We start from the raw sequence: 53,592 nt of genomic DNA on the forward strand, positions 1-53,592 counted from the left end.
GTTCAAGAATTATGAGGAAAGGAGAGAAGTGATACTGGTCTGTAGCTGCTGGTGTGGAAGGGATCCAGCATGTTTCTGGAAAGTTCTCTTGAAGGTAGTTGGTACATGGTACAATTGGATCCAATGTGTAGGTGGTAGGATTGCAAGACTGAATGATTTATAGAATCTCTTCTGCTGCTATGGTTGAAAGATGCAACAAAGGAGTAGGGGAATCCTGTCTGTGTAATGTAGGCGTAGTCTGGGCAGAAGCAAAGGTCTTTTCTCAATCTTCTCATTATAAAAAGTGGCAAAGATTTCAGCATTAGAGAGGATGGAGCAGGTGGAGCATTTTACAATGACAATGACACTGATGATGTAAGATGGTGTGTTGTAGAAGAGATGGCATTCTGGAGTAATGGGAGAAAAATAAGTTAAGAAGTAAAAGAGGGAAGAAAGATTGTGTAGTGTAGGAAGTGAAGTAAAAATGGTATACACACGATGAAATCTTCACTTGAATTCTCCGGAACTGGTGAGAAATGAGGTTATACCCTCTGCTCTTACTTTCTAAGCCCCTAGACTCTGTGGATTTCCGAGAGCAGGGTTCATTTATTGGTCTTTAGAAGTTCGAGACGTTTGATCCTGCTGAGTGCGAAGGTAAACCTCATGGCTCTGAGCGTGGACCTACTACTAAGCAAAAAAGAGCAGGGATGAGTCACTGCTAGTGTGAAAACAGTGCATGATGGGAGCTCTGTTAATACAATCGTCTCACTTTCTCTCAAAGACTTAACTAGAAAAGGAAGGTAACTGCAACATGTCATGTTTTGCAGCGCATCGCTCTATTCCTTCAATAAAAGTTTCAACTGCACAAGAGAAACAGACAGATTGATGTGGAAAAGACGCTAAGACCACTACAGCTAGGTCTAATACAAAAACCAACAAGGAGAGGCTTAAAGCCGAGCGGGTTTCACTGTGCTATAAGAAGCTGCGTGGAGGGAATCGACCACCAGATTGATTTTTTCTTTCTGAATCAGAACATCGATTCTGTTCAAGCTACAAAACAGTGAGTAAACCACCCCGTGGTTCATGATCCATCAAGTCCCTGACCAGGAAAAAGCGCATACTGATTAATGTTCAGGTCAGTAACAAGAGGACCAATGTTTAGGTGGGGAAATAATTAGAAAAAATTCAGGAAGGTGCCGAGACATCATCGCCTAGACGTACTCAGAGGACCACCAGGAAGCAGTGCACAGATCACGAGGGACTTATTAAAAGGTCCAGAGGTGAGCAAAAGGACAAAGGTTCCACTTGAGCAGGAAGGTCATCACCACAGGCAACAAGAGTGAGTCATTGTCACTTAGTTATCTTCTTACACAGTGTAACTAAAGTGCCTAAATGGGCACTGGTGATGAAGGCGGCTAAAGGGCGTTTGAGTTAAGACTTTACACTGCAAGAAAGGACAGTCTCCCGCAGCTCAGTAGTAAAGCTGAATAGACACGCTGTTCCGTTTAATGGTCTCCAGTGGGCTGAATGCAGGGCAATATAAGACTGACAAATCAGAGATCTTGCACTGATGTTCCACAGGAGGGATGTGAGCACACTCCAAACAAGTGCACGATAATCTCTAGGCTCACAATCAATCACTGCACAGTGAACTACATCCAATCTCAGCCTGGATCGCTCATTAGCTCTCCACTGCTTCTGAACCTGAGACATGAGCATGAGGGTGTTATTATTTTTGGCTAATGAAAAAGAAATGGAGCCTCGCTAACAGCAAGAGGTATTGTAATTACCACTAATACTCATTTGGCACAAGTCTTTCCCCAAATGTAACTTACAATCCAATTTCCGATCCCAGCACAGAGAACGGCATAAGTGTGGCTGCTTGAGTCTGACTCGGGTAGCAACAGCAGCACATGAAAACGTTATCACGCTCCGATTAAACACAGACGGGTGTGTTTCCAGATGAGCGATGGATTTTAAAATGTGAAATTCCCCGGCGAAGTGTAATTTAGACTGTCAAGGAGACTGTTAATCTGTGTGTGTGTGTGTGTGTGTGTTTGTATCTGATTGATGGAAGGCTGCCAACAGATAAATATTCAGCTGAGTGTTGAGTAATTACACCACTTACACACTGTTCATTTATACATTAAACAGAAAAGCTCAATGCTGCAGTTCCTACACACTCTTTCACCCAGGGTTCGAGTGGCATATGAGGGAGAATGGAGACTTGGAATAAATTATGACACAGAAGGTGTATAATAAGTTCTACACATGCTTTCTTTACAGTCAGAAGTGCAGCTGTACACCACTTTGTGTGTGTGTGTTTGGTGCATCATGATTTGGCTGTAAGCTCTTCTTCACCAGCTCTTTAACACACACACACACACACACACTCAGCAGATGAGTCACTCTGCGCACAGGTAAAAAGTCGTCACTGAAGAACCGGTAAGTGTTCTACATTTGACCTTTTTTTCCAAAGGTCCATAAACCCATCACGACAGCAGAGTTCGCATCTATCATTATTATTAAAGTGATACTTCATCAGTTATTAATTAATAATCGCTATAATCAGGTATTAATGTGCAGGCATGTATTAGATCTGCAATGATTGGGCAAGGAATTGATTAGACGACACAAATGAAGAACCATCTTGGTCTGTGCACAAGCTGTTGATTACATTAGATTACATTAGATTAGATTTGGTGATTGAGAATGTAGAGTTTATAAAATAGAACAGCTAAAAACTAGCCACAGATTAGACCACTAAGATTAAACCAGATTAGACGGATTATTATTTCAGAGTAGATAAGCTGTAAACTAGATTAAATAAACTAAACTGATTAGAACCAGCAATGATCATACCTGACCAGAGACTAGATCATTTAGACCAGTTAAATCAGATTAGATTAGATGGATTTTCCATTTAGCACAAGCATTGATGACAATGTGTACTGAGTAGAGCAGCTCTAAGAGTAGCTATTACAGTAATGACTGTTGGATCCCGTATTGTTTATACCAGCCACTGACATCAGATGTGCCATTGACAAGCCACCGACTAGATTAGACTATTTATCAGTTTATGGTAATAACTGATTAGCATATGTATTGAGTAAAGCAGTTACACTAACAAGTGATTAGATCTAGCTATTGATTATATCAGATCATTGATTAGGTAAGATTACAACAGATTAGATTAGACTGACGATCAATTAAAGCTAAATGCTGAATAGAATATGTAATGAGTAGGCAATAAATTAGTCAGATGGCTGATTATCCCAGGCAATGAGATTAGACTAACTATTGATTAGATGAGATGAATGTTATAAATTATGGATAAGTGCTCATTAGAAAAGAATATTGAAAAAGACCAGCTAATGATTAGTTTAGGTATTGATTAGTCTATTTTATTGATCACATATTCTATTGATTAGACCTGACAGTATACAGGCTTGGTTACTTAATGGATTAAGCACTGAATCTGGTTTGTACTGATCAGAATAACACATAGAGAGCAGGTACTAATTACTACATATGGTAAACCAACAAGATGCTAAGGTAAGATGTGTGTGTGTGTGTGTGTGTGTGTGAGAGAGAGAGAGATCTGGTACACACTGGACTAGGAACTGATTAGGATGAAACACTGATTAGACAAAGCATAACAATTCTATGTTGTGTGTTTATAGATACATTTGATCCTAAACAGAGTGTTAGAGCAGTTATTTCTATGGTGCGTGCGTGTGTGCGTGTGTGTGTTTGTGTGAGTGTTTGTGTGTGTGTGTGTGTGTGTGTGTGTGTGTGTGTGTGTGTGTGCGTGCGAGTGTGTGTGTGTGTGTGTGTGTGGTGGCCAGAGAGCTCAAACTGGCATCTTTTTGGGATATATAGACGGGGGGAAACAGGCTGCAGAAGTCATTAATGTGCAATACTTATGTAGAAGTGAAATACAGAATCTCTGATAGCTTTATGTGCTCCAGCACGTGCACTAGACAAGGATTATAACCTTTTGTTTAATGTTAAATGGCTCCCTGTAGGACACTGAGACCACAACACTGTGCAGTAACTACTGAGTCGTCTTGTGGCACATTTATTTATTTATTTATTTATTTGTTTGTTTGTTCATGTATGTATGTATGTATGTATTAATTGATGTGAATTGGCACGCGCACTCACCTCCTTCTTCACGTTACGGAGCAGCCTCTGACGCGTCTCGGCTTCTGAAATCGCGGAAAAGCGTTGAAATGACATGACGCCGATTAATTACACGCAGTTCGACTTAGAGGGAACACAAAAGCGCACTTTATTTCCAGTGAAAACTAAACTCTCGCTGCTTACGACGAGATGGTCTTCTCCTCACCTGTCGTCGCGGTTGCCATGGCTCCGGTGGCTCGAGCCCAGATGCGCTCGCGACTCCCGGATATACAGAAGAGATAGAGCGAAAGCGCGAGGGGCTCGGGCGCGTGTGAGATAGACCACGCCTTTAAAAGAGACAGGAACACATAGATTTCTCATTTTCTGTATGTCATTAACCTCAGACTGTCTGCTATAACCTCATGACCTGGGAGGGATTAATGCACAGGCTGGCGTAGGCTTTAAGGGGGGGTTTAATTCTAATTTAATTCAGAGCAACAACCTTGACGTCTACTGGCCATTAAGAAACAAAAAATAAGATAATACTTCCCTGTTACTGCAATGCAATGCAGCCTCATAAAGGACTCTAGAAAAATACAAGAAAGAAAATCTTGTATAAATCTTCTCCCCGTGCATGTGTGGGTTTACTCCGGGTACTCTGGTTTCCTCCCACAGTCCAAAAACATGTACATTAAGTTGATCAGTAATTCTAAACTGCCCATAGGAATGAGTGTGTGTGGTTGTCTGTCTATATGTGGCCGGCCCTGTGATGGACTGGTGACCTGTCCAGGGTGTACCCCTGCCTTTCGCCCAATGTGTGCTGGGATAGGCTCCAGCAGATTCCCGTCACCCTAACTAGGATTAAAGCAGGTATAGACAATGGATGGATGGATGGATGGATAAACCTGTGACTGTTATAGAAAATGAACCAACATTCTGGCCAATCAGGATCCAGAATCCTGTAACACTCTGGGATAACTCTAGTGAACATACACTTTGCTTTATTCCCTCCTTTTGCAGTTCTTCATATATTGGACTAAAATATGTCTATATAAGATAACTCATGAGCACCATAAGTGTCATGAACATGGTCTCTAGAAACTTTCAGGGGTCTAGGATTCACCAGCAGTTTGACAAACTTCTGATGGCTTGTTGTCTCCCACTGAGACAAGATCTTAAAATAGTTTTTTGTGGCCCAGGGCAGAACCCATGTGGATCCTGAGATGATTTCTCGAGTCATAAACGCACAGCTTTAATCACCTCTGTGGCCCGAAAGTGGCCTCATATGTGTGTGTGGACTAAAATTGTGTCTGCACATGATGTGCTTTAAAATACAGTTATGCTGAGGAAGGAATAAAATCCATCATCTTCGTCTCCATTAGTGTGCTAGACCTCATCACCCCTGAGCTGGCAGAGCCGCCAGAGCAATATTACAGCAACAATATTCACCTGAACGAAGACACAAAGACGTATAGTCTGATCTCCACAAACTGTAGATTGTGTAGAAGGCAGACACTGTTGCTGTGAGTATATTCCAGTTGCTTTTTTTATTTGAAGCTCACCTAAGTGTTACAGCTCCCCCTTGAGGAGAATCATCAGCTTTCAGAACATGAACATGAAGTAGCCTTCGCCATCAAGTGCTTTGCAGCTAAATGTTCAGCTGAAGTCCATCTGTTGTTAAGCAGCAGCTTGGGTGAAGTGGATAGATATTTCAGTGACATCATGAATCAAGGATTCACGTGAAATTTGAAACATATACAGGAGGAGATTTTGAGTTGTGTGGTCATAGGCAGGAGAGGAGCTAAGGTCAGATATGAATTTCTCATTGAGATCAAATTTGTATACCCCGTATAACCTGTATAAATCTGACATCTAAATCATTTTTTCTTGTCCACTCCAATTTACAATCATTTTAAATAATATGTGAAACAAACTACTTTCCCAAACTACTCCCTAAATTTCTGCCATGGAGTAAAATTGTGGAAAAATTGTGAAATTTATAAAAACAGTCTGATTGCCAAAAGAGGATGAAGCTAGTTTACTCACACAGCTGTACTTCATGAACACTTTAATAGAATTACTTAAATCAGAAAGTGTGAGATATTTAGAAAGGATTCTGAGATGATCTGCAAACTTTTCAGCGTGACCACTGTACAAAAGACTTGGCTTTTCATTACTTTCCACTGATTATTAAATTAACTTTCGTATTTCCCTTTAAGTTTACTTTGCAAAACTGAGGAAATCAGGATCCAATCATGTTTTAATTGATTGAACTTTAAGTAACTGGTGCACAGTTGCACAGTTCAATGAACTATTTTTGTCCACACTCTTTATTTATTCGAGTTTATGTCAGCTCCTCGAATTAGTTCCCAAACCGCACTGAACGTTCACATAAAAGAATTGATTCAATGAACTGACTCAACTGTGAACCTTACAGAGAATTAGAAGGTTTATCAGAAAGAGAATCTAAAGCAATAAATGAAGCAATAAGTTTTCTCATGGTACAATTGTTGTGACAAGCATCGTCTCTTAGACAGCACATTACCATTGTTAATTATAAAATTGTTTAGAACTCATTAAACTGACTTATAAATCTCCACACGGTTTAACTAGGCTAACATTACCGAGTGCTAACATTACACTCATTTATAAACCTACATTAACTACAGGAGTGTTAACGAAGCTAATTAGCTAAAAAAAAGTAACTTCAGTTAGCTTTCCTTTTAATGTTCGAGACTCAGACACAGGGTCAGTGTTTAAGACCATGCAGAAAACACATTTTGTCTAGTCAAGCTTTTTATGTAGTTTTTTTATGTATAGTATTTCTTGGAACAGATCTGGAGGGTTCATGGGCATAGAGTGTTTGGTGAACTGGGAGGCCTGAATGCTTGTTGCTATAAGCAATTTTGGGCATGCTATAAGTTTTATGGAATTTGGCCACTTGGGGTCGCTATACCAGTTCGTTCTCACTTATTCACTTATTCACTTCTCATTCCTCTGGCACCAAAGCAGGTATTTCAACTGAATTTCTTATGCCTCGTTATTTCTTAGTTATCAAAGCTACTGGCCCAAATGGTTGCTGATTTCTGCAGCAGCTAGCTCCAGGAAAAGTGTGTTTAGTTTAATAATACTGGGCGTTGCATCATATTGCTAAGCTGAGTTGTGTTTGGACTATTACTTATTGCACTATCAAGGATAGTCAGAACATACTTTCAGAATTTCCTACCGCTAGCAAAAACGTATAGTTATACCTAACGTATAGTTATTTGGTCTGTCCTACTTTCTCAAAATTCCTACATATACTTTCGAATGTACATAACAGTGCAAAAAAAAAAAAATGCAATACTCAGTTTTAACACGGGCAGCAGTTTCTGATGAGAAAATCTAAGACCAGAAAATATAGAAACTTTATTAAATGGTCTTTTTCATCATGATCACTGGTAAAGTCATTATTAATATTGTAACTGTGGAGATAACCATAGTACAACCATATAAGTATCCATACTTATGAGGTTTATTAAAGCAGAAATGAAAACAGTCAGAGTAGGTACAAAAAACACTTCTGACAAATCCGTAATGTGATCATGAGTATAGTAATAAAAAAAAAAAAGCAGAGACAAAAAACATTCTGAACGTAACAAGTATGCAATTAAAATGTAGATAGATAGATAGATAGATAGATAGATAGATAGATAGATAGATAGATAGATACTTTATTCATCCCAAAGGGAAATTTACAAAAATATAGCTGTAAATATATAACACTGTGGACTATTATTGAGGAAATCTAACATCCAGTTCAACAAGACACTCATATCTCTACATGCTACTGAGTCACCAGGACTGGAAAGTAATCAGAAAGTTTGAAAAGCTTTACTTTACCGTGTGTGTGTATGTGTGTTTGTGTGTGTTTGTGTGTGTGTGTGTTCCTCATCTCCATCTCCTGGTCTCTCCTAGAAAAACAGAGAGAAAGAAACAGGATCAGCTCTGAGCTGAGATTTAATGTGAGCTCAGGTTTTTCTGCTGGATTTTCAGTCCACACACAGATTTTTATTCCATATGACACTGTAAACATCATCATGTCTTACTCTCTCCCTTCAGCAGGAAGACACACAGTCACAGAGTGATTGGAGGAAGAATCTTCAGAGGCTGGAAAACATTAAATTCATTCTCTAAAATTTTTACATTACATTACAACTAAACAACTGAAATATTAATGATGAATCAGAGGCTCACTTACAGCTCATGGAGTTCTGTGAAACAGCTTTGAAGCCTGAAAGACAGATGATGGACAGACAGTTACTATAGAAGCTGTGTAATGTATTTAAGAATTGAAATTAAATTTACATGATAACATGTCAGTATCAGATTAGTATCTTTTCTCAGATCAAAGTTTCTAATTCTATTTTTTGAAAAATTCACATCTCCTCCGTCCTCATCTCACCAGACTTGTTCTTCTTCCAGATGATAATTCCAGCAATTAGAGCTACAAGAGTCATGACAACACCAATGATGATAATTTGTGTGCCATATGATCCTCTCTCTGTGAAATCAGCAAGAGTCTTTATTATCTGCTGCATCAGTAAATGAGCTTTCACAAAAAATCTGTCATTTTATAGGTAAGTGTTTTTCTGACCTTTTGTGATTTGCTGCTTGTTCACATTCAGCACTAACTCCTCCTTCAAGCTGCTGTGCTGAATCACGCAGGTGTAGGTGTGTTTCTGCAGATCCTCAGCTGGGACTTTCAGAATGCTTCTCTTCTGGAAGCTTCCATCCTGGTTGGGTAACGTCTCTCTGAGCTCCACGTCCTCGTTCACATCCTCTCCGTCCTTCCTCCAGGAGATCATCACCTCTTTGGGGAAGAAACCTGTAGCGTGACACACCACCTCTGGAGAAGGCGAGTGTTTCTGGATCACTGATGCTGTAGGAGGAACTGCAGAGACACACAGAGACAGAAATATTTAAACATGCATTTAAATTAGGTAAAAAAAATATGGCACTATATAGCATCTATCATTTGAACAACATTTTTGGCTAGATAGACGTAAAGTAAATAGTTTTGTGCTGAATAATATTAATAACACTTTAGAATGATCTAAAATACACAGGATATACAGGTTTATAAATATGGAGGTATAAAGATTAGTGAGTGCAGTATTTATCCTGTACAATTCTTATTATTACCTTTCCTCTTCAGAGTCTCTCTGTTGAAAGACTTTAATTGTTTCGGACATTCATACATCAGGAAGTCCTTACAGAGTAGAGCCTCATGTCCTGTAGAATCCCACTTGTTATCAGTGATGACAGTTTGTGGATTATCTGCAGTCCAGGAGACAGATTTCAGATCCAGACTGATGAAATCTTCTCCATCATAACCGTACTGATTGAATCCTCTTATGGTGCCATTAACATCGAGCTCACAGCCAAACATGAACTGCACTGTGTGAACTCCTACACACACACAGACACACACACAAACACACACACACACACATATGAGTTTAACTGAGTTAACAGCCTAGAAATTGTACACACAGATACTTTGTCATAATTCCCATGAGAGACACAAATTAAATTTTTCAGGTTATACATGAAAATTTTGTGTGTGTGTGTGTGGGTGTGTGTGTGTGTGTTTGTGTGTGTGTGTGTGTGTGTGTTTCACCTTTTGTCTGATTAAAGCTCTGCATTGCTGTAGCCACACTGTCTTTGAACCAAATCTGTCGACGCTGATAAAACCCTACACATCACTCCAGTAATCTGAAAGACCACCTTTAAACTTCTCCTTCCACTCTGTCTTTACGATCGCCTTCCTGGTGTCGCTGTCATAGTACACAAACTGCTCTCCATCCACCAGACCAATAGCAGTGAACTCTGGGAAATTTATTCCTGTGACTCCAGTGTAGAGGTACTGCAGAGTGTGTCTGACTGTAAAGGTGGAAAGTGTTTCAGTAACACTCATCATATATAAAATAAAACAAACAAAAACACAAGAAACTTGTAGTCAATATATACACACACTTTATATATATGGTGTTCAACTGGTGTTTGATCCATGAATCCACCAATAAATTTTCTGGTTCAGTTAGAATTGGTATTTAAACAGTCCTCTTCATCATGCTGTTCACATTTTGACATCATGAGACCAAGACCACACCTAACAATTGATCAAAAGTACCTCGCCATTGTGAGGCTTCAAACAGGATGTTCTCAGAGGGAAGTGGCCACTGAACTTAGAGTGTCACAGAGTGTCATCAGCAGGTTGGGACAGAGATACAGAGAGACTGGAAGAGTCACAGAAAGGCATAGAAGTGGACATCCTTTGGCCACATCCCATGTTGATGACCTGACCACACCACCAGGCACAGGCGTCATCGTCTTGCATGGGCCAGGGAGCATTTACGCTGGACGAGGGACCAGTGGGCCTCAGTGGTGTTCTCTGATGAAAGTCCATTCACGTTGAGCAGAAATGATGGCCACCAACGATGTTGGAGACGTCAAGGAGAGCGCTATGCATCAGCCACTGTTGTGGTGGTGTTACAGTCTGGGCAGGTGTGTCTACTCAATACAGAACTGCCCCTACATCATTAATCCAGTCATTGTGCCCCTGCATGAACAACACGGGCCTAATTTCATCTTCATGGACGACAATGCTCCAGCTCATCGATGTTGCATCATTAAGGAACAGCTGCTGGAGGCTGGGGTACCTCAAATGGAGTGGCCTGCACTTTCTCCAGACCTGAATCCCATAGAAAACCTCTGGGATCAGCTGAGTCGCGGTGTAGAGGCTCGTAACCCTGCATACCAGAACCTCAATGACCTGAGGGCCGTCCTTCAAGAAGAGTGGAATGCCATGCCTCAGCAGACAATAAGTCGACTCATGAACAGCATGAGACGTCGTTGTCAAGCTGTAATTGATGGTCAAGGGCACATGACAAATTATTGAGACATTGACATTTTTTGTTGTGGTATACCCACCACTGTTGTTGGCTTTTGTTTCAATAAATTGTTTGAGATGAGGAAATCACCACTGCAGCTTCTACTTAAACACCCTACTTTCATGATATAATATCACTGTAGCGTGAACATTTTACATTTTCCATAAATTTCACCCAAAAGCCAAATATCCTTAACTTTTTGTGAGTAGTGTGTATATATATATATATATATATATATATATATATATATATATATATATATATATATATATATATATATATATATATATATATATAGTATCTCACAAAGTGAGTACACCCCTCTCATTTTTGTAAATATTTTATTATATCTTTTCATGTGACAACACTGAAGAAATGCCACTCTGCTCCAATGTACAGTAGTGAGTGTCCAGCCTGTATAACAGTGTAAATTTTCTGTCCCCTCAAAATAACTCAACACACAGACATTAATGTCTAAACCGTTGGCGACAAAAATGACTACACCCCTAAGTGGAAATGTCCAAATTGGGCCCAATTAACCATTTCCCCTCCCCGGTGTCATGTGACTTGTTAGTGTTACAAGGTCTCAGGTGTGAATGGGGAGCAGGTGTGTTAAATTTGGTGTTATCGCTCTAAGAACTCTGTAGCACGGTGGGCAAGACCATACAGTGGTTTTACAGGACAGGTTCCACTCAGAACAGGCCTCGCCATGGTCCACCAAAGAAATTAAGTGCACGTGCTCAGTGTCATATCCGGAGGTTGTCTTTGGGAAATAGACGTATGAGTGCTGCCAGCATTGCTGCAGAGGTTGAAGGGGTTGGTGGTCAGCCTGTCAGTGCTCAGACCATACGCCGAACACTGCATCAAATTGGTCTGCATGGCTGTCGTCCCAGAGGGAAGCCTCTACTAAAGTCCCCGAAGTGGAAATGTCCAAATTGGGCCCAAAGTGTCAATATTTTGTGTGACCACCATTATTTTCCAGCACTGCCTTTAACCTCTTGGGCATGGAGTTGACCAGAGCTTCACAGGTTGCCACTGGAGTCCTCTTCCACTCCTCCATGATGAAATCACAGAGCTGGTGGATGTTAGAGACCTTGTGCTCCCCCTCCTTAAGGTTTAGGTCTGGAGACATGTTTGGTCAGTCCATCACCTTTACCCTCAGCTTCTTTAGCAAGGCAGTGGTCGTCTTGGAGGTGTGTTTGGGGTCGTTATCATGTTGGAATACTGCCCTGTGGCCCAGTCTCCGAAGGGAGGGGATCATTCTCTGCTTCAGTATGTCACAGTACATGTTGGCATTCATGTTTCCCTCAGTGAACTGTAGCTCCCCAGTGCCAGCAGCACTCATGCAGGCCCAGAGCATGACACTTCCACCACCATGCTTGACTGTAGGCAAGGTACACTTGTCTTTGTACTCCTTACCTGGATGCCACCAAACACGCTTGACACCATCTGAACCAAATAAGTTTATCTTGGTCTCATCGGACCACAGGACATGGTTCCAGTAATCCATGTCCTTAGTCTGCTTGTCTTCAGCAAACTGTATGCGGGCTTTCTTGTGCAACTTTTGAGCACAACAGTATTTATATGAACCTCACCAAGTTACATAATATTTTTTTACATGTACATAAGTCATCATCTAAATCTGAAATGAATATATACACAAGTAAGTAAACAACAAAAGCAAACATGTCTAAATACTTATTTACATACTCATTTAGTGTATAAAACAATAGACATCATTTACATTAATCTACTCTAAACATCAACAAACATTTCTATAAACTTGCTAATAAGCTAATGTTTCCAAACTCACCTGCTGATGAAAGATGAACAGAACATGTGAGAAAAAGCAGAACTATTCTTATAGCACTGCTGTACAGCATATTACAGAGTAAATGACAAAAAAAAAATATATAAACAAACTTCTGTAAAATCTTTTCTATCGGATAAGAAGCTTGGGAGCTCAGGACATGCTGAGTCGAGTTGAGTGATTATGTACAGTGTCTAATCCAGCCTGTCAAAATCACGAATCAAGTAGAGTCACATGTTAGGACTAATTTGAGGAAGTTGAATCTGAAAGTAAGAAAACAAATTTTATTATGCTTTATCATGCTACATAATCTGTTCTGAGATTGGGTCATTTTACCAATATTACAGCACATATTGGATACTTCATTGATCACTCTGACGTTGGAGATCACACACTTTAAATACAACATGATCATATAAGATCTACAGGAGAAAATCAGATCATTCTGAAGCTGAGAAAAGAGGAAAAGTCCATCAGAGACATTGAACAGACAGCAGAACCCAAGACAAAATCAACGTCAAACAAAGTAAACAGCATCAGCTGATGTCAGGAACATTGTGAGAGCTCTGAGGAAAAAACCTCAATGCAGTCCAAACAATCCAAACAATGCTTGTATATATGAAATAATGTAATGTACGTAATCTTTGCATATAAACACATCCTCTGAATTTCCACCTCATTAGAGTTTGGAGTTCAGTAAACTTGTAACATTTAGCCAAACAACCTGTTTATTAATTTAAAAATATTGGTTAAAAAAAAAAAAAAATCCAATCGTTTTTCATGAATTTCAACTTTTTGTTTAATCCTGAACCAAACTAACTACACCCAACTCTTCTGAGGATTTAAACCTGTTCATCTCATTCACACATACACTACACTACAACACAGGAAAACATTAAGAACAGAAGAAAAGAAATCACACTCACCTGCTGATACCAGAGGAAAAATAAAGAAGAAGAGCAGAACTTTCTTTTGGACTGGACTGAGGTCCATTTGCTGAAATTTCCTTTAAGGAGAATTCTTTAGAAGTTCAAAACACAAAGTAAAGATTGCTTTAAGGAAACTCTACAGACTTAAAAACAAACAGCATCACTGGAGTATTCCTGTAAAGACAATCATGAATTAAAAGATAATTATTTAGTTGCTACTTTAATTTCCTGGTCATATTGTTACCAAATATTAGGACAGATCAATTATATACAAATACCTCGTTTTTTCTGTTATTCAGTCACTTCTGACGTTTATTCACTCACTTGTGATTTTTCACCATGTTTCACCAGCACCCCATAAAATGCCAGTAATTCCCTTTTGACGTTGTCTTTAACAGCTTGTGCTCACCTCTGTAACAGAGTCCAATGGTGTAGAGTCTGTGGAGGACAAAGGCCTGAGAAATTATACGTAACTGAAAGTGTAGATAATGTTTCAGCAGCTCACTTAGTTACAATCTGGAATCATCCACCCCCATATTATCATGTAAAAATAATTACTATTAGTGATTGATTTTATTAATGAAAAGTGTTAAAAGATGAAATTTGTTGTATGGCATTTTACACCAAATCATCATGTCTCATTATTCACTGAATCCAATGATTCCAAGCATGACCATGTCCATTAAATGTGGTGGTCTGTGATGTGCTGATGATTTCAACATTTTTTATGTCAACACTTGGTGAAATGATCCTCTTTTTTCTTCTAACAGCTTTGATACAATACTTAAATAACATGTAATACGATAAATAAAATGTAATCTGTCACTAACAAACAGAGATTAAAGAATTTGAGCTCCAAAGACACTGCAAACAACAAATCTAACAACATTCCCCTGTGACGCCTGATTACCTGAATCAGATCCAGCCCTGCTACAGTATCAGGGATCAGATATGAAGGTTTCAGGTCAACAGCCAGACCTCTTAAAGCTTCAGACAGCAAGTTCTACAAATCAACCCAGACCCTAATGAGAGAACAAGTATATTTTCTTTGTCATAATTAATATGATACTAAAAAAGACTCAAGAGGAAGTGAATCGAAGATGTTGTCATGTCACACATGGAGGTCGAATGTCAGAGGGAGCTCTCTCCTGAATTTTGAATCCATGCTTCTAGGTTTCCCCACGGACATAAAAAGGGCGTTGAAGTATTGTTTCCATGTAAACATTTGCCTCCGGCGAGTCAATACAGATGTGTTGAAATCAGAAGATCGGATGCCTGACCTGAATCGGTCAGCTCATTTTTTCACATTTTGCACTATTCAAGAATGATAATTAAACAACATTAATTACATTTATGAGTTGTAGAAGCTCTGGACAGAAGGAGATGAATGATTTTACTGTAAGGTTTTAGTGTGAGACCTGTAACCTGGCGAAGAATCAGACGAATCACTTGGAAAGCAATACATGAGATTATTAACACTTATAATACATCCTGACTAGTGATTAGAGAGATCTGGACTTTTAAAAAAACAAGACGTGACACACAAATGTCGAGTCTCTCGGCCCTAACAGTCACTTCCAGGTTCACAGACTATATAAGCCATGCTCACACTACTACCAGTGTAAAATATTGTTAGTTATTGCTGCAGTTCCAATTCACTGATTATCGTTTGCTTTCTGTGTTTTGACCTTGTTTCTGTGCTTTAATGTTGCTGAGTTTGGATATTGTGTTTTGGATTTGTTTACTACACTGAGTGTCTTTCTGGTATTTACGACTGTGGGCCTGTTTTCTTCTACTACGTTTCTCGTCTGCCGTTTTGTATTACTTGCTTGTTCTTCTGTGGATTTACTAATAAATATCCACATATGGATTCTAACCCTGCCTCCACATCACACTTGCTATGCATAAACTTCTCCAAAATGGACAGATGCAGTGGCTCGTGCTTTGTGGCCTGGCTGATTTTTCAAATTTATCATTTTTGGTTGACCAAAAATGTCCAAACCCCCAATCACTGAAGAACTCAACAAACTTTATTTATTGCTATTTAATTTTATCTGGACTATCAATTTAATGTCTGTAAGCACACAAAATATCAGCATCCTGTCTTCTTTGTAAAATCAAGTGGCACTGACTGCCCTAAGCCTTGTATCTGGTCCTCACAAAAATGTTCTTCAAATATTCACTAGAGTCTGAAACTCAGAGTAACTAGTGCATTTATTCACATTTCATAAGCATCATACAGAACCCGCCCACCCTGGATATGAGCTCTTTGCAGATGAATGGATGGATGAACTGACCTCTAAACTATATTGCTAAGATTATCTGACTAATAATACAGTGGATGAAATTTTACTCCAGAATTTCAAGGGATAAATCTGTCTGATAGAAACCATGACACTATACAATCGCTCAAGATGTGCAAACTCTAAATACTTAACACATAAATATTTTAAATGGAGTCTTGGTTTAGTGAGCTGTTGTTAAAAGAGTAATGAAGTAAGAAAAAAAATGTAAGAAGAAAGAGCTTATCTGTACTTTGGGAACTATGGAGCCCCACAGAACTAATGTTATGTTTTGAGCACATGTTCCCTTCTACACTAACATACACTGGGACCCAGATAAATGAGATGAGCAACACTCTGATATCTATATCTATGCCTATATATTTGCAATATTTCGAGACTGAGATCTATTGGATTATCCAGACTAAATGCTCTTTAATGCGCTGAACATATTACTGCTTTCTCTCATATTCTGTTTCTTCACATCCTCCATCATAGGCATTATAAACACCGCAGTGGGATGGCTGACATTGATATGACTATAATGTATATGGTTTATTTCCATAGATATGACAATTTCTTCCGCTAACCAGACAATACTTTTTTTATTGCCTCTCCCATGTTCCATAAATTCTGTGAACACTGCCTTCGTTTATAACTGTGTCCTTTCAGGGACACCCAATGAACCATGTTTAGTCGCATACGTCTTTCTTCTACAGTAAAAAGGCATTTCTCTTATTTCTACTTGCCGCTCTAAATGCCCTGCAGCTTACTTTCAAAGTCTGTGTCTGCACCACCTATAGTTTTTTTTTTCCAGCACATTCTTGCTCCACAATCTATTGCTTATCTTATAAAGTTAAATAAATTTTCTAAAGACATTCTGATGTTCAGCGCTTTCAGTTTTTCAGATTTGGTCCTGGTCAAAATAAAAATTGGTTGCCATCAAAAAAAATGCAAAAGCATATAAATGATGTGTATTGTGTTTAGGCATCACTGTGTTTATGCTTATGATGTGATCATAGTCACCATATGACTTTAACCCAGATGAAGTTAGTTGTAGATTGGGTATTTGACAGATATTCAGAGGAGTGTTACTTAGGGACCGTCAAGAAATTACCAATGAAATGACACACACCTTGACACGCACCGAATATTGCTGAATATCTGTCAAACATCCAACCTACAACTAACTTCACCTCCATCTCTGTGAAAAAAAATAGCAGAAAACCAGGAGCTTTTTTTCACAATAGTGTGTTTAAATCATGATCAGCTTAAATATTAGTTATCATATAATTTGATCATGTAAGCTACATATGCACAGCATGTTAAATACTTACACGGCATGTTCTGGAGAGGAAATGTTCATATCACTGCAGAGTATGCAGGCGATCATAAACTAAAGTATTAATAAAAGGTGTGTCAGGGATGGTGAGTATCATGCACCAAATTCTCCGTCTCTGGGTGCCTGAGTGAAGCTGTGAAATCTGCATCTGGTTCTCATGATTAACCTTTTAGCAACAGATGAAAACAAATAAAACAAATCAGTTGGAGGTTTATAAACTGTATGAAAATCAACAGGAAAAATAAGCCTATTGGTTTCACCTACTACATGTATTAACGTTAACACTTTTTTGCAATTAAATTAAAATGAAATTGATAGATAACCCTGGGAGCATGGGCGTCGCTAGGCCATTTTTAATTCTTATTTGGCTTGTTCAGTACTCAAATGTTATACACATCTATGCAATACCCTGTTAGTCAAACTATTATTTTAATTCATTTATTTATTTTTAACTATTATACCCCTATTGGGGGCTGAGCCCCCTTTAAATGAAAAATGAAACAGTCTGTAACACAACTGAGGCTTTCTGTCCTGTAACGAGCTTTATGAAATTTTGTTTATGACTCTTTCTTTATTAAATTTGTTCATAAACAAAATCCCATAAAGCTCAGATGGAGCAGGACAGCGTTTTAATGAAAGTTCTGCTCCTTCTCCCCTTTTCTCTTTGTTCATCATCAGGTGAGATCTAACGGAAATCAGATAAAGTGAAGATGTATTGTGTAAATGTGTCTCAGTAGTTCACTAACAGATTACGAATATTATCTTAACTTATTATTAGAACATCTTGTTAAAGCTAACGCTCGTGTAACATCTTAAATTAAACTGTAAAACTTTTAAACATTAAAACCGCGCCATATGGACGTGCCTTCGCTTTCGATTTCTCCGCACTTCCATCATGGTGTCTTTGTTATGTTGCTGTTGCGACATTTGTCGAGTGTGGTGTGTAAAAATGTTTTAGACCCCCTCCTGTGTAAAATAAGATAACACGGAAACAGAAGAAAGGGGTGACAGAGTCAGGTGTATGGTCAGTGTGTGGTCAGCAGGGGGGACTGGAGTTTTATAATAGGGGAAGCTCTTATGTGTCTGTTACTGAAGTATAAATCTCTCTGTGTTCTGGTTTATATATTTTATCTCTTCAGCTGGGGTTATGATTTAGTTCAGTTTTTTAGTATCAAAAGACTTTTTCCAAAATCAGATTAATATAAGTGACAACTATCTCAAGTAAGTGATTATCTCAATCTAAAACAGTGAGATATAAAAACGTATTAAAGGAGAAAAAGAAAGAAAGAAAGAAATTTTAACTGAAAACAATTTCCTCTTTTACAGACACACACTCTCTTCAGTTCCTCTACACTGCAGTGACATCAGGAATACATTTCCCAGAGTTCACTGCTGTTGGTCTGCTGGATGGACAGCGGATTTTATATTACGACAGTAACATCAGGAAGATGATCCCAAAGACAGAATGGATGAAGAAGATCAGCGTTGATGATCCAGATTACTGGAACAGAGAGACAGATAAGCAGCAGGATGAACAGAACACCTTCAAATTCCACCTGAGTTCTGTAATTCAAAGTTTTAATCAGACTGAAGGTGAGAATAAAACACACTCAGAGCTTTAATAACTAACACACACACACACACACAATAAGACAGCACTATGGTGGATACACCTGATAAAAAAAACCTTTAACTTTAATAAAGCAGCTTGTTAAGTTGATCTGTTTCATGGTCATGAGCTCAGTTTATTTCTGCACAGCTACAATGATTTATTCATGTATGATCAAAACCCTGGAATAAAAATGAACCTGGAATAAAAGCAGTCCTGTATCACTGTCAGGGTCTCATACTGTCACAGTTAAAGATTAGAGAGAACCAGAAACCAGGAGCTAGTGATAAACTGAATGTATCTCACTGAAAAGCATGAAATAACACAAAACACTCGATCTTTACTCATTTCCTGTTTAGTAAACTGCTGATGTGTGAGAAATGTGAATGTTTAGTTTGTGGATCATGGATATATTCATGAACAGGTTGTGATCTTCAGCTCAGTGTAATGAACAGTTACAGTGAATAAGTGAATAGACTTTTCCTTCTGAGGTCATTTCCTGATTATTGTAACTCTATGTACAAACACAGAACAGTACAGAAGTGTTAAATGATGTTCTGTATTCTGACGGGTTCACAGTGGTTCTGTAATATTGCTGAGATTAAACACCTGGGCTTTGTTCAAAACTGTATAGTGTCTTATTAAACAGATTTTCAGTACACTTTTAGTTTTATTCTGACATCATATTTAGTGTACATTATGAGGTTTTGGTTACAGCTTAAAATTCTCTCTTAATGTGTTTGACATTACACAGTTCTGTGTGTGTGTGTGTGTGTGTGTGTGTAGGGATTCACACACTCCAGAGGATGTACGGCTGTGAGCTCTATGATAACGGCACCACCAGAGGATATGATCAGTTCGGTTATGATGGAGAAGATTTCATCACTCTGGACCTGAACACTGGAACCTGGACTGCAGAAAAACCACAAGCTGTGATCATTATAAAGGAGTGGGATCCTACAGGATATGAGGCTAAGAAGCAGAAGATCTACCTGGAGAAAGACTGCATTGATTGGATGAAGAAGTTTGTGTCTTACGGCAGAGAGACTCTGGAGAGGAAAGGTAAAGTGTGTGATCTGCTCTGTTAGTGTGACTGTAACACACACACCAATCATTTCCTTTTGCTACCTCATAAAAACTCTTTCACTATAACACACACACATACACGCACACACACGCACACACACACACGCACACACACACATACACACACACACACACACACACGCACACACACACATACACACACACACACACACACACGCACACACACACACACACGCACACACGCACACACACGCACACACACACACATGCACACACACACACACGCACACACACACACACACACACGCACACACACGCACACACACACACGTGTGGAAACAGGAAAGTTTAAGTCTTTATCTTATACTGTGTGAAAACTCTGTAGACTGAGAGCCAGACTGATTACAGTAAAGTAAACCAGGGGACACACATTCTAAAGCTGATTTTAGGAATGAAAATGTATTTGTATTGAGTTACTGAGACATAGATGTAATTACAGACTGCATTAAAGTGGACTGATTAAAAATATGGGACTGTAAGATTTAGGCTGAAAATAACAGTTCATGACTGACTTTATGTAACAGGAAAATATGGTAAGAATGTTATAATCAAAATTACAAGAATAAATAATTTTTAGAATAACAAAACAAAAAATAGCCATTTTCATTAGAATCACCAGTTTAAATACATCCAAACACTTTTTATTGTTTCTTTCATTGTCTGTACTGCTTATCTGATCTATCCTTGGGTCATGGGGACCCTGTGCCATCAGGCATCAAGGAAGGATACACCCTGGACAGAGTGCCAACCCATTGCAGGGCACACACACAACTTAGAAACTCCAATCAGTCCAAACAGTTTTTCGGTGTTTCAGTATGATGAAGATCAGGACAGTGAGAAGAAACACAATCACTGCACCAAACACCACAATCAGCATGAAGAACACAGCAGGAGACACAGAACCTGTAAAAAATATTAACCATTAATCTTTGATTTAGAAATGTAAAAAAAACTTCTATGAGAAGGAAAATATCAAACCTTTTCCTCTGTCTTGGTTTTCAGAAAGTGTTTTCTTTTGCCCTGAAAAATGAAACAATACTTTTACCACCTCAGTCATCTAATTAACTTCTACTTTTAATAATTTACTCTATAAATGTACCTTTCACGTGTAAATAGGTGGAGTTTCTGAAGATCATTCTCTCAGTGAAGCTGCAGTAATAGAGTCCTGTATCAGAGACGTTTACTGCAGTGATTGTGAGAGACGTTTTACTGCCATGAACAGACATCACTATTCTCTCACTCTCACTAAAGAAGTAACACGTCTCTGATGGAGCTGAAGGCAAAAATCTTTTACACCCAAGAAGAAGTGGAACTGAATCACACATGTGTTTAAACCAGAAGATCTTTTCTGGACGTTTCAGATCATGTTGGCACCAAATAGTGACGTTATCTCCAGCTTCTGCCTCCAAAGTTAAAGAGCAACACCTGCAACACAGAAAACCCTCTACTTTATCATTTTAATACATACAGGTAAGCTATGACTCTTTAGTACTTTTAATATGAATCTGATTAATAACTAAAGTATATATATTATAAATCTAATAAGAATTTAGTAAAGAAATAAATGAGATTATAAACTTACCCATGACACAGAGAAACACAGAGAGAGTTGTAAACTGAAGCATTGTGTATCAGACCAGAGACAAAGAGGAAACGGTCTGTTGGGTGAATCAAACCCTGGTGTATCTGTGTGCAGGGGTGTGGAGAGTTATACACACTACAGCACTTAGAATAAATATCTACAGTTTCTCTGAGACAGCACTGAGATTAAATGGAATAGAAGTGAGATTAAAAATTTAATGATTACTGTAAGAGTATTATTGTATATTTTTATTTTACAGGAAAGTTTTATTTTTAGTTTATTTTCATATTTTAATCCATTTGAAGGAAAATACACTACAGTTACACCAAAACAAATTCACTTTAATGTATTACATTAAAAAACTCTTTTATGCATGTTTTTATTCCAGTTCCTTCTATTCACCTGTTCTTATTTAATTAGAATAAAATAACTAATGGATTAAATGAATTAAACAAAATATGAAGATATTTAATCATATCAGTTTTATGTTACTAAAAATATTTATCCCTGTGTAATTTTTCATTTGTTTTTATTATCAGTATCAGTGTGAATTGATCTATGAATTGTACACATAACTCGACACTCTGATATCATTTCTAGAAAATTATAATGATGGTAATAATTCAGTTGCTTTCCTGCAAAGTGATCAGCGGAAAAAACAGAGTGTGAGAAAGCAGCCGGTGGTCAGAGGCGACAAAATGCAAGGTGACAGTCATATGTGTTTGTGGTTCATCGTAATGCAGATAAACGTCCTGAGTGTCAGCTCTGTGGTTGGAAATAATTCAACCATCCAATGGTCAGATGCTGCAAGTTCTTGTGGTTAGAGAGGTTTCAGGTCTTTGCACAACTCCTACCTGCTTAGACATTTGAATCTTGATGAAAAAATGAACAATTTAGCCGACTTTTATTGTATTAAAATAATCCAAATCGTTCCATGTATTTATAATATTATAATATAATATTTATAATAATTCATTCATCAACTAATCCTATCTATCTTAGAGCTAAAATTATTCCCTATAATTCACTATTCTCTATAAATAATTTAATTCTAAGAATGTAAATAATTATCCACTGTAACAGTAACCAGACAGAGTTTCCTATGTGGATGTAGGTGTGATCTCTTTATAGACGTGAATGCAGGTAAGAATCTGTCCATTTCTGGAGGTGAAAAAAAGAGAAAAGCGCTCTTGCTGTTTCTGGGTTGATGTTTGTAAGCCGTGTGTCAGTGAAGGCTACAGTGGAGGAATAGATTAGAAATAAACCACCAGTTTTCTCCAGTGGACAATCTAAAGTGTGTGCTGTAGATTTGGACCCGAATCTGCTGCTGTAATCATAAACACTGTCCTGTGCTCATCCCAGAAGAGAACCGGTTCCCCTTTCAGTCTGGTTTCTTCTTCATATTATCTCCAGGGAGTTTTTTCCACACCACTGTCACATCTGGAGTGTTTATTGGGGATCTAAACTTATATCTGGATTTCTCTGAAGCTGCTTTGAGACTTAATTGAAATCTCCAAAATGAAACGAAATGTATTAGTAGTATAGTATTTTTTTTAGTCAACCATAATGTTTATGATTAAACTACAGATTTAGTACAATATGAACCAAGTATCGGATTTCAAACCACTGTTTTTTCTATTAAAGGAGAATTACAGCATAAAACGAGGATTTAATTCAGTTTCATCATTTCTGTGTCTCAGATATAAACGCTCAGAGTTTCTGTGAGATGTGTACACATATCAAATCATACATTACAATATCTACATTAGGAGTCGACTCCTTCGAGAAGACTCGGTTTAGAGTCGAATCACTCAAACGAGTCACTTTACCTAGCACTTCAATAAAGAGCAAAGCTCGGTCGCTCGGTTTCCATAATAACGAATTTAAAGTGAATTTAAAGTGAATTTAAAGCTTCTACATGTTTCTGTTCTGCTTAACATCTTAGCATGAAATATTTAGTGTTAATAAGAGATCAGCCTATATTTACTTTAAATATTTTATCACTTTTATTAGCCGTGTTGCACCGATAGGGCCGCTATTTCAAAGTGTAGCTAATGCATTAAGTAGCACAAAAGGACTTGGTACAACCCAAACTCCCCCTCTTCAAATAAAGTAGTTCTGCACTTCTGTGGAAGAGACCATCTTGTAGAAACCGTTTCTAACTTATCCTAAAAATAATAATAATAAACCTCATAAATTGACGAAAAATGAATCATTAAATTATGAATAGATTTCGAAACACGTATATGAAAATATTATTTTAGTATTTCTTTTTAAATATTCGATTTTTAAATAATAAAATCTCACACTGTACTTCTTACAACCTCCACCCCCTGCGTTTTGCGCTAATGGTTTACTCCGCTCACTTCCTTGTTTTGTGGGAAAGTTTTATTTTGGAAAGTCTCTGCTTTCTCTACCATGTCTGTGCGTTAAATAATCCCAATAAACTTTCTTTCTTTTATATTTAAATAAATGTGGCTTATGGCGAATTTTCGGTCTCGGTACTAGGTTTTTTTTTTTATATAATATATTTTAAAGGAGTGTGAAATGGACTTTAAACAGAAGTTTCCCCTGCACTGGCTTGTTTGGGAGAACGACTACAGACAGCTGGAAAAACAAATACAGGCGGTATAAACATCTTTATTTCATTATTTATTTATATTTACAGCCTGTAATAATGTGTTAAAAGTCCTGTGTTAGCCGTGGGGAAGCTAGTCAAAATAGCATGCTAGCTAACGGAATACCTCCCGAGCTAATTGGGTTGTTTAAGTGATTAATTAATGGAAGTAAATTGTGGTGTTGTGTATAATTGTGTTATTGTCCGAAATCCTTTAGAAAATTGGAGTCGAGTTCCTTTAAATCTCAGCTTCGTCTGGTTAGCTGTTTTGTAGCTGGTAAATCTCGGGCTCAGTCCCAAACCACGTACTAGTGCACTAGGTAGTGTGTAGAAGACCATTATCTAGTAGACTAGACATAGTGCACGTGTAAAGGGAGCAGGACGCGATTTGGGATTTTGTATAGCTCTGTAAGATAACGAGCAAAAAGCAGGAGCAATCACAGAGCAGTTAGTGTTTGGATGATTAATCTGAAGATCAGACTTTATCAGTGATACTGGAGGGAGTTTCTGCAGCTTGGACATCATTTAATCAGAGTTGAGGACTGAGTGTGAATGAGGCTGTAATTAGAGCAGAGAGCTGCTTAATATTCTATTACAGGTTGTTAGACACGTGACCTGTGTGTTATGAAATGAATGTAATCTGAGTAGGGTTGTTGTTGTCGTTGTTGTTGTTGATTTGCAGCACAACATCGAGGAGGTGGACCCGAGAGGACGAACCCCTCTACATTTAGCCGTGTCTCTGGGTCACCTGGAGTCGGTCCGAGTGCTGCTGAGACACGGGGCCCAGGTCACCAAAGAGAATGCCAAGAACTGGACCGGTCAGTACCACACTCGCATACACACACATTATCAAAGAGAACACCAAGAACTGGACTGGTCAGTACACCACACACACACACACTATCAAAGAGAACTCCAAGAACTCAGTCAGTACCACACACATACACTTTCATAGAAAATGCCATGAACTGGACTGGTTAGTACCACACACACATACATTTGAGATGCTTTCACTTTTAGTAACAGACAATGCGTCATGTTGTCAGCTGTCTATGATTACATGACTAATAAAAATTGAATCTGAGACATATTTATTTCTTTTACACCTCAGCAGTTTGCCAGGTTTACAGTTTGTACGATGACACATGATGATGATTTTTATCTGTTTATAGTCACACTGCATCTGTGTGAGTGTGCAGTCTGTGTGTGTATTACTGCTCACTGTATACTCATGGTTTTAACTGGAAAAAAGGAGGAATTAAATCTATACTTGACAAATAGCTGCTGGGGGTGTGTGTGTGTGTGTGCGTGCACTTGTTGGTATGCATGGCTGCTCATACGTCAAGAGTTTCACTTGCAGATAAGACGAGCATGCTGGAAAGGAAATAAGCTGAACTGTGTGTGTGTGTGTGTGTGCGAAGTGAGGATTGGAGGTGTTAGTAATGACATGATGGTAATTAAGTTAATTATCCTATCTCAGTATCGAACGAACGCCTGCCAGCTGTGTGTGTGTGTGTGTGTGTGATTTAAGTGCTCTCGTCTCTGTACTGTCCAAACCACAAAGTAGGAATCTATTGTGTAGAACTAATGGTGTGTGTGTGTGTGTGTGTAGTGCTTCAGGAAGCGGTCAGCACTGGAGATCCAGAGATGGTGCAGCTGGTTCTGCAGCGGCGTGATTACCTCAAAGCCTCCACAGCTCTGGCAGGAGTGCCTGAGTTACTGTGCAAGATCCGTGAGGTGACCCCTTCTTCTTCTTCTTCTTCTTCTTCTCCTTCTCCTCCTCCTCCTCCTCCTTTTCTCTGATGTTTTTCTCCTCCTGTTTAGAAGAAGTAAGGAGAGGGTGTGTGTGTGTTCTGATGTCTTGTTGCTTCTCCTGTATCTCTGTCTCAGATCGAACTCTACACAGGAAGTCCATTAAACTTCCCCATCTCCTCACTGAACTCTGGCTTTAAACACCCCACAAATTATGTTGTTTTGTTGTGTGTGTGTGTGTGTGTGTGTGTGAGTGAGAGAGAGAGAGAGAGACACACACAGGTCATCATGCAGGAATCTTTTTTCACTGATCTGCACTTTCTCTCTTTCTGCAGTCTCCAGACTTCTACATGGAGATGAAGTGGGAGTTCACCAGCTGGAGTAAGTGTGTCTCTGTCTGCTGTCTGCCTCTTACACACACTCTCACTCTCACTCCTTCAGCTGGACATCTCGCTCCTCTCTTCTCCTTTCTGATTGGTCAGGAGGTGTTGATTAATTCTCTAAACAGCAGCTCTGTCAGTACTGCAGCTGTATATCATAGGTTTACATTAACGCGCTTGTTTTACAATGATAGCGTTTCTATAGTAACAGCTCATAACATTTATGGATGGAGTCTCCAGTGTCAGTGCTTTGTAGCACTCAGGATATCTTCAGGATTGAGGAGTTTTATGCTTTTTGTGGTTTTTCAGTAACACTGAAAAGAAAAAATAAAGTGTGTGTGTGTTCCCGTCACAGTCCCGTTGGTGTCACGTGTGTGTCCGAGTGACGTGTGTCGCATCTGGAAGAGCGGCACGAACCTGCGAGTGGACGCCACGCTGCTCGGCTTTGAGAACATGACGTGGATCAGGGGGAGGCGGAGCTACATCTTCAAGGGAGATGGTACACACACACACACAAATCTATTTTCATTTCCAACAAGCTGATGTAGTATGACTGATTTCTGTGGTCTGTGTGTGTGTGTGTGTGTGTGTGTGTGTGTGGTTGGATGGACAGAGAGCTGTGCCGAGCTGATGGAGGTGAATCACGACGATGAGCTGGTGGACACAGAGCGCTTTGACATCACGCGTGAGCTGGATGAGGTCACACTCGACTCCATGCAGCCTGACCAACAGGAAGTGGCCAAGCGGCTGACCACGCCCATCGTCAACACCTTCCTCGACACCAAAGACATCTCGTTCGAGAGGTGAGTCACACCGCAGGACACTGTGATGCTGAATTATAGGGATGATCTTCACACCAGAAAGCTGAATCAGCCATCGATCCTTCTGTTGCTGAGAAATGATCTTATGTGTGTGTGTGTGTGTGTGTGTGTGCCTGCCTACTTGTATATATCTGTATATATAAATATATACTACATACCGTATACTACTATATAATTTTACATTATCTATCTATCTGTCTGTCTGTCTGTCTGTCTGTCTGTATATGCAGATGTAAATCTGGGATCTGGGGCTGGAGAACAGACAGAACAGAAGTGGTGAACGGATTTGAATCAAAGGTGCTCACTTTCTCATTAACCTCCAGTAAGAGTGAGTGAAAACATCTGGATTTATACACCTGAAGATGAAGACTCCATCATTACCTTTTTTTAATCCATCTTCAAAATTATAACCCGAGACCAGTCTCTTATAGACTGGTGTATAGGTTCATGCGTGATAAAGCAAAGCTCTTAAGGAACTCTGACCAGCACACTGAGGTGAACACTGCAGCTCCGACTCACAGTGCCATGTCTTTATAGGAAAATACCTCTGTGACAAAATACTGACACTGGAGACTCCTTCCAGAAGTGTTTAATAAATACAGGAAGCTTTACCATTATCACTGGTACTTTCCTTGTAAATGAGCTGCGGTCACTATAGAAACCATAACTTTTCGGCACCTCAGGACCTGGCAGCCAATCAGAATCCAGATATCAACAATAATAATAATAATTCTAGAGTGTGGCATATGGTTTGTCATGTGATGATGATGACGACGCTGTTGTTCAGGTTTTCTCAGTCAACAACGTGAACGTGGTGATTCGCACGAGGACGGAGCACCTCACCGATGAAGAGAAGGCCAGAATCAAGAGTGAGTGTTTATATGACAAGACAGTAACAGCAGGATAAGCGGTGTGGAGAAGTTTCTCCTCTTCTCTTTGGTTCAGTAATAAAGTGCTGTAAGGTTAAAGAACTGGTTAAAGGTGCTCTCTTTGTGGCAGGTGAGAGGAACGTGCTGGAGTCTTTTCTCGGGACAGTAGAGCAGCAGATCAGTGCTCAGGGGGTACGTGAGGAATCTCAGGGTGATGTGTGAGGAATACCGAGTGATGACGCAGAATCTGCTGTCGGAGCTGCTGAAAATAAATCATCACTTTCTGACCAATCAGAATCCAGATCTCGTATATATTGTCAAACAAAACGTGATTTTTATTGATAAGTAATTTTTACTGTTGCTTTTTTTTTCTAAGGATTTAACTCTAGAGTACGCAACAGCGACAAACCCAACAGCCATCACTCCGGAGGAATATTTTAACCCAGACTTTGACCTGAAGGACCGGGACATCGGACGCCCCATCGAGCTCACCATCAGAACCCAAAGGTGAATAAAGAACAGATTCATTTAAATCTGTATTCATTCATTCATTTATTTTAAATAACTTTATTGCATAATGTAATTTCCTAGTTTAGATTTAATTTGGAACAAAAACAAATGCCTGGAGAATGAACAGGTTTATACTGAATATTTTGTAGGTTATGTTCCTGTTTGTAGATATAAAAAGTTGTTTAAATTCTACTTCGAAGCTGTTTGGAATAAGGTTGTTGGAGATGGTTGAGGTTTTACTAGTGCTCTCTTGATGACGCGGTCTTGCTCCTCAGGTTTAAGGGAACGTTATGGATGAGTGAGGAGCACCCCCTCTCACTGGTGGAGCAGGTGACCCCCATCATCGACTTGATGGCTCGCACCAGCACTCACTTCGCCCGTCTCAGAGACTTCATCCAGCTCCGCTTTCCCCCAGGCTTCCCCGTCAAGATCGGTAATGCTCGAGTGCACCAGCAAGAGCTGTTTTTATTTCAGCATGGAACCAAAAAAATTGTCTCTCAGTTTCTGATGCATGTTTCATCTTTCACCAGAAATCCCGCTGTTCCACGTGCTCAACGCTCGCATCACGTTTGGAAATGTGAACAAGTGCGGTACGGAGGAGCAGGCTGAAGCAAGCAACTCGGCCACAACACCTTCACCCACAGAGGACATGGAAAGCGAGAGCAGTAAAGCTTCAGGTATCAGAAAACCAAACCTCAAATCACAGTCACAGAAATGATTCAAAATACTGAGTGTGAAAGTGTTTTAATGTCTGATGATGGCTTTCAGGAGTGGATTCAGGAGATAAGACTTGACTATGGACCCTCAGTGGTTCTTGCCTGAGCTCAGGTGCAGTGTGTGCTGGAGCGAACCAAACCAACAGGCTGTTTATATCCATCTGTTTTTTTTTCCAGGTGTCGCTCCATTCCAGGTGTCACCCTCTGTTTTCACTGTTCCTGCTCACTACCACCAGCGTGGGGGCAGCAGACACACACACGCACCCCACCCGCCTAACCACGACGAGGAGCTGCTGCAGTATGCCATCCACCAGAGTCTGCTCGAGTCCAACGGATACAGCACACAGGTCTGTGCGTGTGTGTGTCTGTGTTTGTGTGTATCTGTGTGTGGACATGAGTGAAAGAACTGGAAAGCATGAGTGTGTGTCATTTTTTTTATCTCTCCTCTGTGATTTCTAGAACCCCTGGGGTGACTCTAATGGAGTTTCGAGACACAGTCTGGTAGAAAGCCTCAGCGATGGGTGAGTCAGTTCCACTTCCAGCCTTTCAGTAAAACGTAAAGCAGTACAAATGATTTAATGTGAAATTACAATAACGTCATAAACCGTGACTGAACATTCAGACCAGTAATGTGATCACCTACTTTAATACCTCAACCTCAGGAACGTCTCTGAAGGCGTCCTCGTGGATCTCAGCGAGACCACGCCCACCAGCACAGACTCCGCCTCCAGCCCAGACTCCGAACTCCAACTGGCCATCGAGCTGTCCGCCCGAGCGCAGGAGGAGGAGGACAGGAGGCGGAAAGAAGAGGAGGAGGAGCTGGAGAGGATCCTGCAGCTCTCGCTTACGGAAAAGTGAGCGGAAGAAAAGAGACGGAGGAAGGGCAAAAGGGAAAGGCCGTTTCCTATTCTGTAGCCTCGGATCTCAACGGCACTCGACTTCCACTTCCTGCTCTGCCATCCATTACACCACGTATCATCCTGTTACGTGACCAGCGATGCTTTTGCTAAGAAAAGATTCATCGCTCATAGCCTAATATTAAGGACACACTTTAACTTGCAGCCTACAGACAACAGAAGCTTTTTAACCCTAACACTTCCTTATTATTCTGCCTTTTCTGAGACAACGACGATGCTGCTGTGTTTTCTGAGCTGCTTCACTGAGGCCATGTGAGAGAGTAGTGTGTGTGTGTGTGTGTGTGTGTGTGTGTGTGGTATAAGTATCAGAACCATAAAAGCAAGCTCTGTGGAGTTTTACATTATCTCAGGGTTCTTATGGGTTCTTTAATATAGTTCTTTAGTATAGCAGGGTTGATGACGCAGAGGAGTTTTGAGATTAGAGAGCGTTCCAGAAGCTCCTGAAGAATGTCACAGTTCCAACCTCACGCTCCGATTAGTTAGAACTAGTACCGGGCCGAGGATCCGTGATACGGTCTGTACTCTGATGCACGATACAGCTGCTAGAACTTCAACATTAAAGGTAACTATAAGCGGATAAGAATTACGACGCAGTTCAGTAGTAAAGTAGAGATTGGTAAATAGCTGTGGTATAAGAAGGATAAAGCACTTTGCGGGGGTGTGGCTCTAGGAAAAGACTCAACTTCAGTGTGGTTACAGTGTAATGGTGCTGCATCCAGTTCCCTTCTTTCAGTTAAAATCCTGTCTGAAGAGGAAAGCTGATTTATACAGTGATTAATGTTAAAAATCTGAAATTTGTCTTCGATGCTCTGTAATAAAAAAGAAATATCTGATGTATATGAAGAGTGCAGGACAGGTTGCAGACATCCGCTCACGCTCGTTAACCAGGTCAGGATACGACACACCTCGACTCAAAGCAATACTGAAACCACTGTGCCTCAGCGAGTGAGACAGGAGAAGAGCTGAGGATGTTCTAGTGCCTGAGGTTTGCACCACAGCTGCAGGGTTTGGTGTTTAATCACATAAATGCTCATCTTTGTGGTACGGTATTGTGTGAAATTTCCATCAGTGTCCGTTTTTTTTGGATGTTTTCTGGCCGTATGCGACGCTGCAGGTGTCTAATCTGTATCTCGAGCGTTGGATTGGATCGGTAATCATCACTGTGAGCTGAAGTAGATGAAGACTTCAGTTTTCCCCACGTTTACATGCTGTGTGTAAACCAGTTCACACAAACCAAAAGTAGCCACTTGCAGCAGAAGAGAAGGACGAGAGCGTAAGATGAACCCTGTAGCTAGAGATTTCTAGTCGGGTTCGGTCCAAACGTTACAGCAGTATTTACACAGAAAGTTCCTTGTATGCGGCGTCTGTGTTATTGACATCTCCTGGGTGTGGTTCACACCTAGAAACATCCGAGACGGTAGACCGCTACCCTTAAAAACACACACTCGCCTTTAAACACCCTAAAAATAAAATCAGGGATAGAAAATATGGACTGCAGATTTCTGCATGCAGAGTTCTACATCATGAGCTTCATTATTCAAAAGATCATAAAATAGCAGGTGATCCAGCACAACCTATTATGTTGCATTCATTTATATATATATATGTATATCTCCTTCGCTGACTTGTTTAAGGTACAAGATACTAAATGGAGGATTGTAGGCTTTTTCATAAACTTTTTCATTAGTTTGTTAAATTAATAATAAATTAAAATCAGGCTGTGGCCCTCAGACAGGACGGAGCCCGTGGCTATGTTAAAAACAAACAAACAAAAAAAACTAACTACTAAATAAAATGTAGCTAAAGTATGTTGTGATTTTGCTATATTAAGGATATTTTTGTTCAGGTTGTTTAGAAGCAAGATGTTGGGCCATGTTTCAGTGTTCAGAGAAATATGAGTGGAGAAGTTTTGTGTTGCAGGTAACACACTCAAAGCAACACAATGAGGTCATTGAGTTGGAACACAGCCGGACTATAGCGCAGATTTTCCATTTCTACCTTTATTGTAGCAAACAAGACTAGCTTGTGCTCTCTCTCTCTCTCTCTCTCTCTCTCTCTCTCTCTCTCTCTCTCTCACACTCACACGCCGCTCTTTCTTAATGCACCTGAAGACACCTTCAGCAGTGTGAATGTAAGCAGTATCCTTATTTTATAACAGAGAAGAACTGATTTTTATTTTTTACCCGAAACTAAAATGTACAAAACAAAAACGACTGTGATTGTCAACAGTATATAGGCAGTGTTCAAGAGCTCTTTTTTTCTCGTGGTTTCTTGGGTTTTTTAAAGGAACTAATTGCCAAACGTGATCAGTTTTACCATATCAGGGTTTATTGGTGGCTAATTTTCACAGCTAATTAACTGTTTTCTGAGCTGAGTGTATGGTAAACTGTATAGTCTGTTGGAGGTAACGAAAAACAACAACAACTTTTCACTTAATAAAAGCACTTTATATGACTAAACATGTATTTTCTGTGTTAATGCATAAATAGAGACTATTGATAATTTGATGAATCCAGCTCCTCGCTCAGACCAGGAGATGGCGCTATTTGAACACTTCTTGCTTGTTAAAGATCATCCATCACATCAGAAGCACACAGAGGTCCAGATACCTCGTTAGAGATGAGCTGACGAGCTTCTAAACATAGCCACATGGATTTGAGCTGCGGGCCCTAATCCAATCAAAAAGACGGCTGCAGGTCTCTTGTGGCGTATAGGAGGACGTGGGGCTGTGAATAGAAATGCAGATTGGATTAGATCAATCAGCCGTCAGGTATCATACATGTGCTACATGATGTCAGCTCTGATGGGGAAACAGGAAGCATGCTGTATGATGACTGAGGCGGACGGCGTTCAGCATTAAGGCTTCAGGGTTAAGCCACGCCTCTCTTTCTAAGATGTCAAGGCCTCTGTATCAGGTTTCATTTTCACATCAGATTATTTGTGAAATCTCTAGAAAGCATAAAACCGAGCAAAGCACCATCACAGGGGGATGTGACATGAGGAACGAGGCTGCGGTTCATTTCTTTTCCACAGATTCATGCAGGATCAGTGATGGTGTAATCACCTGACACGCCCCCTAGATCTGAGATTTCATCAAGTCACTGAGAAGGTGAAGACTTTACATACTTAAAATATGTTTAAAGACATCACTCGTATTACGTCAATGACGTGATATAAATCATCACCAATGATTTCATCCTCAGGTTATTGATATTTGTTGAGTCATGTGTGCTGTCATATTTTTTAGTTAATAAATTTCATTTAATTCTGTGTGACGTTCAAAGTTTCGGATATTTTATTTATAACCTGACCTAACTGATTCTTTTCCAGCACTTTGCCCCAGAATTGTTTCGGGAGCTCCATGTTTATTCAGTTGTGTTCTCCAGCAAACTGGGTTCTCAGGACTGACGGCAGGATCACGTGACACTTCATGTACAAACCGCTGTTTAGATAACTGTGTGATTTCTGGTAATAGCTCCTGAATCCATAAGGGTGTGAATACTTTCACTAATCACAAACTACACGGTTTAATTTTTACAGAAAATGACAACATACTTCTGCTATGGAACACTACAAACTACGGAGAAGTTTTTTTACGCAACACAGAAACGTGAACAGCATGTAAACGCAGGCTTCAGTTCAGCTTTATTGCCCAAATAAAAATACACAAAATCTCACAGAAAATCATATGATAATAAATACATAAAACCAACACTGAGTAGAGAAATAAATAAGATTCAGCATCATTTGAAAGAAACTCGGCGAGTGCAGAAGCCATGAAGCGCCTCGCCTTTTTCCCCCTGATTCAAACACAGGCTCATGTTCGACTCCATATACATTAAACATGATAATGACATCAGGTTGAACAGAATGAGATTACTGCAGTCCATCTGTGAAGCTCTAGCGTCAGAGTTTCCCTGCGCTAACACACCGGCTAAACTCTCATCATGAGATTAGGTTTTCATATCAGTCTACTTCTCTAAGCTTCTATCACCGCTTCTAATGTTACCATCAAACCTTGCATGCAGTGTACCGCTACACATTTAGCAGTCTGTTGCTGTGGAATAAACCAATTCATGCATGGAAACAAGCAAGTTTATATAAACATGCGACTGGCTTCTGCGCTACTGTCAGGATTGTGTGAGGTTTTTCGCTTGCTAGCTAGAAAATTAAACCAGCGTTACCTCCTGTGTGAAACAGTGAGAAGACTTAATGTTAGCAAACACTGTGTGTTACAGCAGCCAGATATATTTAAACATGGAAACATGTCTGGCCAGCAATGAGCTACGCTAAATCTGTAAAGTAAGCTGCACATTTTTAAACACATTCCACATCTGAAGCAACATAAACAAATTTCAATCAGGTGCGTTAGAGCAGGGAAATGACTAAAACACTGTGATCGGAGAACTAAAATCTGAAGAGAAGTCAGAAACGGTTTCCCTGATTTCCCTAATTTCACCAAAAGGAAAGTCCTCAGAACACCAAATTACCCATGATTCTACACTACAGGCTTTTTGTCCACAGGAAAAGCTGAAGGTCAGATGATTCGTCCGTAAACACTGCTCCATCTGAGGCTCTGCTCCTCAAATCCCAGCTCCTCTCTCCATCATCTGCTAAACTTAATATCAACTTAAGAAAGGAAATCAAACTAAGGCAAAAACCAAACTGAAATGGTGTAAAGCACAGTAAGAAAGATCAATGAGTAATTCTGATTAGGAAATATAATTCTAAATTATATTATAAATTATATTACTGTTAAACAGGTGTCAATACTTTTGCTGTGTACACTGTGGGTGTATATATATATATATATATATATATATATATATATATATATACAGGGGTTGGACAATGAAGCCAATTTAGTATTGGAGGTTTTATGGCTAAATTTGACCAGCCTGGTGGCCAATCTTCATTGATTGCCCATTCCACCAGTAAGAGCAGAGTGTGAAGGTTTAATTAGCAGAGTAATAGCACAGTTTTGCTTAAAATATTGCAATGCACACAACATTATGGGAGACATATCAGAGTTCAAAAGAGGACAAATTGTTGGTGCACGTCTCGCTGGCGCATCTGTGACTAAGACAGCAAGTCTTTGTGATGTATCAAGAGCCACGGTATCCAGGGTAATGTCAGCATACCACCAAGTAGGACGAACCACATCCAACAGGAGTAACTGTGGACGCAAGAGGAAGCTGTCTGAAAGGGATGTCCGGGTGCTAACCCGGATTGTATCCAAAAAACATAAAACCACAGCTGCCCAACTCACTGTAGAATTAAATGTGCACCTCAACTCTCCTGTTTCCACCAAAACTGTCCGTCGGGAGCTCCACAGGGTCAATGTACATGGCCAGGCTGCTATAGCCAAACCTTTGGTCACTCGTGCCAATGCCAAACGTCGGTTTCAATGGTGCCAGCAGTGAAAATCTTGGGCTGTGGACAATGTGAAACATGTATTGTTCTCTGATGAGTCCACCTTCACTGTCTTTCCCACATCCGGGAGAGTTACGGTGTGGAGAAGCCCCAAAGAAGCGTACCACCCAGACTGTTGCATGCCCAGAGTGAAGCATGGGGGTGGATCAGTGATGGTTTGGGCTGCAATATCATGGCATTCCCTAGGCCCAATACTTGTGTTAGATGGGCGCGTCACTGCCAAGGACTACCGAACCATTCTGGAGGACCATGTGCACCCAATGGTTCAAACATTGTATCCTGAAGGCGGTGCCATGTATCAGGATGATAATGCACCAATACACACAGCAAGACTGGTGACAGAGTGATTTGATGAACGTGAAAGTGAAGTTGAACATCTCCCATGGCCTGCACAGTCACCAGATCTAAATATTATTGAGCCACTTTGGGGTGTTTTGGAGGAGCGAGTCAGGAAACGTTTTCCTCCACCAGCATCACGTAGTGACCTGGCCACTATTCTGCAAGAAGAATGGCTCAAAATCCCTCTGGCCACTGTGCAGGACTTGTATCTGTCATTCCCAAGACGAACTGATGCTGTATTGGCCGCAAAAGGAGGCCCTACACCATACTAATGAATTATTGTGGTCTAAAACCAGGGGTTTCAGTTTCATTGTCCAACCCCTGTATGTATGTATATATATATATATATATATATATATATATATATATATATATATATATAAAACATTAATGCATATATATAAAACAATAATATACATAAACATATATATAAAACATTAATGCAACAATAATATGATTTATAAACTATTTTATTGATTATATATATATTTTTTAAAGTGTTTTTATTCGTAAACATGTTTAATATGTTGTTGTGAAATTTTGATTTTGTTTATCTTTACTTAAATACATAACTGTATCGTGGATTCGATCTTAAACTATTGCGCATGCGCGGTTCAGCAGCGGGGCATCAGTGAGTATATTATGGACACTTATAGCAAATGTCATAAATTACCTTGGTCAGTCACCGAGCTCTCAGCGGCTTGTACACACACACCGCCATGACCAGCATAGCCACCAGGAGAACGGACAGGACGGTGATGAGCAGCACTGTGAGGTAAAAGAGGAATAAACAGTAGTGTCCACAGCGATAACATCACTAGCCATTTGTTGTACTGTGCCCCATTCGTCATGTCAGCATTCACAACATCTTCACGTCAAATACATTCATAATCCTCACCCAAATTCTGCTTTTGCAGCACCGCATAGGGCCTTTCGTTTGCTATCGTCTCACCAACGAAGACTGAGATGAAGAAAATAAACGAATAAACCCGGAGTCCAGGCATCATTGTGGTCCCAGACAGGTTCAGTCCGTACACATAGGTTCAAACACACACTACTTTACTAAACAGTATGTTAGAATAGTACACATCCAGTGCTAGCGTACTCTGTTCACATACTCTTTAGTAGAGTAGTATGCACTGTGCACGAATCTGAGCGGAGCATCTTCAGGGTCCTAAATCCTGTTGTATTTGTTTCGTTTTAGTCGTTCACTACTAAAAAACAACAATAATAATAATAATAATAATAATAAAGCCGCCATATTGTTCGTATATGAACGTGAGGTGCTAAAGCTAACTGGCTAACTGTATAAAATAAATATCAAACAAACATGGATACAAGTTTATGTGTGATTTTCTTTTAATAAACAATGGAAGCACAGATATGTAAAGACATCAAATGATTCAGGGCTGATAAATGAAGAAAAAGAAAACTCTCTCTCTCTCTCTCTATTTTTTTCTGTCTTTATTTTTACAGTATACGTATCTTTGGAAAATCTCCTCTTCAGCGATTGAATGAATTATGTTAGCGTATTGGTTATTACACGGTCTGAGAAGATTATAAAAGTTTTCACAGGGAATTACTTGTGTAATTCTTCCATTATGTCATTGATCACAGTGATGGTGGTTGAGATGATTCAGTCAGGGAACTGAAAAAAAGTCTGTGTGAACTCTGAAGTTCGATATTAATTATTGGATCCGCTGGAATCTTGAGGATAATGTGTCTCAGAAGCCAAGCGTGCTTTACATATCTAACTTCCCTCCAACTTCATGACTTCTCTTACACTTTGTCTGAAATTGAAATATAGAACAATGTAAATGAGGTTTAAATGGACATGGAGGAGAAAAAGGTGGGTTTGTTGCGTTCCTAGTGCGAGTATTGATTACACATAGGGTTGCAAAATTCTGGGAATTTTTAAGGATGGAATCTTTCCATGGGAATTAACGGGAATATATGGGAATTAACTTTCTTGTGCTCTGTGTAAGCTGTGTGTTTTGCCATTGTAAAAACAAATACACTGATTGAGCAAATATTTAGGTGAGATAATTAAAAAAAACACTGTCTAAAAAATGACCATCCCGTAGAAACTTTCCGGAAATCTGCCGTAAATTTTCCGCTCCTTTGCGACTCTAATTACATAGGAGGCCTTATCATGTAATCAAGCACCAAGCGCTGATAATAAAAGGTCAAAACAACCAGCAATGAGGTGTGTAACACACGTGTTGTGATGACCATTCAGGAAGACACACCCATCTGTGAGATTTATACAGAGATGGTTTATGAATCGATCGGTATTACTACAGACGTCCTCCGGGCAAAATCACTTTACAGACACGTGTCCGGAAATCTTATCCTGTCCAGGTTGTACTCAGGTTTTTCTTTAAATGCTATCATGGAGCATGATGAAATAACATTAACCCACAAAGGAAATAAAGGTTACTGCATGTCAGGCTTATAACGGTAGTTATTAACACCTCTGACCTGAGCAGACGGTTCATGTTCTCAAATTTTGAGCTTCTGGACTACTCATGCTTTTCTCCCTGAAATACTGGCACCCGGTAAGTATCCTAATAAATCCCTGGAGCAGTTTGCTACTCTGCTTTTTGATATAAAGATGTTTTTAGGTTTTTTTTTTAGTTCTCATGGCTCGTTGGGCTGCTTCGGTGAACAGATTTAATCCAAACTTCCACTTGAATCCCATGACACTTGTCACAGAAATGTCTTCAAAAGTAATACACAGACGAGATGTACACAAACAACTGAATAAATTTAATATTTATATAACTGATAATTGAGTCTGTAGTGCCAGGAGTCTGGATTTTTTTACAGTTAAAGTTTGAGAACCACGGATCGACTCCACGGCTGCTTCTGCGCTTCACCCACCTATTCACTGCACTCATTAATAGGAAGTGCATTGAGCTCTCTACCTCTTTTGTTTTCTCCCTCTCGCTCTGAGACCCACCAACGCCACGGAGGCCTTTGATCCATTTGCAAAGTGCTTGAATGTGGAATTAGCATCTTCTCTTTCATATTCCTAGACCCTCATACCTGTGTTTCAGAGCTGTGCTGATTCCATTTCGTGTGGTCTTTAATAAAGCATCTCATTTAAGCGCTTGGCACAATGGCCTCCTCTGATCGTGCATGTGTTCATCGTGTATTGCAAATCAACGTGGTAATTAAAAACCAGCATAAACAGAGCAGGTCTCTATGGAAAACAGGAAAGCAGGAGCTGCTCTCTTAGTTCCTCACATAAGGTGTTACATAACAAAAATACTACCTTCACAGAACACAATAACCCAATCATGTGACTGAAGGATTTTCATCGTAGACCTTTATTGTTACTTCAGACATTTACACAAGCAAGAGTCTCTGTCACAATTTACAATACCGTACACACCAACACGAAGAACGCGTTTCTCACCCCACCGTAACACTCACAGCAATCGGAAATCAAATTTGGTACGTTTTTTTTTTTTTTTCTGGAAAAACAAACAAAGAGAATTACAGGTAAAACTTGGCTATAGGATAAACGCTGCATTCCCAATTTTAACACGTCCTCGTCGACTTCACAGTAACTTCCTCATTCGTTTCCTGGGGTGAATCCTGACACCAGTTAGATGAGGATCACAAGTGCCTGATCTTCATATGAAGCTATGGTATTAATTCTTAACAGTAAACCATTTGCAGTGTTCAGCTTCGGGGTTATCTGTAGTTTATTCTGTGTTCATGACTTGGAGGATATTTACACTGCCTCTGATTAATATGTTGTGGCTACGAACTTCTCGAGATCTATTTTGTGGCTTAAATCATCGCAGCTCATCTATTTTAAAAAGCGGGAGACGATGAAGTCGATTCCATTAAAGCGCTGTGGCCACAGGAACTTAAGTACTGAGATGACTGATAATATTACACTTTAATATCAGAATGATGCATGAAGACACACCAGAGTCACCGGCATAGTGATATAGATACGCCATTAAGAGCTGAGTGAACTTAATGTATGGACCGAGAGAAGATGAAACCACCTTTGTGAGATTTCAGACTTGTGTGCTCTCTCTCTCTCTCTCTCTCTCTCTCTCTTTCTCTCGTATTGTTAGCGAAAGCAAATGAATGTCATCTCAATTTTCCGGCCCTTTTCTGCCAGAACATGAAGTTTGAAATCGTACAACATAATAGTTTGTTCTTGATATTGTAGCTGTAATGAAACAAATACACATCATGTAACTTCATCAAGGAGCCGCTTGTTTTCTAATAAACCTTCTCCAAATTAGATCCAACACGAGGAACGATTCTACGGACCGATCCTGTGGCCCTGGTGGTGCGACTTTTCTTCGCTTCCCTGCTTTAGGATGAAGATGAATGAATGTGACGCTCGTGTACAGTGAGTGTTGATGTGAAGTCGAGGAGTTCGTCTTAAAATCATTACAGTAATGCAGAGAAACCAAAAGCATTTGAAACAGTCTTCATCAACAGTCTTTCTTTCTTTTTTTTTTTTTGAGGCACACGACCGATAGGATATGACAGGAAGTTTTGACGTTGAATAGCGATACAGATGTTCAGGCAGCGTTAAGGCAGCACACACCAGGAACTCTTCACAACACACATCTGGAAAAGTGACCGTGGTTTCTCTTCTCACCGTGAGGTAAACATCGTAGCATTTGCATGTATTTTTTTTTTTTCCCATTCGCGATGTCACTTCCTACCTCGATAATGGCTAAAAAGGACTAAATATTTAACAAAGAATACGAAAACGTCGAACTGGTAATCAGTGCCCCAGCGTAGTTTTTCTCATGGATCGTATTTTTTTTTTTTTTATCAGTTCACTTTCTGTATTTTAAAATATTGCACCAATTTTCTGTTTGCGATCTGATTTGGCTTCTTAAATGATAAAGCTGAAGGAGCAATAAGTAGCATTTTTTTTTTCTTTTCATTTCACATTAAAATAATTTGCTCTGATAAGCCTTCTTTTGAAAAAGTGTATGTTTCAGGCAGCAGTGAGAAAGAGGAATAAGGCAAAAAGCTTGTTACAACAAAGTATAAACTCCTCGGTCCTGAAAACGTAAAGTTTGAGCTCTGACACTGGAGACTCCTTCCATAAATGTTAAATAATCACTTCCTTACAGAAAACTTCACCATCCCAACAATGACTATCGTTCTGTTTTTCAGAAATATGTTTATTATCAGTCTTCCATTTTATGAAGCGTTTGTCATACAGAAACACCATGTCCTCCTCCTTCTGACCAATCAGAATCCAGAATCCCTGCGGTATTCATCACAGACAGTTGTTTCAGTTTGGAGAGATTTGAAAGTATAATCAAGACTTATGTTGTTGTTTTTTTTGTCTATTTTAAAAGAAGCCAATCCGAAAATGGAGTTAATATTTATAAAAATACAATATTGTGATATCTACATACCCTGACAAGTTAGGTAGCTGATATCATCACATAGCGAACTGTAATAGTCAAGAAATCTGCTATAATTCATTAGAATTCAAAGGGGAAAAAAAGACTTTGGAGTAATACTGCAATGGAGTCAGTGTTGTGTGTGAATATGAGCAGCATGGTGAGTATTGCACCTGGAAAGTGGACCAAAAGATGCTACTTATTGCTTCTTTAATCGTGTCTGTGTGTGAGTGTGTGTGTGTTTATTTCAGTGTGTGTGTTTTGACTGTGTGTTTGGATTTGTGTTTGGGGCTGTTTTTAAGGTACCGGAGTCAAACCCAGCGTGTCTGTGTGGATGTCAGGCAACGTTCGTTCGGGCCGCAGGCAAACAGCCAGACGCTGAAAACAGAAACAACAAATGATGTGGAAGAGGTCAGAGGTCACTGAGATAAAAAAAAAGAAGTAAGGAGTAAAATATTCTCACTAATTAGTGAATCAGTTTGATCATAAAGGTGGGATTGACTCAACAGCTTCAGGCCAATCAGAGCGCAGTGATATGAAGTGTAGTGTAATCACCTGTTTGAGCGAGCCGGGCGTCCACACCAGCTTATACACCATGTAGACGGGGATCCAGATGAAAGAGGAGAATCCGATGATGTAACCCACCGTGATGCTCCAGTCGGGGAACTTGTAATCGAACATGACCAAAGGGGCCGGATTCAGCAGAGAGCTGATAATGATGTACTGAACAAGAAAACACACTTAGTTCGTCCAAAATAAGGCGCACACGCCGACGTCAATACTTTTTTTTCAGGAATCAGATCTGAATATTACACTTTTCTTCCAAATGGACACTTGATATTGAATCTTTTCTGCTTTCGCTCAATAAGAACACACTTTTCCTGCTTTTACAGCTCGTGAGTCACAAAAAGCTTGTTAAGAAATGTAAGTGCTAATGATATAAAAACCTTACAGGATTCTGATTCCTGCACTGATAAAAAACATTGGAGTGAGATTGACTCGAGAACAGCAGACTTCTTTTTCTTTTTTTCAGTATGCAAACTAAATTACCAACCACACGCCCTAGTTAGATATTTGTCAGGTTTATGTAAACATTATGTAACCTTACATACACTATTTTGCCAATGGTTTTGGGACACTCCTCCAAATCATTGAATTCAGGTGTTGTTTTTCAGGGGTTGGACTCGGCCCCTTAGTTCCAGTGAAAAGAACTCTTAATGCTTCAGCTTCATACCAAGACATTTTGGACAATTTTATGCTTTATGGGAACAGTTGGGGATGACAGTGCACGGTACAGTGCACAACGCAAGCTCCATAAAGACATGGATGAGTGAGTTTGGTGTGGAGGAACTTGACTGGCCTGCACAGAGTCCTGACCTCAACCCCATAGAACACCTTTGTGATGAATTAGAGTGGAGACTGTGAGCCAGGCCAAAACTGGGACGTCTGCCTTTACATGCACATGAATGTAATATGGAGTTGTCCCGCCCTTTGCAGCTATAACAGCTTCAACTCTTCTGGTCAGGCTTTCCACAAGGTTTAGGAGTGTGTTTATAGGAATTTTTGACCATTCCTTTAGAATAGCATTTGTGAGGTCAGGCACTGATGTTGGATGAGAAGGTCTGGTTCACAGTCTCCGCTCTAATTCATCCCAAAGGTGGTCTATCAGGTTGAGGTCAGGACTCTGTGCAGTTCCTCCACACCAAACTCACTCATCCATGTCTTTATGGACCTTGCTTTGTGCACTGGTGTGCAGTCATGTTGGAACAGGAAGGGGTCATCCCCAAACTGTTCCCACACAGTTGGGAGCATGAAATTGTCCAAAATGTCTTGGTATGCTGAAGCATTAAGAGATCCTTTCACTGGAACTAAGGGGCCGAGCCCAACCCCTGAAAAACAACACCTGGATTCAATTATTTGGAGGGGTGTCAATATAGTGTATTTACAAAACCCCTAAATCATTTTCCCCTCAGCATGCTCCCATGCATGCAAATCTTCCTTTAGTGTGAACTCTGTGGAGTGAGTCAATGTGCCAATACAGTCTGAATTTTATACATACAAACATTGTATTTGAAGCATGGAACTTAATGTAATTTTACTACAGAATGTCACATCTGTACTGTATTTATTAATGCCTTCATTTTAATTTTGGTAGTAGAATTACATCAAACTGAAGTTCTGTGATTCAGTCTCGTTTTTTGCGGATGCAGTCCAGTTTCACCTTCAGATTCAGATGTTTTCATTCATTTCAGTCAGCGAGCATGAGGCAGTTTCAAAATTTGAAATTTCTGTTCAGAATTTATTTATATCTGTAAATCTGCTTCGTGAAGATATCTAGTGAAACAAGAAAAAACTGAATACGTCTACTACCCACAGTGCAGAATTATAGATTTAGACGCAAATTCATGGACTACATTTTCAGTTTGATGTCTTTCAAAACTTTACAAATAAAATTCAGATTGTAGTGGCACATTTCTTTTTTTGAATATGTAAGAAATTTTAAGTTAGACGTAAAAGTCATGAACAAAGCCACTTTTACAGAACTTTACACTATTATTAGTCATCTCTCCTCCCAGCCTCATATTCTCAGAACTTATTTTTATACTTACTCTCAGGATTATTTATCTAATAAAAATGCTTCCTCAGATATTTAAATAAACCCCATGTATTTCCTCTGAGGTGAGAAACAGAAGTTCTGCTTTTCCAAAAAAAATCGTTTATTTTCTACTGACATCAGTGACAAATTTCCGAGGCTTCAAATAATCTCTAACACCTGAGGCAGAGAAGGAGGCAGCGGTTTATCACACGCTCGAGGACAAATAAAAAAGGGATAAGGAGGAGAATGTGCAGGGGTGAATGTCAGCTCTCGCATGCATGATTGTGTTAGCGAGCTGAATGGGATTGACATTTGGCATGCAGAAGTTTCAGAAGTGAGCCAGAGATCAAAAATGGGATTAAAGTGTCTTTAAAGGCTGCAGGGAAGGAAACAGCTGCTACATTTCTAAATGTGAAAATAATAAGCTGGAAACGCGTGACCTTCTGTAGCTGTTAGACTTCTAGAAAGGTTCTCGTTATTTCATTTACAGGCTTCAGATAAATGAATAATGAGGGCAGAATTGAAAATACTACAAACATTAAAATCAGCAAAATATGAGAGCTGAGAAAACACAATAAAATGTGTGTTTTTATTCACCGCTAGAAAAGTCGGGCTGATGGCCACCCAACAAAACCTCCAGAAGATTCCGGGTGTGTATCCCAGCATGGCTTTGACGTCGTTGCTGAATCTATTGATGCCTGAGAGGAAACAAGAACAATGGAGCGCATTAATTGTGTCGTTTTTCTTACATGTGGCTCATTGTTACAGGTTCCAGATGATAATAATATGAAAAGTAATATTATATTGTATAGTTCATTGAAACACACAGTAATGTTGGTGCTAAAAGTTTATCCCTTTATCTCACACTTTATTGTGTTTTCACAGAGAGGTGTTTTCTTACCATAAAACCAGGAGACAGCAGTGGCTTCCAGAAACACAATGGATATTATAGAAAATCCCACTCCAAACTCTTCAAGAAGTTTTACTACATATGCACCGCCCTGCAACGGAAAAAACCTAACACTGTTAACGTCAGGTCATGTTATGAAGCTCTTCAGGTGTGTGGAGAAACTTCTTCATGATGATACATGCAGGCCATTTATCTTTTGAAACTTGATTGACCAGAATAAAGAAAAATGCCCTCAGGTTCAGTCCCTCTGTCAGCAGGGTAGAGTCTGTGCCTGGATAGTTATGAGAGAGAGAGAGAGAGACCCAAAACACTCCACTGCTCACATCTGTTCATCAACCAATTGAGGAAATGTAACGAATAATCCAGAACACTCCTGCATGGCGTTATATTTCAGCATGTTTCCTGAGACAGAGACAATTTCAACAGGGTGAAATTGATTCTTTCAATCTGTTTGGTATTTGGTTTGATTTCACACTGAATTTCAAAGCAAAACGTTCTTGTAACGAACACTTTCACTTGTTGCTCAGAAAATATGTGATAGAAAGAAACGAATCAAGTGTGTGAAGAAATCACAAAAATCACCTGAGCATATGGAGCTGATGATTCGAAAACATTTTGTGTGGCACATCCTGTGTATTTTTTTGTTTTCGGTCATCAGTCTAAATCTCTAGAACATATATGGCATGTTTGTTTTACCACCCTGCAGGTGAGTCGATTCAGAGTCAAATCACTTTCTCATTACAGTTCATTCCCTGCAGGTGAGTCGATTCAGAGTCAAATCACTTTCTCATTACAGTTCATTCCCTGCAGGTGAGTCGATTCAGAGTCAAATCACTTTCTCATTACAGTTCATTCCCTGCAGGTGAGTCGATTCAGAGTCAAATCACTTTCTCATTACAGTTCATTCCCTGCAGGTGAGTCGATTCAGAGTCAAATCACTTTCTCATTACAGTTCATTCCCTGCAGGTGAGTCGATTCAGAGTCAAATCACTTTCTCATTACAGTTCATTCCCTGCAGGTGAGTCGATTCAGAGTCAAATCACTTTCTCATTACAGTTCATTCCCTGCAGGTGAGTCGATTCAGAGTCAAATCACTTTCTCATTACAGTTCATTCCCTGCAGGTGAGTCGGTTCAGAGTCAAATCACTTTCTCATTACAGTTCATTCCCTGCAGGTGAGTCGATTCAGAGTCAAATCACTTTCTCATTACAGTTCATTCCCTGCAGGTGAGTCGGTTCAGAGTCAAATCACTTTCTCATTACAGTTCATTCCCTGCAGGTGAGTCGATTCAGAGTCAAATCACTTTCTCATTACAGTTCATTCCCTGCAGGTGAGTCGATTCAGAGTCAAATCACTTTCTCATTACAGTTCATTCCCTGCAGGTGAGTCGGTTCAGAGTCAAATCACTTTCTCATTACAGTTCATTCCCTGCAGGTGAGTCGGTTCAGAGTCAAATCACTTTCTCATTACAGTTCAATCCCTGCTGGTGAGTCGATTCAGAGTCAAATCACTTTCTCACTACAGTTCATTCCCTGCAGGTGAGTCGATTCAGAGTCAAATCACTTTCTCATTACAGTTCACTCCCTGCAGGTGAGTCGATTCAGAGTCAAATCACTTTCTCATTACAGTTGGGGAAGAACATGGCAGGGTTTGAATTAAGTGGACTGATCAGAGCTTTTGCAGGTTTGTGAAAGTTCTCTAAGAAAAACTGTCTGAGGTCCTGTGCATTAATGGAGCCTCAAATGAATAAAAATGCCGGATTCCTTTAAATCTGTGCAACGTGCTTTCACAAATACAACATTTAGCTGGCGTAGTGGTTTGAATATTATAATATAATATAATATAATATAATATAATATAATATAATATAATATAATATAATATAATATAATATAATATAATATAATATAATATAATATAATGAATATTATAATATAATTCAAAGCGCTGTGAGAAACTCACTTTAGTCAGAGTGCTCAGAGATCCCAAAAAGCACACGGTCACCAGACCCAGAACAAACACCTCCCTCCTGTGGGACAGAAAGTCTGGGTACTCATCCATCACCGCAGTAATGATGGCTTCCAGACCTCCAAACTGCACACACACACACACACGGATTACATACAAATGCTGCATACAGCTATATTAAAAAAATGTGTGTGTGTGTGTATAGACACACCGTGCTGTCCAATCCTAGTGTGATCATCATCGCAAAAAAGATGATGGCAAAAAACGTGGAGCCCATCATGTTGGCAATGGCTTCTGGGTAAGTGATGAACAGAAGACTCGGGCCTTTAATGTGTAAAAGTTAACATTTAACATTTAAAATCTGACCAGAATAAGAAACTTTGGGAGACTTTGTGCTTATGATGCCTGACTGAACTGAGTGTGTTCTTACCCTTGTTTCTGGCTACATCTTCCACGTTAACGTGTCTCTGCTCGGCCATGTAGCCCAGAACAGTAAAAATCACAAAACCAGACATGAAGCTGGTCAGGCAGTTGACCAAACTCGTCACAATGGCATCTCTGATGAAAGACAAAGAGACAGAAGATGATGTAGAGCGTTCATTCTAACATCCATCTTAAGAATTGTGTGAAGTTCCTGCACTGAGAAACTGCTGTAGTGAGGTTTAGGACGAGACCAAAGGGAAGGAGTTTATATAAAAGGCCGGAGATCCGCGGGAGTAAGGAAGCAGATCAGGGAGATTTAATAGACGCTGGTGTCATTAACATTAGACCAATTTAAGATGCAGACACTCGGCTGTGCAGATCTTTATATACAGCACTCTATACATCTGGATCAGTTCATCAGCTTTAATTAGAACCATCTCCTAATCTATCTCAACCTCAGCCAGACACCATAACACACACACACACACACTTGCAGAGCTTTTCATTTTGATCCACTATCTCCATTTCAACACTTTCATCTCATTTTACTTAGGTAAAAAGGGACAAAGGATTTTATATCATCAGATAAAAAAGAAAAAAATCTGCTCTAGCTCTCATGGTCACTTCACTTTTTTGGAATACTGAACATATTATATCTTTGTAGCAGTTTGTATCAACAAACATGACTGAAACGAAGCTGCAGGAATGTGTTGCAGAATAGGTGGTGTGTGTGGTGTGTGTGTGTGTGTATGTGTGTGTGTGTGTGTGTGTGTGTGTCATATGAGACAGCGTGAGGAATTTGTTTTTGGTACCTGTAGCAGTTGTTGTTGAAGGAGTTGTAGCTGGATAGAGCGAGCAGAACACCAAACCCTGGGCCGAGAGAGAAGAAGATCTGAGCTGCTGCATCCACCCAGACCTGCACACACACACAAATTTTCACATATTTAAAGGTAAATATCCGGTGGAAAAAAGTAACAGTACTGATAAAAGTGTTTGTGTGTGTGTGTGTGTGTGTGTGAGAGAGAGAGAGAGAGAGAGAGAGAGAGAGAGAGCTTTGTGTTCACAAAGCAAATGTGAACCAATTATGCATCTGATTAGTGCTGCGCTTTATTCACAAACCTCATCTGCATTTTCCTGCAGCAGGAAACACAGCCATCTTTAAAAATCTGACTGAATGTGATATGATCAGTAAATTTATCAAATAAACTTCACCTAAATACAGCAGTGACGGTTTTATCATGTTCTTATGACTCATGGTTTTGTGGTGTTATTCTCAGTGGCTGAAGTGTGTGTGTGTGTAAGAAAGAGAGAGACTCACACTCGTGTCCCTTAGTTTCTCCCATTTGGGCTGCAGGTAGAAGACGACGCCCCTCCAGGCTCCAGGTAATGTTGCTCCTCGAATTAACAAAATCAACAAGACTGCGTAGGGAAGAGTGGCTGTGACCCAAACCACCTGAGGGAGAGAGAAATGTGTTGTGTCACAGTGATGGTGCAGTTATCATTTAAAACTGCTTTGTGCATGTGTATGCATGTGCGCACCTTGCCTGATGTTTTGACTCCTTTCCACAGGCTGAAGTAGACGACAGTGAAGATGAGGAAGAGGCAGAGCATCAGCTGCCAGCGGATCACACCCACTTTCTCCAAACCCTCCGACTCGTGCAGCTCCAACACGTTCCTCCTGCTCACACAGAACCGGCGCTCACTCATCTACAACATCTACACCTCCATTCTCTCCTCCATCACATCTTTCTCTGTTTAGACCGAGAGCTGCACTTAACGTAAGTGAGAAGAGGAACTGCCTCATTTCTCAGACACAACAAATCTGATGTTACTATAAACGGATAAAAAGTGTGGCGTGTCGTTCTTTAATGAACAGGGAATTTTAAGAATTGTGTCATTAGAGAAATGAAACACTTGGGGTTGTCTGTTCTAGAAAAGTAGTCATCTTCAGAGGGGTTAATACAAGTCAGTTTCATCACATCCTCTTTTCCTTATTAATAAGGTTTTCATTTTGCTCTATTAGGAATGAGGATCTTTGAGTTTCACCTCCACTCTTGCATACCTTCTTCTCATTCTTTGCCACTTACATGCACTTACGTGTAAAACTCCTCGGCCGGTGAGCGGGAGTAGTTGGTCCACGTCACGTTGTCCTTGCCAAAGTAGTTGGTGCAGTTTTCCGTGTTCCATGCATTGTCGCAGTTTGTCCATGGCAGAGTGCTGCTGAACGACGAGTAGAAGTAGAACAACGCCCACGCGATGATGGTGTTGTAGTAGAAGGAGACATACAACGCGATGATGCAGATGGAGAAACCGATGCCTGAAAAAAACAAAAAAGAAGGACTTGAGCCAGGACTCCAGCATGACTTTAGCTGGACTGTGTGTGTATTTGCTCATCTCAGTGATCTGTGACTTTACTTTATTACACTCTTACACAGCTACTGGTCATTATACTTGTCATGTTTGGCTTTGTTGTATAATGAAGCATGAACAGTTCAGTACCTTTGAATATTGGGCAAATGTGTTTCCAGATGGAGATGGCACCTGTGCGGTGGAATTGACCCAGAGCCAGCTCCATGTAGAAGAGTGGGACTCCTCCAAATATAGCCATTAGGGTGTAGGGGATGAGAAAGGCTCCTACAAATGACAAAAGAGGATTATTCTCAGGTGGTACTTTATATCAGCCGTACCAATCCCAAGCCACATGTCGATGATATATTGTGTTACTGTTATTGTGATATATGGGCTCTTTGATATTGAGTTAAGGCCATGGAGGAGCCAGCATCCATGGTCGTGGGGGAGGAGATTCTTGCTCAGCACTTGTTCAAACACTTTCTTATTCTGGTTAGTCTTCCATATTATTAAAATTCTTAGGTGGCAATGAGGTCTTAACAAGCTTCTTCTGAGCAGCCTCATTAGAGCAAGACAGCATCACACTCCCTTTGTAGCACCTCCAGTGTTCTCTTCAAGTAGCTGGTAGAATTGCTGCTATATTCAAACTGGGGCAATGACTGACACAGTAGGTTTATACCATCTCAGTTTACATACAGCCAAGGAGCTGATCCTACTTGCAGACATACTGTATGGTTAACCCTAGAATGATACTTACAGACTTTCAGGTCTAAACCAACTTACGGCTGAATGGTGCAACTCTGCATCTCAGTCTCATCTCAGCATTATGGTGGTAACTGAGGACACATGCAGTGCTCTCTAGTGCCCTGATGCCTGATTGTGGTCTGCAAAATCCCAAGGCCTCAATGAGCTCAAATTCTTTTTCAAACTGCTTTTTTCTGAAGGTCCAGAGGGTTAATGCATGGTAAATAAATTGTTTGAAATCTTCAGCTATCCCTCATTTGCATAGTAATTTAACATGCAACAGCAGAAAAAAGGCAAGTTTCACATTGTAGGAGTTAATACAGGAGACTCCCAGTGCAAGCTGTACGGACCCATGCACGATGGAGTTTACTCCATCAATCTGCTAAAACACTGGACTATCAGCTGTGGCTAATTTGCAGGTGGAGCTCAGACCCATGCTCTTTATCTGCCAGTAGCAGGAACTGTCTATATTGATAGATCAGTAATGGGATGTGTACAGGAGTCATTATAGGTCAGTAGTCCTACCTAATTTCTAAGTCCTGCTGACAAGCAACTGAGGAGGAAGTAGGAGTAAAGGTCAGTCAACCCAAACAAATTGATGATGTTCTGGAAACACTTTACAAGTGGTAGATTTAGGCAAGTGTGGACAAAATTAAGGTGATTTTGTGACAGGTTTATATTGCTGTTTATAAATCTTTATACCATATAGCAGAGAATGAAGGTTACATGTCACAAGAGATTAGAGATCAGAGCATCCCATAATATATATTATTTAAAACTCTCTCCTGATGAACATGGTTCATTGTTACTGTCTCTGTTTGTGGATTAAGGATTTGAAAATACGGTCAAGACCAACATCACGACATCATACAAATGAAATGTCTTCTGTCTAAGGTCCTCTCTCTCACTCTCTCTCTCTTTCATCAGAAAGTAAGGAAGAAGCTGATCTATCAACCAAGATGATATAGCTATAAAAATATAAACCATAAATAGAAGCGGATAATCTTAAATAGAAGCATATAATTTATTGATTTCTTTCCTCCCCAAATATGATTGGTTATATGATTAAAGGTAGGAATTGTATTCTCTCTCTCTCTCTCTCTCTCTCTCTCTCTCTCTCTCTCTAGTACAAGGATAGCAATTTTGATTTTAGCTATGCTGTCTTTTTTAACACTTAACATTTAACTAACCATATAATTAAACCACTTATCGATGATTACTTTACTTTTTCATATTTATTTATAGATTTATTTGTCATTTTTCTTTACCTTAACATTATAAATCGAAATATACAAATTTTAACCACATTAAAGAGCCATAAAGAGCTGAATTTTATATCCATTGAATTTATTTAAACAATCATATTTTGTTTTATCGAGTATTTATTGTTTAAAAATGGCCAAATAATGAAATTATTCTGATTTCTCATTTAAAGTCTTATTTAAAAATAATAATAATAAAAAACAACAACTGTTAATGGCCGTTAATAATATTGTGTCTGATAAAATATAAAACTAATTCAGATCTAGACACAGTTTTATTTTTTATTTTTTTTTAAAACCTTCCCCATTCAGCACCCTGGACAGAGGCAGCGCTTCTCCGTTCATCTCGCTCTTTTTTCTCTTTTTCCTTTTAGCGTTAAATATGAACAAAATACATTATTAAAAAAAAAGTTATAGCAACACAAACCGAAGCGTGGTTATAATATTAATGATCTGACTCGTAAACATTAATAACATTTATACTTCTGCATAACTTATAAAGGCATTTTAAAGGTAACTGTTTAAATAGATTTAAAGGCGTGCACAAATTCTACCAAATGACAAATATGATTTTATTTATTTGCTAAACATTTTTCTCTTTCTTCTCTTTCTGGTAAAATGATACAATGCAAACAAACAAACAAACAAACAAACAAAAAGTTCTTTACCTCCGCCGTTTTGGTAGCAGATGTAAGGAAATCGCCAGACGTTCCCCAGGTCCACAGCAAAACCGATCACCGACAGAAGAAAGTCCATTTTTTTGCCCCATCTGTCCCGGGACTCCGTCTGCAGCATCACCGGAACCTGAACCAGCCCGGGGTTCGCGTTCACCGACAACTCGTGATGGTGCATGTCGATGTGGAAAAGAAAAGACCTCCGAGAAACTCCTGGAGTTCAGAGTAAACTTGTGCAACAGTGACAACAGGTGAGGTTCAGGTTCAACGAGGAGGAAGAGTCATGCTGCGGGTTGGAGCGCGTGAGGTAAAGTGACCCATGCTGGGTGAAACGCACACCTCTCTCTCTTTCTCTCTCTCTCTCTCTCTCTCTCTCACACACACACACACGCGCGCGCGCGCGCGCGCCCGAGCGGGAAGGCCACAACCGGTTGAGATTAAAAATCTATATAAAACTCATATAAAACTCGAGCGCACGCGCTGTTAATGGATTTCTCCTGTGCTCTCGAGACTGGAGATTTGCATGAGGATATTTGCAACATTAACACTCGTAAGTGTTTTCACACCATCAGTGGTGATGTGTCTGAGTATCTGGGTGCTGAATGAAAATCTTTCGTATGCGTTGCGTTAAAACATTGACACCGACTTTGAGTGGAGTTTACACGAACAGCATTGTGTTACAGTTTTACACAATTAACACACTGCTGGAGTAACACACACAAGGAGAAAGTGGAAGGAATACAACAGCATTGTGATAACAACAACTTTATTATTCAATTCACTTCGACAGTCTGCATTCACAAAGTTTAAACTTATTTCTACATTTAGATTTTGTTTCTTGGCATATTTCCTTCTGAAACAGGAAATCATGCTTAAGTGCGATACTGATTTACACAGCAGCCAATCAGGTTCAAGATACGCCAGGCCACACCCCCTCACCCACTTTTCTCCTCCATGTCATGACGGGAAAAGGAAAAAATGTGCAGGAAGAAGCAGGGAAGAAGAAAACAGAACAATGTTGGTGTCATATTCTTGTTTCCTGACTTTTTCTGGGTCACAAACGTGTCCAATGTGGTTCGGTGGACAAATTTCCCACCCTGCGCTCTCCACCTAGCGTGTACCGAAATAGCACTGAACGGGCCTCGTTAGCTAAACGTAATAAAATGCGAGCCTGAAATCGAATCAGCTGCTTTTAGCCCGGGCTAGACTG

At 39.7% G+C, this 53,592-nt stretch overlaps 4 protein-coding genes, 1 long non-coding RNA gene and 1 pseudogene across 9 annotated transcripts in view; 2 read left to right on the forward strand and 4 right to left on the reverse strand.

Moving 5' to 3' along the window:
* Positions 1-4,438, reverse strand: part of sgsm1a (small G protein signaling modulator 1a) — a 26,221-nt gene extending 21,783 nt beyond the window's left edge. For 2 of the 5 annotated variants that reach the window (XM_058374582.1, XM_058374578.1), the window contains exon 1: positions 4,147-4,388. In XM_058374582.1, the coding sequence (XP_058230565.1) occupies positions 4,147-4,221 (75 nt within the window). In that variant the 5' untranslated portion in view covers positions 4,222-4,388. Of the gene's footprint in view, positions 1-4,146 lie in introns of all 5 variants that reach the window. The other 3 variants (XM_058374581.1, XM_058374579.1, XM_058374580.1) reach the window with 3 other exon arrangements.
* A 3,090-nt stretch (positions 4,439-7,528) lies between these two features.
* On the reverse strand, positions 7,529-13,039 carry LOC131343143 (BOLA class I histocompatibility antigen, alpha chain BL3-7-like; annotated as a pseudogene).
* Positions 13,040-18,408: 5,369 nt separating this feature from the next.
* Positions 18,409-21,574, forward strand: LOC131343119 (major histocompatibility complex class I-related gene protein-like). Its single transcript, XM_058374547.1, has 4 exons — positions 18,409-18,623; positions 18,729-18,995; positions 19,798-20,073; positions 21,480-21,574. Exons 2-4 carry the CDS (start codon positions 18,851-18,853, stop codon positions 21,497-21,499), a joined length of 441 nt encoding a protein of 146 aa, XP_058230530.1. The 5' UTR covers positions 18,409-18,623; positions 18,729-18,850; the 3' UTR covers positions 21,500-21,574.
* Positions 21,575-24,056: 2,482 nt separating this feature from the next.
* Positions 24,057-31,676, forward strand: ankrd13a (ankyrin repeat domain 13A). Its single transcript, XM_058374541.1, has 15 exons — positions 24,057-24,328; positions 25,000-25,135; positions 25,930-26,054; positions 26,405-26,450; positions 26,805-26,948; positions 27,063-27,252; positions 27,501-27,567; positions 28,058-28,139; positions 28,270-28,331; positions 28,516-28,646; positions 28,925-29,082; positions 29,180-29,326; positions 29,543-29,712; positions 29,825-29,886; positions 30,028-31,676. The coding sequence occupies exons 1-15, from the start codon at positions 24,248-24,250 to the stop codon at positions 30,221-30,223; spliced, it is 1,797 nt and encodes a 598-aa protein (XP_058230524.1). The 5' UTR covers positions 24,057-24,247; the 3' UTR covers positions 30,224-31,676.
* A 1,342-nt stretch (positions 31,677-33,018) lies between these two features.
* LOC131343120 (uncharacterized) lies at positions 33,019-37,187 on the reverse strand. Its single transcript, XR_009203106.1, has 3 exons — positions 36,953-37,187; positions 36,728-36,822; positions 33,019-34,947 (listed from the first exon to the last, which is right to left on the reverse strand). It is a non-coding gene; the product is annotated as an uncharacterized LOC131343120 (long non-coding RNA).
* A 2,001-nt stretch (positions 37,188-39,188) lies between these two features.
* Positions 39,189-52,689, reverse strand: slc6a4b (solute carrier family 6 member 4b). Its single transcript, XM_058374542.1, has 13 exons — positions 52,377-52,689; positions 49,853-49,987; positions 49,451-49,670; positions 48,893-49,031; positions 48,672-48,806; positions 48,166-48,269; positions 47,361-47,488; positions 47,142-47,254; positions 46,925-47,056; positions 44,954-45,053; positions 44,650-44,750; positions 42,012-42,179; positions 39,189-41,834 (listed from the first exon to the last, which is right to left on the reverse strand). The coding sequence occupies exons 1-13, from the start codon at positions 52,558-52,560 to the stop codon at positions 41,754-41,756; spliced, it is 1,740 nt and encodes a 579-aa protein (XP_058230525.1). The 5' UTR covers positions 52,561-52,689; the 3' UTR covers positions 39,189-41,753.
* Between the last annotated feature and the right edge of the window lie 903 nt (positions 52,690-53,592).

Source organism: Hemibagrus wyckioides, linkage group LG22 (genome assembly GCF_019097595.1).
Source record: "Hemibagrus wyckioides isolate EC202008001 linkage group LG22, SWU_Hwy_1.0, whole genome shotgun sequence".
Classification (NCBI taxonomy): domain Eukaryota; kingdom Metazoa; phylum Chordata; class Actinopteri; order Siluriformes; family Bagridae; genus Hemibagrus; species Hemibagrus wyckioides.

What these genes read in the sequence shown, in the direction of transcription:
- LOC131343119 (XM_058374547.1), top strand. Translation starts at nt 18,851, where the DNA reads ATGATCCCAAAGACAGAATGGATGAAGAAGATCAGCGTTGATGATCCA. An exon ending in AAGTTTTAATCAGACTGAAG is followed by an intron (nt 18,996 to 19,797) that starts GTGAGAATAAAA and finishes GTGTGTGTGTAG; the next exon opens with GGATTCACACACTCCAGAGG. An exon ending in AGAGACTCTGGAGAGGAAAG is followed by an intron (nt 20,074 to 21,479) that starts GTAAAGTGTGTG and finishes TGGACGTTTCAG; the next exon opens with ATCATGTTGGCACCAAATAG.
- ankrd13a (XM_058374541.1), top strand. Translation starts at nt 24,248, where the DNA reads ATGGACTTTAAACAGAAGTTTCCCCTGCACTGGCTTGTTTGGGAGAAC. An exon ending in GTGGGAGTTCACCAGCTGGA is followed by an intron (nt 26,451 to 26,804) that starts GTAAGTGTGTCT and finishes TTCCCGTCACAG; the next exon opens with TCCCGTTGGTGTCACGTGTG. An exon ending in CTACATCTTCAAGGGAGATG is followed by an intron (nt 26,949 to 27,062) that starts GTACACACACAC and finishes TTGGATGGACAG; the next exon opens with AGAGCTGTGCCGAGCTGATG.
- slc6a4b (XM_058374542.1), bottom strand. Translation starts at nt 52,560, where the DNA reads ATGCACCATCACGAGTTGTCGGTGAACGCGAACCCCGGGCTGGTTCAG. An exon ending in AGAAACTAAGGGACACGAGT is followed by an intron (nt 48,270 to 48,671) that starts GTGAGTCTCTCT and finishes GTGTGTGTGCAG; the next exon opens with GTCTGGGTGGATGCAGCAGC. An exon ending in TCAGCCCGACTTTTCTAGCG is followed by an intron (nt 42,180 to 44,649) that starts GTGAATAAAAAC and finishes TTTCTTGTTCAG; the next exon opens with TACATCATTATCAGCTCTCT.